Source organism: Equus przewalskii, chromosome 24 (assembly GCF_037783145.1).
Source record: "Equus przewalskii isolate Varuska chromosome 24, EquPr2, whole genome shotgun sequence".
Taxonomy (NCBI): domain Eukaryota; kingdom Metazoa; phylum Chordata; class Mammalia; order Perissodactyla; family Equidae; genus Equus; species Equus przewalskii.
This window is the reverse complement of record NC_091854.1, coordinates 10,166,700-10,238,788: the sequence shown is the minus strand read 5'-3', so window position 1 is coordinate 10,238,788 and position 72,089 is coordinate 10,166,700. Positions and strand designations below refer to the sequence as shown.

Genomic DNA, 72,089 nt, shown 5'->3' with positions numbered 1-72,089 from the left:
CAGATCCTAAAACAACCAATCAGTGTGTCAGTGGAGTTTGGGGCTATCTTCAACTCTAATCTGAGAGAAATTGGGCAAGTATGCACCTATTTTGCCTCTCTCTCTTCTTGCCTTCTCTAACTTTGTCTGTCTGATTAATATTTTGTAAATGATGAAGTCTATAGTTCATCCTCATCTTTTTCATGAATGTGAAATTCTGGTGTCAGTTTAAGGACAAAATTTGAAACTTTATATCCTATCAATAAGAGTGAGATTGAAAGTGAAAGTAAGGCAGGGCTACTTGGAATTAGGCTTAATGCTGAGAAATCAGCTGTTTCTTTTTCTGACCAATAAAGTCTGTTGTTTATATCAGGGAACCAAAAAATAATTCCAGGAATAATCGAATGTTCTTGTGAATTGTGTATGATGTAAGGGTGAATAAAGATGAATTTCTCCCGCTTATAAGCTGACAAAAGCTCATTTCCCTATCCTTTTTAGAGCATTTCTTTGGAGACAATGAGCTAGGGGCTTTTCTCTAAACTGAATGTAAATAAAACTCTCCAGGGACTAAATGACACCACTGGCAGCTTTACAACCCAGAGATGTTTCCAAGCGTCTGGGTTCCATCTGTTTTGCAACGTGAACACCCAGAAAGCTAGAATTCCAGGCTCCCTGACGCCTTGGGAGCTTAACCTAGGTTCTACCTTGGCTGGAAGCATTTCATCTCAGGGAAATGAGAGAGTTTGATTATTCTTTCAGATGAGGGCAATTAACCACACAATGGCTACCTCAGTTCCCAAGTGAGCATGGGGTGAACTACCTGAAGGAGGGTATAGAAAGTTCAGAATGTAACAGCAAATGGTGCTGTCAAGTCCTCTTATGGGAAAACAGGATACCATTAATCCAAGGAAACATGTTATATACTGGCTAAAGACAGTGCAAAAGCATCTTATCTGCTTGGGTATATAAACAGTGAGAAATTTCATCCTGACTTTCTAGACACTTTCAGTCTACCCAGATACCTGTCCCTGCTTCCGTTTATTCAATGATAAAATAGTTTCCTTCTTTTCTACATTGTATGGAGAGGACGTTCTTTGTTGGTAAAACTTTTAGTTCACCAACAATATGAGAAAACTGAATTTACTGCTTACCCTCCAAACCCTGTTCCAAAAGAGCTAAAGTTATTATCCATAGATAAACTTGAACATGTTGATCAAGAATAATATACGGTATGTATAAAATTACTCTATTTATGAAAAACTTATCAATCAATAATTAGTATAGAAAATCCTAGAAGCATATATACTCCAAAATTAACATTATTTTTCACTAATCCATGGGATTAGAGATTATTTTTTATTTTTATACTTTTCTGAGTATTGTAAATTCTTTCAGTGACTATGAATTGTCTCATAATTGTAGAAAAACATATACACAACAAGAAAGTAATTTCCTTTTGAAAAAGAAAATCATTTATTCAACAAATTTTCTTCTAGGTATTGAGTATCACAATCCATTAGTCATTTATTTGTTAGAAAAGTGCTTAATAAGCAATGACAATATACAAAGTCTGTCATGCATTAGTGTTCCACTGTGCACAATTGATTTATTATATTAAGGTAGCTCGTGTAAGAAAAGTGGCTTGGAATGAGGGATTGGACTGGGCTCCTTGGTTTAGATAGAAACCGGGGCATTTGCCTTAGTTGCAGCATCCAACATTATATCCTGGTAGGGAAATAAGGAACAAATTATTATTTTATCCTTGTGGTAATTTACTTTAAAGCATTTCAGACTAAGCAGTGTGCTGTGTGTTTCTAAGCTGCCTCTTATTAAACCCATAGGGTTATTAATGAGCACGTGAATTGCCCTGATCTGAAATCATGACCTTATGAGTTGGTGATTTGGCACAGGAAGTATTCTTTTCTGGATTAACAACAAGGAGTTTGCTTACTGACGTAGGCGTTGGTAGAAATAATGAAATTCTTGGTATTCAAAGTATGTGATCAGTTAGAAGTGAACAGGGTCAGCTACCCTAGTATGAACAGGCCATAAGCTATGGCAGGTCCAGTAACTCCCGCCAGCTGTGCATGTTTGAGGGCTGGAACCTGTGGCTCTGCTTCTCCTCACTCCAGAGAGGATCCCGTCCCTGCCATAGACTCACTGCATCCAGCTTCGGAGGAGCCTCTGCTTCACAGAGAGGGACCTCCCCAGGCTGCAGACAGATTGTTTAAATATTTTTATCTTCTTACTATATTCAACATACGCATATGTGGCAGAATTTAATCTGAAACTGAGGAGATCACAGGAGTTTATCTGACAATTTCTTGTCAGCTCTTCTGAGCTTCCTTAAGCTATTTCCTGTATTCTTGGAGAGACATCTCCTCTATTTTCCTTCTTGAACAATTTTCTGCCCCTAACCCCTACTCCACCACTGAAGTGTTTCCTTAAGAAATACATTCTCTCAGGGCTATTTGAGACCAGGCTAACAGGTGAGAAGACAGCATCAGTGGGGCAGGCTATAGACTTAAGTCTGAGAAAGTAGGGAAAGAATTTTAGACATGGCCAAGCTGCTGACTTTCTAGTACACCACATGCAAGAATGGTTGTGAACCTGCCTTCCAAAAAAATTGTTGAAAAGGTACTTGAAATTGATCTTTTATTCCTTCAATAACTCAATAATTATTTATTAATTTTCAAGTATATGAGGGGTCTTTTGCCTGGGACCTTATTTTGAGGTGTATGTGAACTATTACAACAGATGACAACTTATGCCTGAAGTTCAAAATGGGTGATGATTCCTTTTATTCAGCTTTTATTGTTCTTTGCTCAACTCCTGATCCTTTCCTGATCTGTAAACAGCTAGAATTTCAAGTCAATTTTCTTGTGTTCACTATTCCATATTCTTTTTGCTGGTCATGTGTATTGGGGAGACTTGAGGGGCACACAGGGCTTTTACTTGCTCCCTCATCCCCTTTTCCACACCATCCAGGTGTGCAGTGTTCAGAACATCTCTCTAGGTGATGCCAGTGGGCCTTGGGGACTGGCTTAGCTGTAAGACTTCTCATTCCAGTGTTGATTAGGCAACCTGGAAGTTAACTAAGAATTGCCTCACAACCCTCAGGAAAGCAGAACTGTGTCCTTTCGACTTTAGAGGGAAAGAAGAAATGAAAATTGAGCACGGTGTTGCTGTCTGATGGTTCTATGGAAAATGTGCAGATTCCACCACTCTGTCAGCCTGGGGGTGTTGTTTTCAGTGATATATTGATTCTCATATAAAAAGGATGATTTTATTTCGACATAAGTACTCTGATCTGATAGGAAAAAACTATGGTGGAATTATGAGAGATATTCATGATTCTGGTAATTTCATTACTGTTTTAAACACCATAATTGCCCTATGAGCCAAAGGCAACAGCTTCATGCCTGGGAAGTGTCATGGGAAGAAATTTGAGGAACACAGAGCACGTGGAGTGTCCAGTCTCTCAGAGAGAACAAGGCAGCAGGTTCAGAGAGGTGTGCACGTTCTTTCTGCCTCAGGGAATCCCTTCTTTACTAGTTCCTAACACGGTGTCCTTTATTTTGAGAACCCTAGAGAGCAGGGAATACAGTGAGCACATGGTAAATTGAATAGCAGCTCATGTATTTATGCAACCTACACCTGCTGTTTAGGTGGGCTCTGCACTTGGAGCTAAAGATATATGATGATGACCAAGTACCTGAGATCAAGAGACAGAGTGCATAGGCAATTTCAATTTCACAATTATATAAAAAGTGCTATGAAAAGAGTGACAACATGCATGGCACAATGGCAGCACAGAGGAAGGTCACCTCATCCAGTCTTAGGAAGTTAGGAAATAGGAGACCATAACGAGGAACAGAGGTTAGAAAATAAAGACTATCAGATGAGGACGCCAGAGAGTCTTCTTAAGTCTGTGCATTATGTGCCGAAGCCCAGAGATAAGAGAATGTGCCCAGCTTGTGGAATTACAAATTCATTTTAGCTACAGCAGTGTCTAAAGCAGTAGACAGCATAAAGAATTCCCCCCAAATTGGGTTGACCCTAAAGAAAAACTTTCCTTCTAATTCACCAACTTTACAAATGTGGGACTGGAATTTGGATGCCACTCTAGCCAACCTCCAATATGACTTTATATCTAAACAGAGATCAGGGAGTAGAATTTTAAAGCCTTCTTGAAGAGCCATATAGTAAGAAACCCACAGCTGTAATCAAAGTTCCATCACACATAGTGAGCCCAGAGATATGCTTTGGGACAAAGGCGACTCACAGTTCCTGGTGACAATGATTCCCTCTTTCAGGGTCTCAGTCTTTGCATAGGTAAAGAAACAGGAATAGAAAATTCTTTATTGAACCTGGAAATGACTGTTTAGCTGATGGTCTTCTGGCCAGTTATCAAAGACAAGGAAAATCATTTTCTGCACAGAGCCAAGAGTCAAAGAAGGACTTTGGGAGAGGAACGAGAGGCATGCAACTCAAGTGAAGAAGTTATGGTTGGTTTTCTTAGAATTGGTATGAAGTTTAGCGGATTAAGTATTTATTAGATGTTTACTGAATGACTGATTAATGAAAAAGATGGTTACAATTCCTTGTGATCCTATTGTCCTCAAGGCAGAAATAAAAAGTGGGTCCTAAAATACTGCCAGAAAGAAGGGTAAGATGTTGCTTGTGAAAATATCATGTGGAAGAGAATGATATCCAGGTCAGTAAAGAAAAAACTTATGTTTTTGTGACTTTTAATCAGAGCCAAAAAAAGAAAAGTACACACACCATAAGCGTGTTTGGGAATTCTCTTAGCAGAAAACTCCAAAGAGTAAGGTCAACTTAAATGTAATTTAGAACTCACCACTTATGTATATCAGGTTATATCAGATTTGACAATGCCATACAGAGTCCTTTTGTGGCACTTATCAGGTGTTCAATAAATGTCTGTTGATAAAATGAATAAATAGACGAGTAAACAAAAATGGATATTCCTTCTAGATGCCATTAGTTATCTACTCTGCTAAATACAACAAACATAGTAAAATTATAATAATAAAGTGGTACTATGATGTATAAGGCTGTAAGAATGAAATATTAAATCATGAGAAAGGTAAAATGAAGGATTTGATAGTCTTCTGGAAGGATATGTCGGTTTTTTCTGGAACATTTAGGATATAAATATCCTTTCTCTGAAAGACGCAACTGTCCAGGCACTAGCAAAATATGCCTTGTGAAATATATTTTTTAAATGAGGTTGTTTTATTTCTTGAGATTGTGTATTTACCAACTATTACTCTGATGAGTTATTTTTGGTGGTACAAAACAGGGGGAGCACATAAGAAACACATGTATGTGGCCTTAGGAACTTACAACACTGATTGTAAGCTAGAAAATTATTTTCACAGTATCAATTGGTATAAAATAATTTGTCCCAACATTAGTTCTAATTTTGTGATTGTTAATTTTATGTGTCAACTGGACTGGGCTAAGGGATGCCCAGAGAGCCAGTAAAACTATTTCTGGGTAGGTCTGTGAGGGAGCATATATATCAGAAGAGATTACTCATGGGATACATATATATATTATCCTATTGGTTCTGTTTCCCTGGAGAGCCCTGACTAATACGAATTTCTTCAGTGAGCTTAGTCCAGTGCAGGAGTTTTGCAAGTTATAACCCGTGGATGTCAATCACCAATAATCACTCAACAATACCACTACTAGCATGGATCTTGGTCCAGGCTCAAGTAAAAATTGAAGTCAAGTGCTGAGTGATGGTACTCAGTTGATCCTGCTCACTGTTGAACCCTCCACCACCCAGACCATGCTCTCTTACCTAGCATCAACTTCAAGGCATCATTCAGGTCCTCATCTTCAATGTTGGGGTCTCCATCTACCTTCACTCCCAGGGGGAAGTCCAGATAGTCCAAAGTCTGGAAAAAAACCTCCAAAACTAGGTGGAGTCTTCTACTTCGTCAGGTGTCCAGGAGGATTTTGCCCTGATTTACTTCTGTTAGTTGAGTCACATGGCTGGTAACTCAGCTAAGGAAGGAGAAGTGCTCTACACCACAATTCCTAGATCTCACAAAAAAAATAAATTTATAAAATGAACTTTTACCCTGTGTCCCCTTCTCAACCATAACAACTGAGCCACAGGAAAGAAGAAACAGGGGCTGGCCCGGTGGTGTAGTGGTTAAGTTTGCGCTCTGCCTTGGTGGCCCAGAGTTCACCAGTTCATATCCTGTGTGCAGACCTACACACAGCTCATCAAGCCATGTTGTGACAGCATCCTACATAGTAGAACTAGAACTTACAACTAGGATAGACGACTATGTAATGGGGCTTTGGGGAGAAAAAAAAAAGAGGAAGATTGGCAACAGGTGTTAGCTCAGGACCAATCTTCCTCACCAAAAACCATACTTTAAAAAAAAAAAAAGGGCCGGCCTCATGGCCAAGTGGTTGAGTTCAGGCACTCTGCTTTGGTGGCCCAGGGTTTCTCTGGTTGGGGTCCTGGGCCCTGACATGGTGCTGCTTGTGGAGCCATGCTGGGGCAGCGTCCCACATGCCACAGCCAGAGGGACCTACAGCTGGAAATATGCAGCTATGTGCTGGGGGCTTTGGGGAGAAAAAGGAAAAAATTAAAAATCTTAAAAAAAAAAAAAAAAGAAAGAAGAAAGAGTCTCAGTTGCCATAACTGTAAACTCAATAAAACTTGTTGGTTCACTTCACCTGGTAGTTGATGGTGACCATGCTATTGTACACAGAGTTGCTACTCAGAAGTATGACCAATGCAAGGATCCACATATAAGGCACATATTCTTTTTTCCTACTGTCAAAATTTCACAGTCAGATGTAGGCTCTTCTTGCTCTGTATTTGTAAGGCATTTAAGACCCAAAACTGCAGAACTGCTAGAATAAAACATAGGAAAAAAGCTCCTTGACATTTGCCTTTGTAAAGATTTTTTGGCTATGACAGCAAAAGCTCAAGCAACAGAAACAAAAATAAACAAATGGGACTATATCAAACTAAAAAGCTTCAATCAGCAAAAGAAACAAACAGCAAAATGAAAAGGTAACCTATGGAATGGGAAAAAATATCTACAAACCATCTATCTGGTAAGGAGTTAGTGTCCAAAACATATAAGGAACTCATACAACTCAATAGCAAAAAGACAATCTGATTAAAAAATGGGCAAAGGACTTGAACAGACATTTTTATTTAAAGAAGACACACAAATGGCCAATAGGTATATGAAAAGATGCTCAAAATCACTAATTATCAGGAAAGCACAAAACAAAACCACAGTGAGGTATCACTTCACACCTATCGGAATGGCTATTACCAAAATGACAAGAAATGAAAAATGTTGCTGAAGCTGTGGGGAAAAGGGAACCCTTGTGCACTGTTGGTGGGAAGTTAAATTGCTACAGCCACCAAGGAAAACATTATAGAGGTTCCTCAAAAAAATTAATAATAGAAATACCATACAATTTAGCAATCCCACTTCTCTCACAATAGCCAAAATGTAGAAACAACCTAAGTGTCCATATATATATAATATTATTCAGCCATGAGAAGGAAGGAAATCCTGCTATTTGTGACAATATAGGTGGACATTGAAGGCATTATGTTAAGAGAAATAAGTCAAACAGAGAAAAACAAATGCTGTGTGTTCTCACTTATATGTGGAATCTAAAAAAGCCAAAGTCAAAGAAATAGAGAAAATAATGGTGGCTGCCAAGAATTGTGTGGTAGGGGAAATGGGGAGATGTTGGTCAAAGGGTACAAACTCCCAGCTATAAGATAAACAAGATCTGGGGATCTAATGTACAGTGTGGTGACTATAATTAACAAAACTGTATTAAATACTTAAAGATTGTTAAAAGAGTAGAACTTAAATGTTATCACCACACACACGCAAAAGAGTAATTATGTGAAGGAATGGAGGTGTTAACTAACATTATTGTGGTAATAATTTTGCAAAATATACATCTATCTAATCATCACATTGTATACCTTAAATTTACATAAGTTATATGTCAATAATCTCTCAATAAAGCTGGGGAGAAAAGATCATGCCAACTGCAAACAGGGATAATTTTAATTCTTCCTTTCCAGTTTGGAAGCCTTTTATTTCTTTATCTGGCTAGTTGTTCTGGCCAGAACTTCCAACACTGTGTTGAAGAGAAGTGGTGAAAGTGTGTATCCACCTCTTGTTCCAAATCTTAAGAGAAAAGCTTTCAAGCTTTCGCCCTTCACTATGGTGGTAGCTGTGGGTTTTTCATTTATGGTCTTTGTTTTCTGGAGGTGCTTTTCTTCAATTCCTATTTTGCTGAGAGTTTTTAACATGAAAAGATGTGGTATTTTTGTCAAATGCTTTTTCTGTATCAGTTGAGACTATCATGTTTGCTTTTTTTCCTTCATTCTGTTAATGTCATGAATTACATTGGTTGATGTTCATCCCTTAACCATCCTTGGATCCAGGAGTAAATTTCACTCCGTCATGTTATATGAACCTTTAAATATGCTACTGAATTCTCTTTGCTAATATTTTTGGACACTTTTTGCCTCAATATTCATAAGGGATTTTGGTCTGTAATTTTTGTGTAGTGTCTTTGTCTGGTTTTAGTATCAAAGTAGTGCTGTCCTCATAGAATGAGTTTGGATGTGATTCCCTCCTCTTCAAATTTTGGAAGAGTTTGAGAAGGTTAGTGTTAATTCTTCTTTAAATGCTTGGTAGAAGTCAATAATAACTCATCTGCTCCAGGATTTTTCTTGGTTGAAAAGTTTTTAATTACTGATTCTATCTCCTTATTTGTTTTAGGTCTGTTTAGATTTTCTATTTCTTCATGATTTAGTCTTGTTGGGTTTTGCGTTTCTAGGAATTTGTCCATTTCATCTAGGTTATCCAATGTGGGTGTTCGTTTGTTCATAGTGTTCTCTTACAATCCTTTTTATTTCTGCAGAATCAGTAGTAAAGTCTCCACTTTCTCTTGGAATTTTAGTTCTTTGAGTCTACTCTCTTTTTTTCTTGGTCACTCTAGCTAATGATTTCTCAATTTGTTAATCTTTTCTGAGAATTATCTCTTGGTTTTGTTACCTTTCTCTATTGTTTTTCTATGCTCGAATCTATTTATCTTTGCTCTGGTCTTTATAACTTCCTTCCTTCTCGGAGCTTTCGGTTTAGTTGGTTCTTCTTTTGCTAGTTCCTTAAATTGTGGAGCTAGGTGGCTGATTTGAGATCTTTTCTTTTTTTTTCTTTAATGTATTTACAGCTATAAATTTTCCTCATAGCCCTGCTTTCTCTGTATCCCATAAATTTTGGTATGCAGTGTTTTTTTTTCATTTTTCACAAATTATTTTCTAATTTCCTTTGTTATTTCTTATTTGATCCATTGGTTGTTTAAGAGTGTGTTTAATTTCCAAATATTTGTGGCTTTTCCAATTTCCTTTGAACGGTTAATATCTAGTTTCACTTTTATTGTGATCAGAGGAGATACTTTTATCGTGTCAGTCCTTTAAAATGTTTTAAGATTTGTTTTGTGTCCTAACATAAGGTTTATCTTGGAGAATATTTCACGTGCAGTGGAGAAAAATGTGTATTCTGCTGTTGCTGGGTGGAGTGTTCTGTATATGTTAGGTCTAGTTGGTCTACAGTGTTGTTGAAGTCTTCTATTTTCTTATTCATCTTCAGTCCGGTTGTTCTATCAATTATTAATCATGGTGTATGGAAACCTGCTATGATTATTGTAGAGCTGTCTATTTCTCCTTTCAATTCTGTCCATGTTTGCTTCATACATTTTGGGGCACTGATGTTTGGTGCACATATGTCTATAATTCTTGGTGAATGGACCCTTTATCATTATATAATGTCCTTTTTTCTCTCTTGTAGCAGTTTTTGAGTTAAAGTCTATTTTGTCTGTTATTAGTATAGCCACCTCAGCTCTCTCTTGGTTAGTTTGCGTGGAATATCTTTTTCCATCCTGCGTTTTCAATCTATGTGTGTCCTTAGATCTGAAGTGAGTCTCTTGCAGACAATATATAATTGAGTTATTTTTTATTCATTCTTCCAATGAATGCCTTTGAACAGTAAGTTTAATCCACTTGCATTTAAAATAATTACTAATAGTGAAGGAATTATATTGGCATTTTGTTACTTGTTTTCCCTATGTTACATAGCTTTTTTTGTCCCTCATTTCCTCTATTATTGTCTTCCTTTGTATTTAGCTGATTTTTTTATAGTGATGCATTTTTTTAAAAGGCATGCTTTTATCTTTTTGTGGAAAATTGGCCCTGAGCTAATACCTGTTGCCAATCTTCCTTTTTTTCTTTTTTCTCCCCAGAGCCCCAGTACGTAGTTGTATATCCTAGTTATAAGTCATTCTAGTTCTTCTCTGTGGGATTCCACCACAACATGGCTCAATGAGTGGTGTGTAGGTCTGCACCCAGGATCCAAACTGACAAACCCAAGGCTGCTGAAGCAGACTGCACAAACTTAACCACTTGGCCACTGGGCTGGTCCTTAGTGACATATTTTTATTTCCTTTTGTGTATATTTTATAGATATTTTTATGAGGATATATATACTGGCATACCTTGAGGATATTGTGGATTCAGTTCCAGACCACCACAATAAAGTGAATATTGAAATAAAGTGAGTCAAGTGAATTTTTTGGTTTCCCAGTGCCTATAAAAGTTATGTTTACACAATACTGTAGTTTATTAAGTGTGCAGTAACATTATGTCTTTAAAAAAACAGTGTACATACCTTAATTAAAAAATATTTTTTTTGCTAAAAAATGCTAACCATTCTCTGAGCCTTTAGCAAGTCATATAATCTTTTTGCTGGTGGAGGGTAATGTAAAAACCACAATATCTGCAAAGTGCAATAAAATGAGGTATGCCTGTATATACAATATCTTAAAGTTATAACAATCTATTTTGAATTGATACCAATTTCAGTTGCATTCAAACACTGTATTCCTTTACAGCTCTCTTCCCCTCTTCATGTTACTGATGTCACAAATTACACCTTTATATATTGTATACCCATTAACATATATTTATAATTATCTTTTATGCATTTGTATTTTAAATCCTTTAGAACAGAAAAGTGGAGTTACAAACCAAAATTACAATAAAAGAAGTATTTATATTTGCTCATTTATTTACTTTTACTGTGGATCCTCATGTCTTTATAGGTCTTTGAGTTACTATTTAGCGTCCTTTCCTTTCAGCTTTCAAGTGTCCCTTTAGCATTTCATGTAGGGAAGTTCTAGTTGTAATGAACTCCTTCAACCTTTGTTTACATGGGAATGGTTAATTTCTCACTTGTTTTTGAAGTATAGTTTTTCTGGATGTAGAATTCCCAGTGGACAATTTTTTGAGGGGGGACACTTTAAATATCTCTTCCCACTGCTTTATGGCTTCCAAAGCATAAACTGGTTTCTGCTGAGATATCAACCAATAATCTTATTGAAAATCTCCACATATGATGAGTTATTTTTCTCCTGCCTCTTTCAAAATTTTTTGTCTGTTTTGGACCGTTTGATTATAATGTGCCCTAATGTGGGCCTCCAAGTTTATCCTTTTTGGAGTTTGTTAAGGTTCTTAGATTTTAACTTCATGTCTTTCCTCAAATTTGGTAAGTTTCAGCTGTTATTTCTCAGATTCTGTCTGCCCTTTTCTCTCTTCTCTGAGATTCTCATATGCATATATTGCTCTGCTGAATGGCGTCCCATAAGTCTCTCAGGCTTTGTTCACTTTTCTGTTCGTTTTTTTTCCTGATCCTCAGATTCAATGTTTGCAAATATCGTATGTTCAAGTTCACTGATTCTTTCTTCTGCCAGCTCAAGTCTGACGTTGAATCCCTTTAGTGAATTTTTCAATTTTGTTATTGTATTTTTAAACTCCAGAATTTCTGTTTAGGTCCTTTTTCCTAATTTCTATCTCTTTGTAGATATTCTCACAGTTTTAAATATATCATTTTCCTGATTTACATTAGTTCTTTGCCTGTCTTCCTTTAGATCTTTGGCATATTTAAGACTTGTTTTAAAGTCTTTGTCTAGTAAGTTCAATGCATGTGTTTCTTCAGAGATGGTTTCTGTAATGTCATGTTCTGTCTTTGAATGAGCCATGTTTTCCTAGGTTTTTTTTGGTATGCTTTGTGGTATTTGGTTGAAAATTGGGCATTTGAAAAAACAGCCACCTCTCCTAGTCTTTGCAAACTGGTTCTGTGCCAGGGAAGTCCTTCACTAATTAGCTGAAATAGTAAAGTACCCACCTCTTCTTACCTGAGAGCAAGTTATACAACCGTCCCCCTGCCTGAGACCAGAACTTGGTGAAACAAGTACAGATCTTTCAGGCAGCTCCAGATAGGATAGAATATTGTAAATAAAGTCTCCTCTGCTCTGCCAATTCAAGGCAGGGAGTTTGGAAACTGAGCTGCTGCCTCCTCCAGACCAAAACAATGCCACACCAAGAAGGGGACAGAGCAAGGGCAAGCAAAAACACCATGGATTTTCCTACTATTTCGAATGTGGCTTTTTCTTGATTGGGAGTTCACCTGGTTGTTGTGATCTTTTGACTATTTTCTAGAGGTCCTGTAAGATTATTTTAGCCAATTTATTATTAATAATTATTATTGTCATTATTTTTAATGTCTCTATGGGGGAACAAGGGCTTGCAGCTTTCTAGTCTGCTGTTTTGTGGGCATTACTTTCACAGTGGATCCTGTTTTGATCATACAAATTGTTTGTGTTAGTGTCAGGCAAAATGTAGTGAAATCCTCTTATGCTAGTATGTCTCAACTGCTGTTGCCCACCCAGACACTAGGTAGGCCAAAGGAGACCACTGACACTGTCTTATCAGCTTTCCTGAGCTTCCTTAACCCATTTCCTATATTCCTGTACAGAGGTCTGCTCCATTTTTCTTTGAATTTCTACCCCAGCAGCCAACACCGAAGAGCTTTCTTAAGAAATAAAAGGGCTATTCAAGCCCAGCTTAACAGGTGAGAAGGTAGCACCAGTGAGGCAGGCTGTCTCCTTGCTTTTTCAAAATACTGTGTGCAAACATGGTTTTGAACTTGTCTTCCTACAAAGTTGTCCAAGATGTGCTTGACTTAGTTCGTTCATTACTTCAGTCATTCAATAATTATTTATAAATTTACTATTATGTGAGAGACCTTTTACCAGGAGCTGTATCTTTGGGTATTTATGGAATTTATTACAAGAGACAACTTACAACTGAACATCAAAACGGTGAAGGTTCCTTTTGCTCTGTTTTATTGTTCTTTACCTCACTCTTGATCCTTTCTTGATCTCTAAACTGCTATCATTTCATGTAAACATTGCCTTGTTGATTATTTCTCATTCCTATTGCCACCATGGCTGTCATGATTGCAGCTAGTACGTTTCCTAATACTTGAGTTGTTACTTGATAAGGAGTATGTCCTGAAGGAAGAAGTAGCTACATTACGCAGAAGATAATGTGTGCTGTGAGTTTTGGTTTTGTGTGTGGGGAGATTTGATGGGAAAGCAGGCCTTATCCCTGCTCCCTCATCCCCTTTTCCAGAATGTCTATATGTACATTATGAGTGGCATTTCATTGAGTAATACCAGTGGATTGCAAGGGAATGGCTCAGCTACTGTACTTCTCACTCCAGTGGCTTTGGTTGGGAAAACTAGAATGTGACTAAGCATTGACTCATAATCCTTAAGAAAACAGAGCTGTGCCCTTAAGGCATTAGAGGAAATGTAGAAATGAAGACTAATCACAGTGTTGCTGTCTGATGGCTCTATGGATAATGTGCAGATTCCACCACTCTGTCAGCCTGTGGGTATCACTTTCAGTGAGATATGGATTCAGTGAGATATTTATATCAGTGAGATATGGATACAAAAAGCGTGATTTTACTTCAGCAGAAGTAGCCTGAACTGATAAAAGAACTTTTGTGGAATGAGAGGCTTCCAGTATTCTGGCATTTAAAAATATATATATTTAAATGTCATAATTGCCCCCTGAGTCAAAAGAAGTGACTTCATTCCTGGGTAATTGTCCCGGGAAGAAGTTTGAGGGACACAGAGCACATGGAGTATTCAGTCGCTCCGCGAGAACAGGGGAGCAGGTTCAGATGAGCGTGCATGTCCTTTCTGCCTCACGGAATCCCTTCTGCACTAGTTCCTAAAACTGTGTCCTTTCTTTTGAGAACTATGGAGAGCAGCTAACATAGTGAGATCATGGCAAATTGGGGCTGTAAAGGATGGCAGCTCCTGTATTTATTCAACCAAGATTTTTTGAAGCCCTGGTGTTTATGCAGCGCTAAAAGCTTAAGATACAATAATGAAGACCGAGTGCCTGAGATCAAGACATAGCAAGGAAGACAGCTGTAAATAGGTCATTTCAATTTTCACAATTATATAAAAAGTGCCACGGTAGGCGTGCCAATAAGGCACAGTGGCAGCACTGAGAAGGAACACCTCATCTAGTCTCAGAAAGTCAGGAATGGGAGAACTTAAGGAGGAACAGAGGCTAGCAATTACAGAGAATGTGGTAAGGAGCCGAGTTGTTTCAGGAAGTCTGTATACTGTGTACAAAGGCCCAGAATCAAAAGATAACATGTCCAGATTACAGAATCACAAGTAGTTCATTCTAGCCATACCTTATTCTAAAACACAAAGCAGCTAGAAAGGAATTCCAGAAAAATTGAGTTGATCCTGAAGAAAAATTTTCCTTCTAAATCATCCCCTTTATAAATGTGGGGCTGGACCTTAGAGGCCATTCCAACAAACGTCCCAAGAGACTTTGTATCAAAAGAAGTTAAAAACTAGACTATTAAAGCTTTATTGAAAGGTCATAATTGAAAACAAGATTAGGATGCACATCTTGCGCTTTGAGTTCCCTGTTGTCGTAAGCAGGCTCTTCCACTGCATTCAGGTGTGCTATGTCACAGAGCACCAACACTTTCATCCTGTCATGAAATGTTCCCTTTCCATGTGTTATTATTTCAGTTTTAATTTTAGTAAAAATGTATTTATTTTTGAATATGTAAAAATACATATCACACAAAATGTGAAAGGCACAGAAAAGAACGGACGATGTGAAGTTAGTTATCCTTTCATGCCTCACCACAACCACCCAAGTCCATCCTCAGTTTTGACCATAGTTACTAGTTTATTCTGCATTTTTCCTGAGATAGATAAAATACATGTGTATATCCATTATATTGTAAATTTTCTGGTAGCAACTCTACATACTTTGTGCATCTTCTTGTTTTCACTTTATGACAAATCTGGAGATTTTCTCATATTAATACAAATAGAGCTTTCCCTTTCATTTTAGTGACTGTAGAGTATTCCTCTATACAAACGGCCCACGATTTTTAGTACCAGTACCTGACAGAAAGACAATTGTTTTGAATTTTTTGCCATATACAAATGCTACAACATATATCCAATGTATACAACATTTGACACATGGACAATTAAATCTATAAGATAAATTTCTAAATTTGAATTTGCTAGTTCAAAGGTATGTGTGTTTAATGCCTTGATATATAATTATCCCAATTTGCACTCACTAGAGGATATGAACGATTTCTTGTTTCTCCAAAACCTTGCCAGCTCAGTATCCCATCAAATGTGTTTTTCTTTGCTAATCTTAGAGATGAAACAGGAGGCCCATAGCTTTATTTTGCACCTCTCATTATTATTGAAGTTGAATATATTTAATTTCTTCTAATGTATACGCCATTTTTTTTTATAGAATTGTTCTTTTTCTCACTGCTTTAAAGGGATCTTTATGGCTTAAAGAAGTCATATCATTTTTTGTGATATATATTAAAATGTAGTCCTTGCCACTGTATTTTTGCTTCATTATGTTTTTCTATGAAACATATCTTTTGCTAGGTAGTTGAATTTATCAATCTTTTCTTTTACCTATTTCCATTGTTATACTTTGAAAGGGCCTGCCTCCTCCAATATTACTTTTAAAAAACTCTCCCATCTTATTTAATTATATGGTTTAATTTTTAATGTTTATATCTTTGAACCTTTTGAAATTGACGGTGTAATGTATAAAGGAGACTGCAACATTTTTTTTCCAGATGGCTACCTTATAGTCCCATTACCATTTGCTGAATATTTCATATTCCTTCATTAATGAAAATGCCAAAATTATCATCTACTGAATTTCTGCATGACTTTGCACCAATTTCTAAACTTCTGTCTGTTTCACCACTGTTTCAAGGTGCAGGTGCTAGTACCACAGTGCTAATTGTTGGGATGTTTGAACATATGGCTAAAGCTATTTCCCTCTCATTTGTCGTTTTCAGAATTGCATTGGATATTTTTGCTTGTAGCTTTTCAATATAAACTTAAAATTAATTTGTCTACTTCCTAAAAAATTATGTTTGATATATGTTTTGAATCACATTAAATGTACATATTAACTTAAATAACATTGACATTTTAATTTCTGTCCATTTTTATAAATTTTTGTGTCTTACATGCCATTTCAAAATTTTCTTCATATAAATTTTACATACTTCATGATAATTTTATTCTGTAGCATTTTATTGGTCTTGATGCTACTGAAAATTTAGTCTTTTCTTCCACTATATCTTCTAATTCCTTTCTCATTTCTTTAAATTAATTTAATCAATATTAAATTTTTCTTTGTTGTGCAAGGCTCTGATATATTTAGGTAATCACTTTTTAGTCTTAAACTTTTGTTAAATGAAACTAACATGACACATATATCTCAAAAATGAGACACAGCATAACAAAAGAAACTTCATTTTAAAATTTCCTAAGTGGAATTCTGAGCCTATTTTCTTTGTGATCTCAGAATTTTAAACCTGTCATGAAGCAGTTCTTCTTGTACCTATTAAAGGGAAAGAGTTCACTTTTGAAAATCTCCAATTATCAGACAAGTTTCGTATTTAACACCAGCAGCGAAGCTAAATGTATCCGTCTATTTCTCCACCGTCACAGTGCTCCTTGATGGGGTTGTTCAATATTTCCATGTGTCTGGACCCGATAGTAGGAGTATCCATGGCTTATAACTTCCTAAGGCTTGCTTAGGACCATCACACCAAGGGTGGGGAGATGCTGGGGCTGGGTGAAGCCTGAGAAATATCACAGGAATGTGTTCCAGTTCTAATCCCCTTTGGGAGGGAATGTAGGTTTGATTCTAACTAATTTTCAGTTCCACCTGAGGTAGCAAGGCCACATCCATCTACAAATAATAGGAATAGTTAACCAACATAGAAAATAGGGTATCAAGGTGCAAGTTGAGCAAAGACTATTCCTCTGCACTTTATAGAGTAACTCACGCAGACCTGGGAACAAATGCAATAAATCATAGGGCTTTCAGAATCCTATATTTCACATCAGGCATTATCGCACATTTTCAAGACCAGGTGACTCTATTTCAGATATATTTGATGGTTGTACTAGAATGCTCAGGACTATAGGACTAAGGTCCTACTCATTTGAGACATTATGAAACCATGCTATAATCACCACAAACAGCAGCCCAGCACCCTGGGGAATGTTATTTGTATACTACAAAGTCTAATACTATAGAAGCTGCTAGAATCTTGTGAATTTAAGGGCCTCAGCAGGATCCAAATGGATTTGAGGTTTTAGTGAATCATATGTCTTTTATACTCCCCCTGGGGTCATGATTTTGATAATCTTGGTCCTCCCCTTCCCAAAGAACCAGGGCATTGTCCATCAGGCACTGCCCAGGCTTTGTGCAAACTTACCTTCAGCTTGTGCTCCAGCATCCTTTCCTGCTCTTCTCAGAAAGTTTCCTCTTTCCCTCTCCATCTTCTCTCTCAGTTGGGCCATGTTTTCCTTGAAGCTTCTCTCTTGAGTCTCCGTTATTTGCTGCCGCTCCGTCTGTTTCTGTCTTAGCATCTCCAGTTCCTTCTCAGCTGCCTCTTTCTTAGCCACCTCAGCTGTTCCACAAATGTTTAAAGAGAGAAGCAAACAATAGTTAGGTCTGGGTCTACCCTCCTCAGCTCAGATACCAAACTGATTTTGAAAAGGTGGCAGGGAAATCTCTGGCTGGGAATCAGTGGGTTGCCTAGAGCATTTCAGAATGTGAGAGAGAAGGCCCTACCTGTCTGCCTGATATAAAAAGACAACTCTGATTTTTATATTTATATTTAGAGAGCTGTTCCACAGAAGGAGAGGAAGCTCTTCATTTCACGCAAGTTTTGCTCTCCTCCCTGTCCAAGGGCACTGCAGGAACCTGCCTACTCTTCTGTGAGCTCAGCCCTGCCCTTGGACCTGCTGGGGCCTTCTCCCCATAGCTGAGGGCTTTGTCTCCCTGCAGGGTGGATTCCTCTGTGGCCACCTGGGACTGGAGGAAGTGCTGGAGGAGCTCATTTGCCTGAGGAAGCAAGGAGCAAAGATGTGTCAGGCAACAAAGATCTTGTGTCTTTATAGGGAAATTATTGTTCTACAAAGTCACAAATCTGGCCTTGTAAATTTTGCATCTGCTTAGATTCCCCATGCTAACTTTCCTTCTGTGGCTACAGTTTAAATTCTGAGCTCGTTTGTGAGACATGAAATCCTTCCATTGCAGCCTCCTTCCTAGCACTGTATCCGTCTCTCCAGTGAAGCCCTCCACGACCCACCCCAGGTTACAGCCAAGCAGACTTATATGCATCTATAAACAGGAAACCTCCGTTTTTTTTCAAATATTTGCTCAACCTTTTTTCTGCCAAGATGCTCATCTACCCTTTCTTAAGTAGAATAACATTTATGGATACTTCATCTTGTGCCTCAAATCTGATCTTTCAAGGTGCTTCGCTAAGCTGTTTCCCAGTCTTGAAGACCGCCAAGTACTCTGAGCTGCCCTATAAGCTCTCCCACTTGCTGGCAGCATAACTTTGGGCAACTTATTTACTTCTTTGTGCATCACATTTTCAACTGCATAACTGTGATCCTCTTGGAAGAAGCAGTCTGGTTGTCTAAGAGACGACTGGAGCATGGAATGGACCAGGGATCGAAAGACTTGTTTCAGCCCCTGTCCTGACCAATTCTCTCTGTGACTTGTGGAAGTTTCCTTAACTCCCTTGGATTCAGGCTTATCATCTGTAAAATGATGGAGCGGGAAGATGTGAACTCCAAGTTTCCTTCTGCTGTAGTATGATTAACAGTGACCCAACCATCGACAATGAACAACAGAAAGTTGAATTGTTGCTGGAAGCAGAGTTTCCTCAGAGAACTTGGATCGCTATGGATGGAAATATATACAAAGAAAATCAACCACCCAGTAACGGCTGAAGTGTTCTCTAAATAGATTGGAAGCCTTAATGAATTCTTCTATTTAGGGTTTAGGTGTGTGATGATATAAGAAAATAACTTTTTTCTTGAACTTATAAATTACAGTCCAAGGGATTGGATACCACCGACAACGATAATGAAGTGGAGGCTCCCCAGAGGCCTGCAGATGAGAACTCCTTCAGGCTGATAGCTTGTTTTTAGTGTTGTGATAGCATGAGCAGAGCACACAGCCACCCCCTGCTGAACTTCTGACCCACAGAGAGGTGAGCTGATTCATGGTTGTTGTTTTAAACTGCTAAATTCATGGTAACTTTTAATGCAGCAATAGAAAATTAACAAAATGCCTCTGTTAGAGTGAAAGGGTGAACTGCAGCCCTGTCACTCAGAACAATCTGTGCTTCTCCTACCATGGTAAGGAGATGAGCTATTTGAGCACAAATATAGGCTCTAAGCATCATTCCAGATGGGGAGGGATCGGGAGTGCTAAATGCTAAGACAATATCCATGAGTTTCTTCTGGAAGTCCTGTTTGTCATCCTTGAAGGAGTGCTCCAGGAAGACTGAAATGTCTTCCTTCTCACAGGCCACATGTGTATCCAGCCGCCCTAGGAGCGTGTCTGTAGGCAACCTCACTCGGTGGGCCATCTGTTTGCTGTAGTGATCAGCTGCCTTCCGCATGGCTGATGACTTCGCAAGCTGGGCTAGGGTTATCACCACATTCTCCAAACAAGGAACTGCTTCACTCCTGATGGCATCCACAGAGTCACCAGTAGAGTCCCTGGTCCTGAATGAGCCAGGTATTTATTGATAAATATCAAGTTACTACTCATTTTCTTTTTTTTTAAAGAAATTCTTTTATTTATTTATTTTTTTTTTAAGGAAGATTAGCCCTGAGCTAACTACTGCCAATCCTCCTCTTTTTCTGAGGAAGACTGGCCCCGAGCTAACATCTGTGCCCATCTTCCTCTACTTTATATGTGGGACACCTACCACAGCATGGCGTTTGCCAAGCAGTGCCATATCCGCACAGGGATCCGAACCAGCGAATCCCGGGCTGTGGAGAAGCAGAATGTGCGAACTTAACCGCTGCGCCACCGGGCCAGCCCTTCATTTTCTTAATGTGATTGAAGGATCAGTGTTCTGGTAATCACCGAAAGCCTATTCTACAAAAATTTGGGGTTTTTTTATTAGTCCACATTATTCTACTAACATTATTTTCTCTTCCTATCCATTCTCTCTTCTATGATTCTTCAATTCACACATTACAATTTAAATTACTGATCCCCACCAATATGATCAGGGATTTCCTGGAAAAATACTTTCAAATTAAAGAAAAAAACAGGAGTAGATTAGACAGGCAAAGTAAATCCATTAAATGAATCCAACTACATATTTGTGGGGCACAATCATTAATAAAAATGTGAGTCCACTTGTAAAATACAATCAAGAACTTCAAGACAATGACAGAGGTTTAAACTGAGCATGGGCCCATCTTAGCACAGGGCACCATGTGACTGCCATCCCTGTCCCCAAGATTATATTTAATTTTGTGAGCTTGCTGAGACTAATGGTCTGCTTTTGATTTTCTGACTGGAGTAAACTCACAAAATATTTTCTAAACCCTCTCTGACAAATATTTATCCTGCAGGACTTCTCAGCACGTAGATATGTTCTAACTCCATTTTGTCTTTATAATTAGTGTCTTTATCATTAGGGTTTGTACTTGAGGTATAATTTTTTTTTATAATTAGTAATTAGAACTTGAGATACATTAAATCTCAGCAAGCCCTTACAGAGGGAGACTTTAATTAAGAAACATGTTTTTCTGTTTGTGGCATGGATATCTGCTTCTCCACATTCACAAACAGACGGAAACACAATTACTGACAAACTCGATATAATCGAAGTCCTACCACACACACTGAAACAGAGACATGCTTTGGGGCAAAGGTGACTCACTGTTCCCGGTCACAATGATCCCCTCTTGCGGTCTTGGTCTTTGTATGGGCGAAGATATAAGAACAGAATTTTTTATCGCATCTGGAAATTACTATCCAGCTGGTCTTCTGGCACATTATCAGTATGGAATAGGAGACTTTTGTTACTTGTGGGCCAAAGATAAAGCACACCTGTTTTGGAGAGAAATGCCTGATACACTCTCTGGGCATGTTAGAATTTTGGATTTGGGGATTCTTGCCTGCGGAAGTGGAAAAAGGTTGCTCTTTGATAGGACAGCCTTCAGGTAAGGGGGCTGAGGACTTGATTTCCGGGAATCTTTGCAGCTTCTATGCCTGTAAATCTCCTTTAATCCAATTATTTGTTACCTCCTTTTGAATCAATCTGTGCTGATCACCAAAGGTAAGGAAAATTCATTTCTGCATAGAGCAGCAAGGCAAGAAAGTTCTTCAAGAGAGGAAGGAGAGGCATCCAGCCCACGTGAAGAATCCTATGGTTGGTTTCCTCAGCACTGGTATGGAGTTTGGCAGATTATTTATTAAACGTTTATTGAACACTTGACGAATGAAAAAAATATGGTCAGGATTCCTTTTGTGATCCTACTGTCCTCAGATCAGAAATGAAATATGGACCCTAAAATAAAGTAATACCAGAAAGAAGGGTAAGACGTTGCCTGTGAAAATATCAGGAGAAGGACAGATGATACAAGACAAGGAAAAAAACTTAAAATTCAGTCAAAAAGCTCAGACTCGATAAATATGTTCAGGAACTCTTTTAGTAGAAACATCAAAAGAGTAAGGTTAACCTAAAGATAATTTGGAGACCTACCGCTTATTTATATCAGACTTGACAGTGCTTTAAAGAATGATATTGGAGGATATGTCAGATGTTCAATAAAAGTTTTTGAAAGAATGAGTAGATAAAAATGACTGTTACTTGCAGGTGGCATCAGTTATTCACTCTGCTAAAATAAAATAAAAAATACATGTAAAATTTACATGTGGTCAATTAACAATATTAAAATGGTAACATAATGTACAAGACTATAAGAATGAAGAGAGTAAAATCATGAGAAAGTAAATGTGGATTTGAAAGTCTTTCTAGAAGGACATGTCATTTTTTTTCCTGGACACTTATTATATAAAAATCCTGTCTCTGAAATATGTAACTATCGAGGCACTAGTAAAATATTATACATGAAGTATATTTTCAAGTTAGGTCATTTAAATATGGTATATACTTACAATAGAATATTATTCAGTCTTAAAAAGGAAGAAAATTCTAAGACATGCTACAACATGGATGAATCTTGAGAACATTCTTGTTAGTGAAATAAGTCAGTCACAAAAAGGCAAATAGAGTATGATTCCATTTATATGAGGTACCTACATGGAGACAGAGAGTAGAATGCTGGTTGCCAAGGGCTGTGGTTGGAGGGTAGTCATTAGTGTTTAACAGGTACAGAATTTCAGACGTGGAAGATGAAAAATTTCTGGAGCTGGAGGCTGGTAGTGATTCATAACAATGTGAATGTACTTATTGTCACAGAACTGTAGACTTAAAAATGGTTAAAATGGCAAATTTTATGTTTTGTATATTTTTCCATAACAAAACAACAGGTCATTTTATTTCTTTTGATTCTATGTTTACCAATGTCTAATCTGACCCTTTTTGTCAGTATGGAACAGGAGGAGCACATAATAAGGAACACAAGTATGTGGGCCTCAGGACGTTATAGAACTGATTATAACCTGGAAAATTTTTTCACAGTACCTACAGTAGCTATTGGTCTTTAAATTTCCTCAGTGAGCTTCCTCAAGCAGCTGGAGTTTTGCAAGTAATAACGCAAGAAAAACAATCACCAATCACCAGTGAATAATCACTACGCACTATTGGAAGGGATCTCAATCCAATGTTAAATGAAAGTTGAATTCAAGTGCTAAATGACAGGGCTCAGTTGATCCCAACCCCTACTAAACCTTACACCATGCAGGCCATGCTCTGATACCTGGAATCAGCTTCAAGGCGTCCTCCAGGTACTTATTTTCTGTGATTGGGGATTCATCTATCTTCATCTCCACGGTGAAATCCCAAAACAGTTTAAATAAAGTCTGGAAAGAAACTCACAAACTCGGTGGAGTCCTGTCCTTCACTGAGTCTCAGGAAAGATTTTGCTCTGATTAACTCTGTTAGTTCAGTCACATAGCAGAGAACTTAAGCTAAGGAAGGAGAATTGCTTACACCACAATTTCCAGATCTCATTTAGAAACAAATTTTATAAACAAATTTTATAAACATTGACTTATGTCCTGTGCCCCCCTCCTTCCTCAAACAAGACCATTAAATCACAGGAAAGATGACAGTTTCAGTTGCCATGTCTCTAAACTCAGTAAAACTTGGTGGCTTTGTCTCTGGAAGCATACTGCAGCTGCCCTGGGGCCTGTGGTTAATGGTGTGCATGCTGTTGTAGCCCAAGGTGCTGCTCAGAAGCACAGTCAGGGCAAAGATCCATGAGTCTTTCTTAGGGTTAACCTAGAAAGCACATTAGAGCAACAGGCTAATGAGTTTACTCTTCATTCACTCATTAATGTTTCCAATCAAGAGGTGTGCACTGAAAAGCAGGCAATTATTCCTATAGCAAATTTGATGTGTCATGGTCAACATCAGACACACAATGTTATTCAATTAAATCCAAAAACTATTCATTGGGCATCTACTAAATGGCAGGGAGTGCATTTGGTTGTGCGGATGCAAAGTTCCATATGACAGTCCTTGTCCTAAAAAAGATGACTTTCTGGATGGGCAGACCAATAAGTAAACGTACAACTGCCACCAACTTAATAATCTCTGCCAGGAGTGGAACCAAAGTTACAAAGTAAAAGAAAAAGGGGTAAATCTAATAAATGAAGAAAAAGTGCCCTGTGAATTCTGAGCAAGAAGAGACTACCTCTGGGGCTGGCCCCGTGGCCGAGTGGTTAAGTTCGCGCGCTCCGCTGCAGGCGGCCCAGTGTTTCGTTGGTTCGAATCCTGGGCGAGGACGTGGCACTGCTCATCAGACCACGCTGAGGCAGCGTCCTACATGCCACAACTAGAAGGACCCACAACAAAGAATATACAACTATGTACCGGGGGGCTTTGGGGAGAAAAAGGGGAAAAAATAAAATCTTTAAAAAAAAAAGAAGAGACTACCTCTGACTGTGAAATGATGGCAGTAAGTAAAAAATATCTGTATTTTAAAGAAATGATAGACTATGGATTTATAAAAATGAAGAAATCATGCAGATGGAAGGGCCAACAGAAGCTAAGCCAGACAAGTTAAAAGCACAGTCATATAAAGGCATTATAGTTACTCCACTTGACTGAAGCAGTGTGTGGATGTGTGGGAGTAGACGAGGAGGCTGGAAAGGAGATTCAGGGCAAGATGTGAAGGACATTGCAGGCCACACAAACAGAACTAGACACTCAAATCACAGCACGTGGTCTAAGTTCAGCAAGCAGTTCTGCTGCCATCGGTCATTAATAATTTGGGATGTTTTGGTCCCTTGAACAAAGGCAATTAGATAACAGAAACAAATGTGGACCAAAGCACAATATATTTCACCATCAAGAGTCCATCTTCATGGCAGGCGGGAGGGGGCAATGTTGGAGTACATTTAATTCACTGCAAATTGAGTTGAGACACGCTGGAATAGTAAGTAAGAATTTGGTAGTTTTTGTTTTAGTTTGAAAAGTTGCTGGTACATTCAAAGGCGGGATAACTTGTTAAAACTTAAACGTAAGAGATGAAGTCGGACACCTAATACGTATTGTTTTAGTTTCTCTTCTATCTTTGCTTTATACTTTATTTTGTATTGAGAACTTCAAAACTTTTAAAGTTTTAAAACATTAACATCTTTTTAATTCAGAATTTCTGTATCTCCCCTCTATTATTCTTATTTGTTTTTTGCAGTGATGGAATCAATCCAAAGCTGCCACAATGTAGGCTCAGACTTTTACAAAATAAGGAAAAACAACTGATTGTACCTAATACTGTAAAGACAACAGATCTAAAATTATCCACTTTACAACATTTTTATTGGTCAAGATCATGCTTTTTAGAACTCAGTGAAGAATTAATCCCTAAAGCCCAGAAACTTGAATTATGAAAGTTGTTGGAATAGCCAAAGCTTTTCTGGAGTTTATTTAAATAGTTTACTTTGCTCAAACCCTACTGTCTCGGCTACCATATGCAAACTCATCAATCCACAGACCTTCCCTGGTGGCTCCCATTGACCCGAGGACTTACAGTTCAGACAGTTTACATGTCATTTCATCAGGAGAGCTTCTCTAACCTCTGTGACTAGGCTGCATCCACGGCATCCTGCACTGGTCACACTGTGTACTTGTCTCCTCCACCAGCCTCTGGGCCATTACCTTCTTCACGGCTGCATCTGTAATACTTAGCACAGAGCTCTGCATTCTGCTGCTCAATATGTAGTTATTCAATTTTGTCATTAACCCTGGTGTTAAAAATAAGATGAAAATCTTGCCCTGAAGTACCAAAATATTTGTGCTCTCTAGGAAATAAGTTCAAGGTAAGAGAATTTAACCTTATTATCCATAATTTGCATCTGCTATTTGCAGGAAATGTCACAGAAGTTGAATTAAGATGGTGAATTAAAAGGCAGGGGCAAAGAAGATTTTTCGACTCTCTGCCTTACCTTTTCATATCACCCAGGTCCTCAGTGTCTGGAAGACCAGAGTGTGGTTTGGCTTGGAGGGGTGGGGACACATCACATCCAGATGCCCTTGGTTTCAGATCTACTGAGGATCCCAGATGGAAACATGTAGGGAAGGAGTAAACAACACACAGTGACAGTGGACAGTCCAGGCTGTCCAGAGGTTACCATGGTTAAACTTATAACAAAGTAACGGCCCAGCAGGGAGAGTAGTTGTCTCCCTTTTAGCAATGACAATCAATCTGACCTTCATACATATTAAGGATTTTTTCAAGAAACATTTGTGTCCCTTCTTCACCCCATACCTGTAGAGGCTCAAATAGGTCACATTACAGATAAATGTAACCTGTGTATTTTTACCTAACCCTCAAGAGGAAATAAAAAGCATGCATTTATAAGTAGAATTAGAGAGAGGACTGAGACGAGAACTCTATGTTTCTGGTTCATCTTTATGAAGTACCTCATTTTCCTTATTTGGGCCATTTTAAGAGAAGGCCACCTAAATGGAGAACACATTGCCATGAGAAGGACAGCACTGAGCTGTCACTGTAGTCCAGTTCTGCTGAAACAGGCTCTAGTAGAGGAGTAGTGAGGACGGAGTCTTGAAATATACTTACATGATCCATAATGTGAAGCTATGAATGCCTAGTTAAGAAAACAGGATTTATTGGAAAACAAAATCACTTAATTTTTGAGACGGACTGAAATAAAATCAAAAATATATTTAGAAAAATTAGCACGGTGTTGGAATGGGGAGTAATTAGGAATTGGGATCCTGGAGTAGCTAGGAGGCTGCTGGAATTTTAGAGCTGGGATGGACTCAAGTGACCATTTTAGTCCACTGGGAAATCGCCTTGCTATTACTGACGTCATCTTGAGTAGAAAATAAAAAGGATATTGTTGAAACTCCCTAATATTTATCTCCAGTTTTGTTGAATTTTTTAATTTCTCAAATAAAACCTAAGAATTTATTTGGGCCAAGCAAGGAAAAGTGTCTTCTCTGACTGATGATCAAGAATTCCCTGAAAAGAAAGATAAAGACAAAATATTTTGCTTAGAAGCTAATGGGAGATTAGAAAACAAAAGGGACAATGGAAGGAGAAAATATAGACTGAGAGAAAGTGTGTTGGAAGTGTGGGTCCTGAGAGTTCAGTGGACTGCAATCAACCCCAAGTGGTGCTGAGCAGAGAGGAATTAATATATTTGAAAAAAAGGGGCGACATGTTCTAAATGGACAGAAAGTTCAATAGAGCAATGGGGAGATTCTCCCAAAAAAATCAGTAAGAACCCTCAGAAACAAGCAAGTCAAAAAAACCAAAACAAAACAAAACTCCACATCAGGGAGAAATAAGAACATTTGCATTGCTCTGGCTGCATTGGACCCTGAACTATCATTCTCTTTATTTTCATAAAGACCATACATTGAAGGGAAAGCTCAGTGCTTGCCAGTAATTAGCACAGTCTTGCAAGTTGTCCAAGACCTAGAAGCTACTTTTAAACTTCTTGTGGCCCTTGGGACATTTATCAGTGACAATCCAAACACCGTAAATTAGCCAAGTGTTTAGGCGTTGATGCTCAAATAAAAAAGTATGCCTCAGTATCACAATCAGCAAAACTAAGTGAATGCTGTAGACTTATGCCAAATTTGCTATAAGAATGGGGGAGGGGTTGAAGTTTTAAATTGATTAGTGTTTTTCTCCTCACATTTTACATGACTAATTACAGACAATGAAAGAAGAATGCTGTGGATTAAGTAAAATTTCAGATCTTGTAAAGTAGGGGGGAAGGAGAAACAAAGGAGAAATAAAATTTTTGCACTAAAAAATCCAGAAAATACAAACAGCAAATAAATATGTGAAAAGGTCTCAAACATATTCATAGTGAGGCATTTGATATGTGACTATACAGTTACTAGATTAGCAAAAGCTGAAATGTCTGACTTTATCAAATGGGGGTAAAGATGTGGAAAAATCTCAGACACTGCTAATAACCATGTAAATTGCATAGAAAGTTCGAAAAGCTGTTTGATATTATTTGGAAAGGCTAAAGACACACATACCCTGTGACCTTCAATTCCTCTTCTGGGTATAATGCACAGGGGAAGTTTGAGTACACACGCACCAGGATACAACTGCAAAAACATTTATGATAACTGAGTTCATAAAAAATAAATGCTGGGAATAATATCAATGTTCATCAATAATAAATGGAGAAACAAATTGTGATAGCTTCATAAAATGGCACACTATAAAGTGGTGAAAATATATAAATTATATATACATACAAGAAAATTGATGATTGTTACAAACTTCTTGACGAGAAAACAAACAACACACAAAAGAATACATGCCATTGGATAGGTAGGGCTTGCTATTATTTGCAGCCACATGGATGGACCTTGAGGGCATCATGTTAAGCGAAATAAGCCAGACAGAGAAAGACAAACACTGTATGATTTCACTCATATATGGACTATAAACAAACTTACAGACAAAGAAAACAATTTAGTGGTTACCGGGGGAAGGGGAGGGAGGGTGGCACAAGGGGTTCAGGGCACATTTATATGGTGTTTGACAAATATTAATGTACAACTGAAATTTCATAGTACTATAAACTAGACCTCAATAAAAAAAATTAAAAAAAAAACATTTAGGGAGTTCATGGAAGAGAAGGATCAAATATATCATTAGGTTTGTCATTATGTATCGAGTCAACAAGCACACCCTGAGTACGTGCTTTGTGCTGAGCACTGTTCTCGGTGCTCAGTGTCCAGGATTCAACAAAATGAATAGAAATTCCTGCCTCATGAAGCTCTATTCTGGTGGGGGAAGACAGAAAATAAATGAAACAAAAAACCCCCAAATATGTGTTATGTTAGGTGATGGGAAGTGCTCTGGAGAAAACAAGCAGGAAATGGGGACAGAGAGTATTGGGGTTTGAATTTATATAGAGAGTATTCTGAGAAAGAGACAAAATGAAGGAGATCTGTCACCTTAATGAGGACAGATTTAGTGAGTCTATGGGCACTGGAGGCAGGCTGGATGGAGGAGTGATCTCGAGAGCAGGCAGAGCTAAAGAATGTGGCTCTCCCTCAGGTAAGGGGAGGGCACATCTGCTAAGGAGGAAGGGGGCAGGAGAGGACCATCAGGAAGGGCTGACTGGAAGGGTACAAAGGGAAGATGAGCCAGGTAAGAGGAACCCAGAGCCATCGAGGGCTGTCACAGCACAGATTCTGGAATCAGACTGTCAGGGTTCAAACCTTAGGTTCAAATCACTTGTTGCCTAAGAGCATGAAAAGGATCTTACCTCTTTAAGCCTCAATGTTCTTATCGATATTATGGGTGGAACAATTATTCCTTCTTAATTCATTAGTATACAGGTGAATAACAAATAGTTTCTTAATAAGCTACTTTTAATTTTCCAGGATGAATATACTATTTCTCCAATGAGCAAGTGAGGCTGTGAGTTCATATGTGTCAATAAGTCCTGCAAGCTATAAAATACCAAGAAATCTAGGGTAACTGAAAATCTTTTTGCAAGAAAAAACATCAATTGGTTTAACAGACTTCCTCTGTACAATACATCTTATTTTACTTTAGCCGTTGGGGGGGGGCAGTATGGAGTAAAACATGAATCTTTTGCTGGTGTGTTACAAGCAGGAGAAATTGAAGAGTTCTTTTCTTTTTTTTTTTTAATGATTTTATTTTTCCTTTTTCTCCCCAAAGCCCCCCAGTACGTAGTTGTATATTTTTAGTTGTGGGTCCTTCTGGTTGTGGCATGCGGGACGCTCCCTCAGCATGGCTCCATGAGTGGTGCCACGTCCGTGCCCAGGATCCGAACCAAGAAAATGCTGGGCCGCCCAAGGGGAAGATGCGAACTTAATGACTCACCATGGAGCCGGGAGTTCTTTTCTTAGAGTTAATATTTCCAAAAGCTTTGGGGAAGAGTAGATGAGATTACAAAGTTTTGGATTGGGGGTTTTTTGTTTGCTTGGGGGTTTTTTGTTTTGTTTTGTTTCTTACTGTAAAGAAGGACTGGGATATCCAAGCAAAGCTTTTAATTCCAAATTAAACAAGTAGAATGAGATAATTCTACTAGATTGTATAGATAATCACCAATTTCCAAAAGTTACTGTCCATAAAAGTTATCTAGAGTAACAATTAAAAATGTCCCAAATTAGTATTTGCAACAAGTACCACGGATAATTCAGATGTAGTTTGTGTACGGACCATGCATTTAAAAAGTGCACGATAGGGGCCTGCTGGGTGGTGCAGTGATTAAGTTTTCAGGCTCCGCTTAGGTGGCCGGGGTTGGCTTGTTTGGATCCTGGGCAGAAACGGTCGCACCACTTATCAAGCCGTGCTATGGCCGGCGTCCCACATGTAAAATAGAGGAAGATAGACACAGATGTTAGGTCAGGGCCGATCTTCCTCAGCAAAAAGAGGAGGATTAGTGAGGATGTTAGCACAGAGCTGGTCTTCTTAGAAAAAAAAAAAAAGGAGAATAAAGGAAATTTTTAAAGTGCATGATAAACAGGAGTAAACTTTATAGTTATTTTTAACAGTTGGTGAGTGTAAACGAGATTGAATTATGCCACATAATACAGCTTTGTAGAACCTATGGAACTAAATATATTTAATATAAAAATAAGCAAGAAACAGTCTTCAGGATTTAACTTGTCTGTACGGTAAGAGCTATCTTTTCTCTGTTTCTCCAATGCCCGGCAGGGGGCAGTCGGGAAATGTCTGAAGAAGGGACGGGTAGTGGGAGGAAACGACACCCCTCAGCACTTCTGCAAGGGGCCTGGATTTTGGTCCCTCATTCCGAGAAAGAACTTATGCCCCCTTTCCGCAGTTGAGAGTGGGATGCACTCCTCCCATGCAGAGCTTTTTATGCAGCCCTGCGGAGATGCCCGAGGAGGAGCAGCGCATTCTCGGGACACGGTGGCCGCGCTGTCGCCTTGCAACCGCCTCTGGTCCAAACGTTCACGCCGAGCTGCCCGGAGCAAAGAGCCCCGCAGGCCGCCCGCCATCGGGCTCCCATGCTGCCTTCCCCCTGCCTTCCCCACCTGCTGGTGTGGGGTCTGCGCCCGCCAAGGTGGCATGTGCACTTGGGCATTTGCTGTTGCGGTGGTTAGTCACTGGAAATGTGCCTGGAAGGTAAAGTTTAGGAGCGAATTTACGTGGCGCGGACGCTGCAGTCAGGGGGCAATTCTCCGTTGCCCTCGCTCGCGCCTAGCGCTCTCCTCCTGCGTCTGGCTCCCCATGATCCGGACTGTTGTTTTTAGAAGCTGAAAATCAAGCCGGATATTACAGCCAACCTGTAATGGGTGGGGATGAGAAGAACTGAAATCGGAGGAGACGCTCTTCTTTTGTGGCTTTAAACGTTGGCGTTTTCAACTATTTTTACCAAGTCCTTTCGGTGGCAAGTCCTCTCGGTTCCTCTACACCTGGCTTTGAAAACTCAGGCCCATCCTTCTTTCACAGTTGCCTCAGGTTTCCTTGGCTCCACAATGAACACAGAGCAGCAGGCTTAACTGTGAGCCAGTAACAGTATATGGAGAATTTTTCACAGCCTGTCTCTTAGAGGTACTTTGTCAGGAAAGAGGTTTGTGGTTTTTCTGTTTCTTGTTCAAATGGGTTTGGGGGGCGGGGAGGGAAGGTTTGGTTTTTGGTAGCTTTTACTTTTATTTTTTCCTTTCCTCTTTCCACACCCTTTTAAAATACTCTGTAGTTAAAATGAGTGCTCTTTTCAAAACAATAAAAATACGTATATGTCTGTGCTTACATAAAAAATCCCTAATATTATAGTCCAGACATAATCACCATGATTTTGTTGCAGAGTTTTCCCAGTTTTTTCTCTACTTATTCTAAGGCATATCTGGATTTTGATATCATGAAGCTTATATTATTTGGGGTTCTGCCTTAATTAAAGTAATAAAAAATAAAACTTCAAAAGTAAATATTAGCAGGTGCTAAGGAGTAACCTCTGGTTCCTTGGTTCTTTGAACCAGTCTTTATAGCACTTTGTGAGTCTGAGTAGTAAGAAATCTCTCCACAGGTCACTTGTCTCTATGCAAAGTCAATGTTCCAAAAGGCAGATGAGCTTTTGTCTTACTTAATCTTTGAATGCTGAGATCACTCTGCCATCTCTGTTCTGTAGATGCATCAGTGATGCATTAAAAATGGCTGCAAATTTCTTGCGCCTCCTTGCATAGAGAGGTAGATTTCATTTCTTCTTGCCTTGGATCTGGACTGGCCCTGTAAGCTATCACTAGCATACAGCAGCAGTGGTGTTGAGTACAAGACTGGGTCTTAAGACATCTTTAGCTTCTGCTTTTGCTCCTTGAAACGCTCTGTCTTGGAAGCCAGCCACCTGAGAGTGCCATGCTTTCCACATTCGTATACAGAGAGCTTTCTTATTCCTAATTCAAATGTTTACTATTCTATGGTTGGTTTGTCCAGTTACTTATAGATGGGTGTTGGGGTTGTTTCTCATTTCAATTCCAAACATTATCTTCAGTGAATGACCTTGTATATATTTTACTTCATACAAGTGCAGAGTTATTTGTAGACTAGTTGCCCAGAAGTATCTGTAATTTGGATAGAAACTGTCAGATTCCCTTCTTTAGATATTGAAACAATTTTCATTTATATTAGTAATATAAAACAGTGTCCATCACTCCATAATCTTGCCAGTGGAATGTACTGTCAAACTTGTGAACTTTGGCCAAGCTGACAGACTAGAAATGATTTCTCAATGTACTTTCAATTGCATTTTTCTTATTATGATGAAAGCAGAGTATCTTTTCATATGTTTATATGCTATTTTATTTTTTTCTGTGAATTGTTTGTTCATATCTTTTGTGATCTTCCCCTCAAGATCCCTTTATATATTTGGGAGAGTAGGTATTGGTGACATTAGTTGCAAATATTTTTCCCAGTGTGCCATTTTTAAAAGAATTTTGCTCATCATTTTCTTTGCCCAAAAGTGAGGGAGGTTTTTTACTTTTATGTAGTCACATTTAACATTACTTTTGTTAATTCATATGTCATCTGAGTTTTGAGTCACATTTCAAAAGGCCCTCCCCTCAGGCCAGCCCAGTGACGCAGCGGTTAAGTTTGCACATTCTGCTTGGGCATGGGGTTCGCCGGTTCAGATCCCTGGTGCGGGCATGGCACCACTTGTCAAGCCATGCTGTGGCAGGCGTCCCACATGTAAAGTAGAGGAAGATGGGCACAGATGTTAGCTGAGGGACAGTCTTCCTCAGCAAAAAAAGAGGATTGGTGGCAGATGTTAGCTCAGGGCTAATCTTCATCAAAAAAAAAAAAAAAAAGAAAAAGGCCCTCCTCTCTATAGATTTGTGAAGAATATATACTCAGTTCCCTCAAATGGATTTTTATATTTTTACATTTTAATTTTTTAAATTAATTTGGATTTTTTCTACTGTATTGTGTGAGGTCTGGATTCGATTTCATTTTTTTCCAAATGGCCATCCACTTGTCTAAACCTATGAAGAAGTCCACCTTTAACCCATATAATTCCCATACAGTCTTTTATTTGGACTTTCTGTTTTGTTGATGATCAGTTTATTCAAGAATCAATACCATACTTTCTCCACTTCTTTTCGGGGATTTCTTTGTCTGTTTTTGTGTTAAATTCTTTTAGACTATTTTGAAACTATGCTTTCTATTTTAATTGTTGTAGCCTTCATTCCTAAATTTTAGAATATTATTCAATATTTCTATATTTTCCTATCTAAGAAAGAGCATATCACAAGATCATGAGTGTCGGGGTCTAGAGTCAAAATGCCATCTGCGGCCTTGCCCTTAGACAATTTATTTAATTCCAATGTTTTAATTTCCTCAACTTCACAAAGAAGAGAAAACAATAACTGTAATAATAATAATGGTAATAAATTATATCACGAATATTGTTAATAATAATTTTAATAAAACTAATAAATATTCATCAAGTTTTTATGAGCAGTAAGTGAATGATTACAGTGCTCATAACTGGTACATAATAAACCCTGAATAAATATTAGCTGATATTAATAGCAATTGATAACATTAATTAATAAAGAAGTTACATTATTTTCCTATTGCTGCTATAACAAATTACTACAAACCGTGGCTTAAAACAACACAAAGTTAATGATCTTACAGTTCTGGAAGTCAGAAGTCTCCCAGGGCTAAAATCAAGGTGTCGGCAGGGCTGCCGTCCTTATAGAGGTTCAAGGAGAGAATCTGTGTCCTTGCTTTTTCATTACATTTATAACTTAGTTGACCTCACCAAAGAAGCACTGTAAAGGACAGAAAATGTGGTGTAGTTCTTGGTAGCTTCGGGACACTGTCAGTGTTCACCTTGAAGTAGCTTTCCTTGTCATTTTGTACCCAATGAGCACCTCTGTCCCATGAGATCAGAATATTTGGGATGAGTGGGAGGCAGGTATGCTGGTAGGGAGGAAGGTTCGTGTTCCACTGGTGAAAGCAACATGTAGGTTCTAAAAGCCTGTAATGTTTTCCTGAGCTTTAATAGGAAAAGTATTAGACTAGAAATCAGGTGCTTTGTAATATGATCCAAGCTAACAGTACCAAGCTTGGAACCTTAGATAAGTAACTTAATTTTGCTTCGTCTCAAGTTGTTTTTTTTTTTAAATCTCTATAAGAAAGGTAGTAAAAATCAATATTTAATCTGAAGATGGAGTTGTTTTTGCAACCGTGAGATTTCCTTGGATTTTAAAATGTATTTTGTTTTATCCTTATGAATTGTACAGCTTGGAAAGGCAGTTACAGAGTATTGTTAGGCAAATGCTCAGGCAGATATGCTGTGGTCTTTAATAGCTTCTGAAGTTCAGCTCAAGTCTAGAAATACAGCTGAGCAGCACTGGGACGTTCAACATGGTAAAAGTCTTCAAGGAACAGAAAACAGGGCAGACATTAAAATTCATCTGCTTTTCTTCCGTAAATAAGGAAATCATATTTTGAGCAACTAAGAAAGTTCAAGTTCCTATAATCGAGCACAACTGGGAAATTCCTTATATGAATAAGTAAGCAATTAAAGGGAAACAAAATAGAACTCTATGTAATGTTTCTATACTTTCTAAAAACTATTTTACTAGAGATAAAACAAAGAAACAAAAAACAAATGAAAGGGTATTTTATTTCCAGCCTTAAAGTAATTCTTAGAGTAATTCTTAATCTCCTTAGGGAAATTCAGAAGGCTTCCCTAAATTTTTAACTATTGAAGAAAATAGAAACAAAGCAGTAGAGTTATTTTTTTTAATTACAGTTATTTATGGTTAAAAATATGTGCAAACAGACATATTTATATAATCCATAGTTTTTGAGAAAAATTGTTAGGCTTTAATATGTGATTACAAAGGTTTAAGATCGTTTAACTTTAGCATTATGAGCAAGCATACATTAAATGAGCCCTATCAGATTTTTTGGCGTATTATCTGGCATTCCTTATACCATTTCTTTACAGGCACTAAAGGATTGTAAAGACAAAATACACAGTTAAGTCCAATATAAATTTTTTCTTGGTATAAAATGTCCTGTTTAAGTCATGCCCTTGTTGAGTGTAACAAGAAGGAAAAGTCTTCTTTAGCCCTCCAGCCTATGACACATTTCCATGCTGGTAGTTCCTGCCATCTTCCGGAGCACGTCTATCTCATTATGACGTTATTTGCTTATAGCTTGGAATCTCTCTAAGCAGAGTGTCCACTGAACATAACCAGGAGTCACATCCTTGCCATACACTGAGCAGCCTCCACCCGGTCGAGAACTACATTGTCCCCACTAGGAAGGTAGGTTAGTTGTCTTTACCATCAATGCCTCCTTCTGATGGCATCTAGCACCTGACTACTTGGCAGGAGTGATGCCCACCTGAGCCCAAGACTTTGGTCAAGTTCCACTTGTCTTAGTTCATTGAGGATACCACCCCCTAGGTCACTTCAATTGTACCCTGAGACTAATATGAAAAATTAGAGGGGTGGCATTGGGGTACAAGAGAAAGCTTCTCCTGATAGAACCAGCCCAATATCACTCCCAAATAGAAGCAATGATAAAATGTCCCTTATTATACATTCATAATCCCTTTAAGGAAGTGATCATCATTTAAGCTACTGAACTATTGAAACGCACATTTTACCAATTATGGGCATCATAACCTTATACTCAGTACAGAAGTTCAATATAATCATTACGAAGTTTATTTAAATGGTGATTGTCTCAAGTTCTATAACTTCTTGTTCCTTTGTGTCTTCAGTGAAAGTGAACAAGAAAAGGAAGTTCTGATGTTTAGCTCTTTAGAGTAAGATACATGTGTCATTGTCTGGTGGGGCCACATTCCTCTGGAGATCCTGGATCTCATTTTGAAGTCTTCTGCTTTCGGCTTGGTGTCTCTGCTTGAGCTTTTCAGCCTCTTCCTAAAGAGTGATAAACAAAACTATAGAGCTTAGCAAAAAGTAATGTCCAGATCACTGGGGAAAGAAAGCTCAAATCATTGACTTTTCCTTACTTATTCTAATCCATCAGTAACAAAAGACAGTTCCTGAATTCCTCCTTTCTGTTCATGTCCATTTTATCTGTCATTTGTGGCTTCCTACTTGTGTAATTCTTCTCCCGTTATCTCCTCTCTAGCTACAGAAACATTGTCATCTCTTGATCCCTGAAATATTGTTGTCCCAAGAATTACATCCTGAGGCCCCTTCCCCCTTCCTTCTTGGGCAATTTGGATCACATCTTGACTTCAGTTCTGATTTATACACAGGGAAATGTCAAATATAGTTCTATGAGGAAAGGCTGATAAAGTGGATACGTAGGTGACAGCCACAATCAGGTGAGGAGTCTGAACCTTAGACAAAGGAATTTGTTCCAGATCTCCACAGTTACAGGACAGAAGTAGAAGGAAAGAGTGAGGAGATCAGGAAAGTCAGATTGAGTATCCTGCCCTTCTGCACGTGGCTGTAATCTCAAAAATGTCTTGGAGCGGTACATGGAAAACTAGGGCCTACAGGTAGACTGGCCCCCTGGGGGAGGGCTAGGGTGTCCTTTGTCTCATAGGGATGCTCACATAAGAATTTCATGCCAGGTTTGCAGAAACAAAAGCATTGCAGATCCCACTCACTGGGGAGGCACTTTGATAAGTTGCCAGACTGTGTGATATTCACATTTAGCTATCTCTTTGGGACCTTATTTTTCTAATCAGAAAATTAGGAACATAATATTTTTGTGTCACACTGAGCAGACTAGATGAAAGAATGCACGTAAAGTACTTTATGTAGTGCTTGGTAAATAGAAACCACTGCTTATTGAGTGATGATAATAATAAAGGACTGGATGAAATAAACTCGAGCGATAATTAAGGTAAGGACAGGAGCGTAGACACAGTAACATGAAATTAATTTAACAAGGTAATCTATGACCAAAGGAAAAGGTTGCTTAGAGCAATTAACAAGATAGCAGTAAAAAGGTAATTATTGTGGATTGGACATGGTCTTGGATTTTATTTAACAAATTGTAGTGCTTATTCTGTGCCAAGCTATTTGTGGTTTCTGCATACAAGTATTGACTCATTTACTTATCAAAATAACCCTATAAAATAGGTGTTATTACCATCCCATTCTCCACCAGTGGAAACTAAGGCATAGTGGAGATTGGTAACTTGCCAAAACCATGTGTTTAGTAAGAGGTGGAGTGAGGATGCTTAGGGGGCTGTCTGACTCCAGAGTCTTTGCCATGGTAGTATGCTGCCTCTTGCCCTTTATCACTGCTTCATGCTCTCATCAGTACAGAGAGGAGAGAGATGATTAAAATCCTAGATGAAATAATTGATGCATACCTGGAGCCGACGTTCCTGGGCCCTCTGATACTGTGCCAACTGGTAGGCTCTGTTCATCACCATTTGTCTCACTTGTTCCTGGTAGAGTCTCTCCCTCTCTTCCATCCTTTGTTGGTTCCACCTTTGAATTGCCTCCAACATTTGTGCTTGAGCCTTTGCAGCCTCTGCCTTCACACGTGCCTCTGAGAAAGAAGAAAATGACGAACATCTTTAGGATTTAAGTACCCCTTCCTTCTGCCTCCAGCTCTTATTTATTATTCCTGCTACTTCCTAGAGAAAATTCCCTGGGGGCCATTTTTCCCTTCCAGGAACCCATGCTGTAGCTGATAGTAATGCCCTGCTCAGGTACATCCTGAGGAGCTAAGAGTCACCTTTGACATTTTTGCTCTAGTTTAGTGATCCCAGGTGAACCAGGCCAAATTAATTTAAAATGTGTAGCAATTTCTATCTTACTTCTCTTCCATTTTCTTCTCACCTTCCATCTCCATTTCCCTCGCAGTGAGAGCCAGGTCTGTCTGTAGGATGGCATTGCTCACAGCCTCCTTGGACTGTAAATATTTCTGCAGAGCTTCCTCAGCCTAGAAACCCCAAAAACATGCAGTTAGAAGTAGGAAATGGTGGTTAGGAATGTTTTAAATCTCTTTATTTCTTTTTCTTCCCAGCATATTTTCCTCCCCGGAAGTGCACAGCCTGCACCTAATGGAACTGTCAGTCAAGCCTCTTCTGTCACAGAGCTGGGCACAAGCTCTGGGCTGGCCAATCAGAGCATCCAGGGCCACTAGATGCAAAGGATTTGGGTACAGATGGGAAAATACTGCAACTTGGGTGTTTAAAGACTGATTTGGGAGCTGGGAAAGATGCTGTCTCTCCCCTGAGATTGAGGGCACAAAGAACTAGCTAAGCTTGGAGCTGTTGGTGTCCTCTTTGCTGTCATGTGGGGTGAGCCTACCTGAGAATGAGGGCAATAGTGAGGAAAACAACAGAAAACTGAAGTGGTGGTGGAAAGAAAGAAGAAAGGGGGAAAATTGATGTTGTTTAAACTCCTGAACGTAGCTATACTTCAACTAAATTCAAACGTTTTTCTTTTAGTTTATGTAAGCCAATGAATTACCATTTTTTCCTGTTAGTTTCAATTATCAGGATTGAGTCCTATGTAACCCAAAATGTCCCTTTGTTTAAATGAATGTTGATAGTTGCAATAAAAGTCTGGTGATTATGGTGACAGTTCAGTTTAACTCCACAGCTATCAGTAGAATATAAATACTTTCTCCCTATCTTCACTGGCTTTTGAAAGAAACCCTTCTGCAATTTCCCACAATTAATACGTAAACTAGGGATACCTGAATTCCTTTCCTGGGCTCCCGATAGTACTTTGCCTTCAGCTCTTCTGTCTTCTGAATGAAGAGACGATACCCACCTGGCTGTGAATAAACTCCCTGCTTCACAGCTCTTTCTAGGGGACTGAAAAGATCCTGAAGTAAAGCTGAGCAACGATCCAGTGATGCCTCCAAGTTCTGTTGATAAAAGTCATCCTGTTTTGCTTCTAGCTGGGTCTTCAAAGGGACAAATGTTCATGGAAAAGATGACAGCAACACTTCAGTATCTCTAGAAATGATGCTCAAAGAGAATCTCTGTATTGTTTCTAGAAACTACAAGACTACAAGCAAGACTATATCCTTTCTACCAAACCTAGAAAAGTTCCAAGGATGATACATGCTAGAAAAAATGGCTTTACTTTTGTGTTTGAAATCTCCTGAAACCCCTTTCTCTTGCTACTTCTGCTTTAGATGTGCTCTTCAGACCACAGGTCTCTAGGCTCATGCCCAAATATTAAAACACAACCTATGGTTTTACAACCATTCCTGGTTCAGTATTATATTGGGCCTGGGATTCCCAATAAGGAGGTGAAATGGAATAATTAGCTAGAATGACATGAGTGTATGCTATTAAACTGGAGGCATAATCTTTTTGTAGATCCATCTGGTAATTCTGTATGCTTGATTAATAAAAAAGGAAAGTTAATTAATACTTTATGAATACAATTTTTTAAGGAACAAGATTACTTTTAAGAAATTAGTCCATGGATGTAACATGGTAAGATGTGTTGTGTGTGTGTGAAAGTTTCAAAATCTATAGGGGCCAGAGTAGTTGCATGTTTATTTGTTTGTTTGTTTTTCAAATAAAAGTGATATCTTGATCATATGAATGATAGTCATTATTTTCAAGTCTGGTAAAAATTATTTTCCTTAAAAGTCCTCATTTTGCCTTTCATAAGAATACTTTGCCTTTTATTGCCTGTAAGCCCCATTAAATAGAGCTAAAGAAATTAATTACCCGTAATTTTTTCTGGAAACTTTGGTTCACATCCTTGAAAGAGTTCTTCATGAAGACTGCAATGGCTTCTTTCTCACTGGCCCTGTGCAGGTCTAGCAGCTCCTGGAGGGTTTCCGTGGGCAGCTGCAGCTTCCGGCCCATCTGCTGGTCATAGTGAGCAATGGCCTTTTGCACTGCTGCTGAGTTCTTGATCTGAGCCAAGGCCAAGACTGAGTTCTCCATGCAGGGCAGATACCCACGGCTGATGGCGTTGACATAGGTCAGCACCAGGCTCTCTAATTCTTCACCCGGGAAAGAGATGCTTGTATTATTTGCAGAGAAATAGAGCATGCTCTAAACTGGGTAATTCTCAGAATGTTAATTTCACAATGCCTTGCCTGAACTCTTCCGGCATTCTGCACAGTGTTCAAGTGGCCCAAATAAGTTCCTTCGGAAAATTGTGTGACCAACAAGCCAAGTCTTTCTTTGGGAAAAGAAAGTGTTCAAAGGAGAAATCTCAAAACCTATGTGATCATCCACATTTCATCCTTTTTCCATTGAGAAATGAGGGAATGGTTATAGAAAGGTATTCATATTCATTTGATTAGAATGCTATAAGCCCTTTGCCTCTTTACTCTCTTTCCCTGTTCCTCAGGTTTCTATTCCCTTCAGAATGCCCTCTTCTCTTCCACTTCAGTATGTAAAGCTGGTGTGAGTGTTACCCTCTGAAAAAGCACAAAGTGAGCAAATTAGACCAGGTGGCCTTTAGTGTTTGTTGGAACTTTCCTGTTGGTCTTCCTAGCCCTTTGCACACTTTTGTTTGCACTCAGCTTCCCTCTAGAGTGTAGCAGTAAATTACAGAGTTCTGAGACATACAGTCTTTAGGAGAAACTGGACCAAGCAGTCTGCTTAGATTTCTTTAAGGGTTCTAGACAACTTGGGCTTCTGTCTGTTTAATGTTTGTGTCAAGTAAATTCCATTTCTACAGAGAATGCATTATCTTCCTTATCTTGTGCCTATTGAAAACTGTGACACGTAATAAGTGTTCACTATACTGGTGGAACAAATGCTGCCAACCCATGTGGGTTAGTCTAACTCCACAGTGGAACATTTATGGGTAGAACTCCTTTAACTTGATGTTTTCTTCAGGTTACATTCCTATTTTATTCTACTTTAGAGGCATTACTAAAAAAGCACTAGAAATAGTTTTGGGAATCTCTGGAATTCAATAAATATGATACATATGATTTTCTTGGTAGTAACTGACTATGCATTTTCAACATTGACAGTAGAAGGAGAAACTTAGAACCATGCCTTATTCTTTATGTTGAATTGAAGGAAAATCCTAAAAAAGGTACTCACGAGGTCCATTGACTTTAATGCCTCCTGAAAGGGTTTTAGTCTTGGAATGCTTGAAGACGTATGAACAGAATTCTGCCACTTGTTGCACAAAGTCAGAATCCAGCTCATCATTATGTAGTGTCTCGAGGTGGGCAAGCTTCTTCCGGTGAGTGGGCAAGTCAAAAATAAAGCATTTCTTTCTTGGAAAGAATTTCTGTATACACTGACGGGGCAAATTGAAATTTTGGAGACTTCGATCGGTGCCTGGAGAAGGAAAAATTAGATTTACTTAGTATAGGATTAACATTCATTTTAATCTATTTCCCACAAATAATTGTGCCTTCCACCTGATGTTATTTATTTCAATACATCTTCACAAACCCTAAGTGAAAAGTTAAAAGGTAACCAATCAGGGAAAGGAAAAAGGAAAAGAAATTCACTCCAAGAACAGCAACATAATACAATTTAACATTGAATCTATTAGTTCACTTTAAGTTAATATTATTAATTATTTCTTTGGTAGTTTAGCCAGGTAAGTAAATATAGGAAACTATAAATTTAACCACTAACTCGCAAGAGATAATTTCTTGTGTTACTTTTCCCCCTCTTTCCAAAACTGAAGTCGCTGTTACCTTGCTTTTGCCTCAGCGAATTCTCCAGGTATTCATCTGCTGTGACGAGTTGCCCATCTGCTTCCAGGGCTAGGTAGAAATCTCTCAGAGTCCACACTAAGTCTGGACAGATGCTCACCGAGTCAGCTGCATCTTCAACCCCACCACCATCGGGTGAGGATACTGTCCTGAGCAGATTTGACAGTTCTGTCACATAGCTAAGACGCGGTTAAGGAAAACTGGTGGAAATAGGGCTGCATCTAAGCCCATAGTCAATTCCATGCCTCCCCATACCTTTGTATTCTCTTTGGGTTGTAACCAATTCCTCATTTCATCGGTAAATATAAGGACTTTTTTTCTTATACTTGTAATGTTTATCATGTTTTCATTTTTGTGTTTGATTCACAGCCTCATAGACACAGCTGGTAAATAGAGGAGTTCTCCCTGGCTTTGGTGCCATCCTGGACCACAAAAGGATACTGCAATAGGTCGATAGCCTGCTGGTCAATTTTGTTCATGGTATTGTACACAAAAGTACTACTCAGCAGTATCGCCAGTGCAAAGATCTGGGTATCATTCTTCTTGTCACCCTAGAAGTCAGAACACATTGAAGTCATTTCTCATGGCATTCCCAGATGAGCAATCATTACAAATAGGCCTCAGACTTACAAATGTCAAATAAGACAAACAAAAATGATTATGAGAAACGCATGAACTTTAAATAGAATAGTTCTGTCATTAGCATTGATAATTTTATATGGAACTATATATTGTTAACTCACCAAGCCCTCTTATAACTAGTTAGGTATTCGCAAAATGGATAGTCAAAGTGAGCGGGGAAACCAGAATACTTAAAATCAAAATTTTCAGTTGTGTAAAACAAAGGTGGCCTAAACACAAAATACATCCATCTATTTTATCAAGTAGTTATCATATACAGGTCAGTTCACATTACTGATCTTATCTAAACTCAAAACAATGCTGTGAGATAGGTTTATAACTACTGTCTCCATCTTACAGATGAGAAAACTAGAGCACGAATTGAGGTTGACCAGTTTGAATTTTGTGACAAATCAAAAGCAAAATGAAAACATAAAAAAAAGGAAATTCCAGGGAAAGATGCAGTTGTGTGCTGGAGCCAGCTCATACCAGCTCACGAGAGCTGACTGTGTACATCTTGTCAGAAGCTGAGTTAGTGACTTCGCTTTGGTAGCTTGGAGTCAGCTGCGATGGGAGTATTTCGAAAACTGGCAAGTGCCACAAATCAAAGCTCCTCCCTCCCCCATAGACTGATAGTTAAACCAGCATAGAAGTGGAAAAAGCCCATGTATCTACTGTTCAAATGATAAGATAGATACGACCAAAGGGAAAATAAAAGATTAGGGGAGACTTACTCTCGCTTGTCAAAGTCAGGGTCTCAAGGCCAGAGCCCTGATTTGAACTCAAGCTTCTCTGACCCATAGCCCACTGCTAAGCACTATTCTCTGCAGGATCAGCCTCCTAACAGCAATTTTAATTGCAAAACCTTTCTGCATTTTGGTTAACTACACATCAACCAAATGTGTAGCCCAGCTCCACGTTAGTGTGGTCTCTCAATTATGATCTGGCTTATCAATATATTTTTCTCACTTCAGATTTCCAAACTTTAACTATTAAAAATAGAAATGGAATGGGGGTGGCCCAAGGCACAGTGGTTAAGTGCGCACCTTCTGCTTTGGCAGACTGGGGTTCGCTGGTTCTAATCCCGGGTGCGGACATGGCACCACTTGGCAAGCCATGCTGTGGTAGGCATTCCACATATAAAGTAGAGGAAGATGGGCACGGATGTTAGCTCAGGGCCAGTCTTCCTCAGCAAAAAAAAAAAAAAGAGGAAGAGTGGCTGTAGATGTTAGCTCAGGGCTAATCTTCCTCAAAAAAAAGAAAGAAAAAATAGAATGGGAGGAAAAAAAGATATACACTAGCCAAATGAAAGTACCAAAATAAAAATCTCCCTGTGTATAGAATGTTCAGAAGCAAGGAGGCTAATCAAAAAGGAGTCCCTGTTCCTTACCTTCTCTACATCCCCGAGGCCCTCGGTGTCAAGGAGAACTAGAGTGTGGTTTGGCTTCTCGGGATGAGGCACACACCACATCCAGATCCCCTTGGTGTGAGACTGCACCGTGGATCCAACTGAGAAGCCTGCAAGGGGAGTGGAGAGGTTGAAATAGAGGAGGGGGTCTGGAAGCTGGAGACTGTTGACAACCGAGCTAGGGTTGAAGGGAAGCAAGATGAGGAGGTGGCAGAGTGTCTACCCAGTATTGATCTGAGTTACAACAGAGGCATGGGGAAAATAAGAACATCAAGCACTGTAGGTTGGAAATTTAATGGCTGTTTTTACAAGAATATCATGCTACCAAAATTTTAATAGTTTTTAATTACACGTATATAAAAGTTATTTCACTGATATCTTACTCCTTATGATTGGAAAATATTATGCTTTTTCCAAGAAGATAATAAGGAAAAAAAAGAAAAGAAAAGCAAAGAGGTGATATGTCAGGTATAGACCTTTGCCTTTTATCTCCCAGAAGATAATTAGCCAGCTGTGGCCCAAACATTAGCTTTCAATATTCCTCCCCATCTTCCAACTTTCTCTCTTAGCATCACCATGCTCAATGTCAGCAGTGTGAGTGCACAGAAGGGGCTCGGCAGAGCTCTGCTGGTGCCACTCACCCTTTTGTTTCCCAGCCAGCTTGTTCATCAGGTAGGATTTGCCTGTGCGGTAGAGGCCCACGATAGCCACCACCACCACAGGCTGTGTAATGGCAGACAGGATCTTCAGAGCTTTCGGATTAGCCACTAGTTGCCCTTTGGTGTTCTCAATGAGGCACAGGGGTTCTGGCATGTGGATCTTTTGGGCCATGTCCAGGGTGTGACCTTGTCTGCAAAGGAAGAGATGGGATGGACTGGAATTTCCAGTCTTCAAGCAGAGAAAGTCATTTCACTTCCTGAAGCTGGATATATACTACTCAGCATGGCCTAAGTTTCTGAAGAAATTTTAAAAAAAGACAGCAAAGAAGGTCATTGTACAATAAGTCCCAGGCCCCTCAGAGGTAGACTATAGTCTACCCCACTGTTCTTAAATATTCAGTGGCCATATAGAAAACCATTTCCTGAGTGCTGGTTTGAATCTGACTCTTCTCCATTGGCTTTTGGCTTCTTCTGTTTCTTAGTTTTTACCTCCCTAAGTCCCCAGCTTGAACCTTTATGACCACTATTCGTTATATTACACGTCTTGCTTTTATTCCATATCAACATGGTTTTCTCTAATTTAGGGCTAGTAAAAATCCACCATCTACTTGACTTTTACTTTCACTGAAATCCTACAATGAAAAAGTCTGGATTCCATTACTAGGGCTATAAAAACTCCTTTTTTAAAATTGTAAAAACCTATTCTCCCTCCTTACTTATAGCCAATGCACTGGAGATCATCCAGGTGACCGACAAATAGAACAGAAAGTGCTTGGGAGCAGAGAATAGGAGATCCTTTGCAAATGGCGTAGCAACAGGTCATGGGAGCCAGGGAATGCCCAGGCCAAGCCGGAGCCAGAAAGAGGGGATTCTGCGAGATTTTACAGACTCAAATGCCAGGTCTATTTTTAGTCTAATCCACTTCCAAAGCAATATTGGCACCTTATATTTGTAGAGTTCTGGTTGGCTGATTTGTATATAGCAGAGGTCATAATCAGTTTTAGATTACAAAGATATGAGGACCTGGCAGTGATGATCTATAATTAACTAGAAAAACAAATCTATTTGCAGATATTGGGGGCTTACAATCTCTTGTGCTTTGACATGATGTCACTAATGGGAGAGGGAACTTATTTGTCTAAATTTTCATACCTCCTAATGAATAATGTTAGAGCTGTGTATCTATATTAATAAAAGTACAGTCATCCCTCAGTATCTGCTGAGGGATTGATTCCAGGACCCCTGAGTATACTGACATTCGCAGATGCTCACTTCCCTTAGCTGGCCCTCGGTATCTGCAGGTTTCACAAGCATGGCTGGTTGAATCCTTGGACTTGAAACCCATAGATATGAAGGGCCAACTGTATTCTACACATTGTCCCCAAATGTTATCTGGATGACATCTTTAATGCTTTTAGGAGAGCCCAATCTCCAAAACATCTTTGCAGATTCAATGTGTTCCAGCCCCATACGTAACGGTTGCTCTGCCATTCATAACTCAGTCTGTGATGTGTGCACTGAGATGCATTCTCCCTAACTGTTAGCGTCCCATGAACTTTTCCAAATAAAAGCAATTCAAGAACACATCAAAACACAAACACAAATATAAATTTTGGCTTTGAAGTCAGGGAGACTTGATTTCCAATCTCAACACTGCAACTGGCTATCTGTGTGACCTTGGCATTTTACTCAACACTGCAAGCCAGTTTTAGAAAAATGGAAGTAATTAAACAAATATTTATTTACATCAGAATAAATGCTAGCTTAAAAAGGAGAGAGAGCAGCAGCAGAGGAACAAAAGATGTAGAGACAGAAAGCACGAGAAATAAAGGAGAAAAGCGTCAGATGTGCTAGTGATGGGGTTTCTAGAAGAAAACATCGCTGTTTTCAGCCATACAATTCTAGTTGGGTTTTGTTTTATTTTCATTGTTTCTTTTTGCTTTTGTTTTGTTTCATGATGTTTTGGGTTTGAGTTTGGAGGAAGAGAAGGTTCTTCTCAAGGAGATCAATGGAAATCAGACAAGAAGGAAATGCATGAAGCCTGTGCTGTGATAAGAAATTCAAAGGAGAGAATTCCAGAGAGTAAACAAAGCCACCAGACAATCTTGAGGGGTCAAGTTGAGCAACTGTGGTATTAAGTGAATCGTAATAGTGGAGGCTCCATAGAGCGGGAGAAGCAGAATCCAACACAACAGGCCTAGTGGAACGAGGGGGTGCTGGGAAATCAAAAGCTAGTTGACTCAGGGCTATTTCTAAAGAAAGAAATCTATCTCCAAACAACGTACAAGACCCTAACTAAAACTGTATAGCTATTTTCATGAAACCTCTTCATTCAGCATTCTGAGTTTCAACTTTTTTCTTTTTTTGCCCTTAACAATATAACCAAGTTATTTATATTGCACCTCATTCACTGCTGTTTCCCATGAAAATATTATAGTCATAGTTCTTAAAATTTTCAGGCTGCAGTTTGAACTAACTTAATCAGGTTTTGCCAAAGACAAAGGCTACTCACGTGGCAATTATGATCCTTATAGATCAGAAGGTGGCAAAGGAAGAAAAATGTTCTTCAGACTCAAACTCTTGGTTTAGCCTGCACACATAATTGTGTCTAATTCAGCAGTAAGCAAATGTAGCTGGCGCTTCATGAATTCTGCTGCCTGACACCACGATTTACTCTTTAATGAGGTCTGATGGTCTATATCAGGCTCAGCTGCACCCTATCATGGACAGACTATTTTTAAAACGTGCTGACGCTTATGAATCTTTCTCCATCCTTGCCCCAATCTTACCTTAACTGTGAAATCAGTAGCAGAGATCTTTTAGAGCTGGTGAGAAAGCTGCTTGGATGAGAACTTGGTAAGAGTTCCAGTTCTGCTCCTTACTTTGGCTGTGTTCCTCTCTGACATACTTCCTTACCCCTCCTGGGGGTTTCTTTTCTCTCCACCACCACCTCTCTGCACTGAGAGCGGAGGATTAAAGTGAAACACAAACTAAAAGTGGAAGAGGTTTGCCAAAACTGAGGATGGGAAACTGAAACTGCAAGGCAAGGTCAGCGATTAGATGGCTCTACGGGATTTTTCTGAGTGTTGGCTGCGTTTGTTTGGCCTGATTTCTCAGAAACCGCATGTTGTTAGTGAAACAGAACTTGGAGATCGTTTGTAATTTGTGTCTATTCCAAACTGTCCTCAGGCCTGTGAGAAACCATAGTAAGTCCACAGTTACAGTGAATATAACCCCAAAGTACCTCTGAATTATGTGAATATACCACGTTTGTCTGTTTGTTTTTAAGGAAGCAGCCATCCTATGCAATTTAAGTCATCTCTTGTGCTTAGCATTTAGGGTTTTTGATACAAGTTTCTTCGATAAAACTTGTTTGACACAATAAATTGCTGTATAACTTCAATGAAAAAAAAAAAACTTCCTAAGTAGCTAAACCAGATGCTAAAAAATTTTAAAGAGCTTAAAAAATGATCAGTCATTAAATGGTAAACAGTTTTTTGTAACTGCATCTTTTATCAGTTAGGCCAATATTCAAACCAAATACTTTGAATACTTACTATATGCTGCAGCATTCAAAGAGAAGCAAGAAAGAAACAAGCATCATAATTCCTATGAGATTTTACTCTAGATAAATGCATCTATTGCCTTCCCCATCCCCCACGCCGAGTCCCATCCTCCCAAACCATGTAAATGTTTCTTTGGTTTATCTTCCTTATTTTCAACCATTGTCTAGTGGATCATAGTTTTCCAGAGTCTCATGACTTAGCTCTGTCTACAACTATCCACCACTCGAGACAATAATAGAAAGTTCTCTGAGTCTTTTTTTATTATTGAGAGATAATTGACATATAGCATTGCATTAGTTTTAGGTGTAGAAGACAATGATTTGATATATGTACATATCACATAATGATTACCACAATTAGTTTAGTTAACATCTATCATCACACATAGTTACACATTTTTTTTCTTGTAATGAGGGCTTTTAAGATCTACTTTCATAGCAACTTCCAAATCTGAGATACTGTGTTAACAATAGTCACCCTCCTGTGCGTTACATCCCTCAGACTTATTTATCTTATAACTGGACATTTGTACCTTTTGATCACCGTCACCCATTTCACTCATACCCCACCCCCTGCCCCTGGCAACCACCAATTGGTTCCCTGTCTCTATGAGTATGGTTTTTTTTTGTTTAATTTCCTTTTTGTTTTTTAGATTCCACATATAAGTGAAATTATGCAGTATTTGTCTTTTTCTGTCTGACTTATTTCACTCAGCATAACACCCTCAAGATCCATCCATGTTATTACAAATGGCATAATTTTCTTTTTATGGCTGAATAATATTCCTTTGTGAGTATACACCACAAATTCTTTATCCATTCATCCATCAATGGATCTGAGGTTATTAACATGTCTTGGCTATTACATGTAATGCTGCAAGGAACATGGGGGTACAGATATCTTTTCAAGATAGTACTTTCCTTTTCTTCAGATAAGTCCCCAGTAGTGGAATTCCTGAATCATATGGTAGTTCTATTTATAATTTTTTGAGGAACTTCCATAATGTTTTCCATAGTTGCTGCACCAATTTATATTCCCACCAACAGTACACAAGTGTTCCCTTTTCTCCACATGCCCACCAACACTTTTTTCTTATCTTTTTAGTAATGGCCACTCTGACAGGTGTGAGGTGATAGCTCCCTGTGGTTTTGATTTGCATTTCCTTAATGATTAGTGATGTGGAACACCTTTACATGTACCTGTTGGCCGTTTGTATAAGTTCTTTGGAAAAATGTCTATTCAGATCCTTTGCCCATATTTTAATTGGATTTTTTTCAGTTGAGTTCTATGAGTTCTTTATGTATTTTGGATATTAACCTCATATACAATCTGAAAATATTTTTTCCCATTCAGAAGGTTGCCTTTTCACTTGGTGGATGGCTTCCTTTGCTGTACTTTGCTTCCTTTTAGTTGGACGTAGTCTCACTTGTTTAGTTTTGCTTTTGTAGCCTTTGCTTTTGGTGTCAAATCCAAAAAATCATCAGCAAGACTGATGTCTAGGAGCTTATGTCCTATATTTCCTTCTAAGAGTTTTATGATTTCGTGTCTTACATTCAAGTTTCTAATCCATTTTGAGTTGATTTTTGTGTATGGTATAAGATAGTGGTCCATTTTCATTCTTTTGCACTGGCTGTATAGTTTTCCCAACGCCATTTATTGAGAAGGCTATCCTTTCCCCATTGTATATTCTTGGCCCCTTTGTCATAAATTAATTGACCATATTTGTGTGGATTTATTTCTGGGCTTTCTATTATGTTCCATTGATCTATGTATCTGTCTTTATGCCAGTACCATACTGTTTTGATTACTATAGCTTTGTAATTAGTTTGAAATCAAGAAAAATGATGCCTCCAGCTTTATTCTTCTTTCTCAAGAGTACTTTGGCCATTTGGTGTCTTTCGTGGTTACACACACATTTTAGAATTGTTTGTCCTATTTCTGTGAAAAATATCATCACAATTTTGATAGGGACTGCAGTGAATCTGTAGATTGCTTTGGGTAGTATGGACACAATATTAATTCTTCCAATCCATGAGCACACAATATTTTTCCATTTATATCTGTCGTCTTCAATTTTTTCATCAGTGTCTTATAGTTTTCAGTGTACAGGCATTTCACCCCCTTGGTTAAACTTATTCCTAGGTATTTTATTCTTTTTGTTGCAACTGGAAATGGGATTGTTCTCTTCATTTCTCTTTCTGATAAGTCATGATTAGTGTATAGAAGTACAACTGATTTTTTATATTAATTTTGTATCCTGCAACTTTATTGAATTTATGAATTAGCTCTAACAGTTTTTTGCTGGAGTCTTCAAAGATTTGCTATATATAATATATCATTTACAAATTGAGACAGTTTTACTTCTTTCTTTCTGTTTTGGATACTTTTTAACTCTTTTCCTTGCCTAATTGCTCTGGCTAGGACTTCCAATACTATGTTGAATAAAAGTGGCTAGAGTGGGCATTCTTGTCTTATTCCTGATCTTAGAGGAAAAGCTTTCAGGTTTCCACCATTGAGTATAATGTTAGCTATGGGCTTGTCATGTATGGCCTTTGTTATGTTGAGGTACATTTACTCTCTACCCACTTTGTTGAGAGTTTTATCATAAATGGATGTTGAATTTTGTCAAATGTTTTTCTATATCTGTTGAGGTTATATGATTTTTATCTTTCATTTTGTTAATGTGGTGTATCACATTGATTGACTTGCAGATGTTGAACCATTCTTGCATGCCAGAAATAAATCTCACTTGATAATGGTGAATGATCCTTTTAATGTGTTGTTGAATTTGGATTTTAACATTTTTGTTGAGGATTTTTACATCTATGTCCATCAGGGATATTGGCCTGTAATTCTCTTTTCTCGTTGTGCTTTTGTCTGGTTTTGGTTTCAGGGTAATGCTAGCCTTGTAAAAGAAGTTTAGAATTGTTTCCTCCTCTTTTATTTTTTGAAAGAGTTTGAGAAGGATTGGTATTAATTCTTCCTTAAATATTTGGTAGAATCCATCAGTGAAGACATCTGGTTCTGGACTTTTGTTTGTTGGGAATTTTGTTTGCTGAACCAATCTCCTTCCAAGTAATGGATCTGTTCAGATTTTCTATCTTTTCATAATTCAGTCTTGGTCAGTTGTATGTTTCTAGGAATTTATGCCTTTCTTCTAGGTAGTCCAATTTATTGGCATATAATTGCTCATAGTAGTCTCTTATGAGTCTTTGTATTTCTGTGGTATTGGTTGTATCATTTCCTCTTTCATTTCTGATTTTATTTTTTGAGTCCTTGCTCTGTTTTTCTTGGTGAGTCTAGCTAAAGTTTTGTTAATTTTGTTTATCTTTTCAAAAACCCAGCTTGTAGTTTCATTGATTTTCTTCTGTTTTTTGTCTCTATTTCATTTATTTCCACTATGATCTTTATTATGTCTTTCTTTCTATTAACTTTGGACTTAGTTTGTTCTTTTTTTGGCTCTGAGAGGTGTAGTTTGTTTATTTGATATCTTTCTTTTCCTTAATGTAGGCATCTGTTGCTGTGAACGCCCCTCTTAGAACTGCTTTGCTGCACCCGATAAGTTTTGGTTTGTTGTATTTCCATTTCATTCGTCTCAAGATTTTTTTTTGATTCCTCCTATGACTCATTGGTTGTTCAGTAGCATGTTGTTTAATCTCCACATATTTGTAAATTTTCCAGTTTTCTTCTCATAATTGATTTCTAGTTTCATACTATTCTGGTCAAAAAGATGCTTGACATGATTTCAGTCTTCTTATATTTACTAGCACTAGTTTTGTAGCCTAAAATATGATCTATCCTGGAGAATGTTCCATGTGCACTTGAGAAGGATGCTTTTGGATGGACTGTTCTGTAAATGTCTGTTAAGTCCGTCTGGTCTAACATGCCATTGCAGTCCAATGTTTCCTTATTGATTTTCTGTCTGGAGGATGTATCCATTGACGGAAGTGGGGTATTGAAGTCCATCACTATTACTGTAGTGCTGTCTTTTTCTCCCCTTAGGTCTGTTCATATTTACTTTATACTTAGATGCTCCTAGGTTGGGTGCATAAATAATTACAAATTCATATCCGTTTATTGGATTGACCCCTTTACCATTATATAATGACCTTCTCTGTCTCTTATTACAGTCTTTGTCTTAAAGTCTGTTTTGTCTGATATTAGTATATCTACCCCTGCTTCATTTTGGTTTCCATTTGCATGTAATTTCTTTTTCAAGCCTTTCACTTTCTGCCTGTGTGTGTCCTTAAAGTGAAGTGAGGGATTGGCCCCATGGCTGAGTAGTTAAATTTGCACACTCCACTTTGGTGGCTCAGGGTTTTGCCAGTATGGATCCTGGGTGCGGACATGGCACTGCTCATCAGGCCAGGCTGAGGCAGCATCCCACATGGCACAGCCAGAGGCACTCAAACTAGAACATACAACTATGTAGTGGGGGGAACCATGACTTTGAGGGGAAGGAGAAGGGGAAAAAAAAGATTGACAACAGTTATTAGCTCAGGTGCCAATCTTAAAAAGAAAAAAAGCTGAAGCAAGTCTAGTGGAGGCAGCATATAGTAGTTGGGTCTTGTTTTTATCCATTCAGCCACTCTATGCATTTTTTTATTGAGTTATTGATAGGTTACAATCTTGTGAAATTTCAATTGTACATTAATGTTTGTCAGTCATGTTGTAGGTGCACCACTTCACCCTTTGTGGCCACCCCCCACCCCACCTCTCCCCTGGCATCCACTAAACTTTTCTTAGTCCATAATTTTAAATTCCTCATATGAGTGGAGTCATACACAGATTATCCTTCTCTCACTGGCTTATTTCACTCAACATAATTCTCTCAAGGTCCATCCATGTTATTGCAAATGGAATGATTTTGTTCTGTTTTGCAGCTTAGTATTCCATTGTATATATGTACCACATCTTCTTTATCCATTCGTCTGTTGATGGGCACTTAGGTTGCTTCCACGTCTTGGCTATTGTAAATAATGCTGCAATGAACATTGGGGTGCATAGGACTTTTGGGATTGCTGACTTCAAGCTCTTTGGATAAATACCCAGTAGTGGGATGGCTGGATCATATGGTAGTTCTATTTTTAGTTTTTTGAGGAATCTCCATACTGTTTTCCATAGTGGCTGCACCAGTTTGCATTCCCACCAGCAGTGTATGAGGGTTCCTTTTTCTCCGCAGCCTCTCCAACATTTGTTGCTATTAGTTTTAGATATTTTTGTCATTCTAACGGGTGTAAGGTGATATCTTAGTGTAGTTTTGATTTGCATTTCCCTGATGATCAGCGATGATGAGCATCTCTTCATGTGCCTATTGACCATCAGTATATCTTCTTTGGAGAAATGTCTGTTCATGTCTCCAGCCCATTTTTGATTGGGTTGTTTGATGTTTTGTTGTTGAGTTGCGAGAGTTCTTTATATATTATGGATATTAAGCCCTTGTCAGATATATGACTTGCAAATATTTTTTCCCAGTTAGTGGGTTGTTTTTTTGTTTCAATCCTGTTTTCATTTGCCTTGAAGAAGCTCTTTAATCTGATGAAGTCCCATTTGTTTATTCTTTCTATTATTTCCCTTCTCTGAGAAGGCATGGTGTCTGAAAAGATCCTTTTAATACTGATGTCAAAGAGTGTACTGCCAACATTTTCTTCCAGAAGCCTTATGGTTTCAGGCCTCACCTTTAGGTCTTTGATCCATTTTGAGTTTATTTTGGTGAATGGTGAAAAAGAATGGTCGATTTTCATTCTTTTACATGTGGCTTTCCAGTTTTCCCAGCACCATTTGTTGAAAAGACTTTCTTTTCTCCATTGTATGCCCTCAGCTCCTTTGTCAAAGATAAGCTGTCCATAGATGTGTGGTTTTATTTCTGGGCTTTCAATTTTGTTCCATTGATCTGTGCACCTGTTTTTGTACCAGTACCATGCTGTTTTGATTACTGTAGCTTTGTGGTATGTTTTGAAGTCAGGGATTGTGATGCCTCCCATTTTGTTCTTTTTTCTCAGGATTGCTTTAGCAATTCGGGGTCTTTTGTTGCCCCATATGAATTTTAGGATTCTTTGTTCTAATTCTGTAAAGAATGTCATTGGGATTCTGATTGGGATGGCGTTGAATCTGTAGATTGCTTTAGGTAGAATGGACATTTTAACTATGTTTATTCTTCCAATCCATGTACATGGAATGTCTTTCCATCTCCTTATGTCGTCATCCAATTCTCTCAGAAAGGCCTTGTAATTTTCATTATATAGGTCCTTCACTTCCTTAGTTAAGTTTACCCCAAGGTATTTTATTCTTTTTGTTGCGATTGTGAATGGTATTGTATTCTTGAGTTCTTTTTCTGTTGGTCCATTACTGGAGTATAGAAATGCTACTGATTTATGCAAATTGATTTTATACCCTGCAACTTTGCTGTAGTTGTTGATTATTTCTAACAGTTTTCCAATGGATTCTTTGGGGTTTTCTATATATAAGATCATGTCGTCTGTAAACAGCGAGAGTTTCACTTCTTCCCTCCCTATTTGGATTCCTTTTATTCCTTTTTCTTGCCTGATTGCTCTGGCCAGGACCTCCAGTACTATGTTAAATAAGAGTGGTGATAGAGGGCATCCTTGTCTTGTTCCTGTTTTCAGGGGGATGACGTTCAGTTTTTGCCCATTGAGTATGATGTTGGCTATGGGTTTGTTGTATATGGCCTTTATTATGTTGAGGTAGTTTCCTTCTATGCCCATTTTGTTCAGAGTTTTTATCATAAATGGCTGTTGGATCTTGTCACATGCCTTCTCTGCATCTATTGAGATGATCATGTGGTTTTTATTCCTCAGTTTGTTGATGTGGTGTATCATGCTGATTGATTTGCAGATGTTGAACCACCCCTGTGTCCCTGGTATGAATCCCACCTGATCCTGATGTATGATTCTTTTGATGAATTGCTGAATTCTGGTTGCCAAAATTTTGTTTAGAATTTTTGCATCTATGTTCATCAGTGATATTGGCCTGTAGTTCTCTTTTTTCGTGGTGTCCTTGTCAGGTTTTGGTATCAGCGTGATGTTGGCCTCATAGAATGTGTTAGGAAGTGTTCCATCTTCCCTAATTTTTGGAATAACTTGAAAAGAATATGTATTAAATCCTCTCTGAAAGTTTGGTAGAATTCCCCAGGAAAGCCATCTGGTCCTGGGGTTTTATTCTTTGGGATATTTTTGATTGCTGTTTCAATCTCTTTCCTTGTGATGGGTCTGTTCAAATTGTCTGCCTCTTCTTGAGTGAGCTTCGGGAGATTGTAGGAGTCCAGGAATTTATCCATTTCCTCTAGGTTATCCATTCTGTTGGCATATAGTTTTTTGTAGTATTCTCTTATAATCTGTTGTATTTCTGCAGAGTCTGTTGTTATTTCTCCTCGCTCATTTCTGATTTTGTTTATTTGAGCTTTCTCCCTTTTTTTCTTTGTAAGTCTGGCTAGTGGTTTGTCAATTTTATTTATCTTCTCAAAAAACCAGCTCTTTGTCTCATTGATCCTTTCTACTGCCTTTTTCATCTCAATAGTATTTATTTCTGCTCTGATTTTTATTATTTCTCTCCTTCTGCTGACTTTGGGGCTTCATTTGTTCTTTTTTCTCTAGTTAAGTTAGGTGTGCTTTAAGGTTGCTTATTTGGGATTTTTCTTGTTTGTTAAGATGTGCCTGTATTGTGATGAATTTTCCTCTTAATACAGCTTTTGCTGTATCCCATATGAGTTGGTATGGCATGCTATCATTTTCATTTGTTTCCAGGTATTTTTTTTATTTCTTCTTTAATTTCTTCAATGATCCATTGCTTTTTCAGTAGTGCGTTCTTTAGTCTCCACATCTTTGTGCCTTTCTCAGCTTTTTTCTTGTAATTAATTTCTAGCCTTATAGCACTATGATCTGAGAAGATACTTGTTATTATTTCAATCTTTTTAAATTTGTAGAGGCTTGCCTTCTTTCCCAACATATGGTCTATCCTAGAGAATGTTCCATGTGCACTTGAGAAGAATGTGTGTTCAGCTCTTTCAGAGTGGAGTGATCTATATATGTCTATTAAGTCCAATTGTTTTAGTGTTTCATTCAGCTCCACTATTTCCTTGTTGATTTTCTGTCTGGATGATCTGTCCATTCATGTGAGTGGGGTGTTGAGGTCCCCTACTATTATTGTGTTGTTTTTAACATCTTCCTTTAGGTCTGTTAATAGTTGCTTTACGAATCTTGGTGCTACTGTGTTGGGTGCATAGATATTTATAAGCGTTATTTCTTCTTGATGAAGTGTCCCTTTGTTCATTATATATTGTCCCTCTGTGTCTCTCTTTACCTGTCTTATTTTGAAATCCACTTGGTCTGATAGGAGAATTGCAACACCTGCCTTTTTTTCCTTGCTATTTGCTTGAAGTATTGTCCTCCACCCCTTCACCCTGAGTCTGTGTTTGTCCTTGGGGCTGAGGTGTGTTTCCTGGAGGCAACAAATTGTTGGATCGTGTTCTTTAATCCATTTTGCCACTCTGTGTCTTTTTATTAGAGAGTTCAATCCGTTCACATTGAGAGTGATTATTGATGCATGTGGACTTAGTGCTGTTAATCTGTCGCTCATTATCTTGTTTTCCTGTGTTTCTTTTCCTGTTTGCTTTAGACTACCCATTTAATACTGCAATTTCTTATGCTGAGTTTCTTAGATTTTTCCTTATTTATGATTTGTGACTCTGTTCTGTACTTTATTTTAGTGTCTACCTTGAAGTTTGTATTTAGAATCTCGTGTATAATATAGTCTATTCTCTGGTGGTCTCTTACTTACTCGACCAATACTGATTTAGACCCTTTGCTCTTCCCCTCCTAAATAATTATTTTCATTTTTTTATTCCAACTCGTCTTATTAATTGGTAGTTAGAGTGCTAAGATCATCCTTGTTTTGGTAGTTTCCTTACCTTTACCCTAATGCTATAATTGAATATTTGCTATCCTGCTCTGGTTCTATCCATCAGTCTCCCTAGTCTGTGGATTGTGTCCCCTTTCTCCCTTTTTTCTTTTTTCAGGCATGAGAGCCTTCTTGAGGATTTCTTGTAATGGAGGGCTTTTGGTTACAAATTCCCTTAACTTTTGTTTGTCTGGAAAAGATTTAATTTCTCCCTCATATCTGAAGGAAATTCTTGCTGGATAGAGTATTCTTGGCTGAAGATTTTTATCCTTTAAAGCTTTGAATATATCACTCCATTCTCTCCTAGCTTGTAGGGTTTCTGTAGAGAAATCCGCTGACAGTCTGATAGGGGCTCCTTTATAGGTTATTCTCTTTTTTTTTCTTACTTCCCTGAGTATTCTTTCCTTATCGTTCCTTTTTGCCAACTTTACTACTATGTGCCTTGCAGTAGGTCTTTTTACATTGACAAATCTAGGAGATCTAAAACCCTCCTCTACACACATTTCTCTGTCGATCCCTAGATTTGGGAAGCTCTCTTCAATAATTTCGTTAAGCACACTTTCTGCTCCATTTTCCTTTTCCATATTCTCGGGAATTCCTATGATCCTTATGTTCTTACTCCTCATTGAATCCATTATCTCTCGGAGATTTTCCTCATTTTTTTAAATTCTTAGTTCTCTTTCTTCCTCTGTCTGGTGCCATTCAGCCTGTCTATCTTTGATTATGCTAATTTTCTCCTCTATGTTGTCTACATGGGCATTCAGGGAATCCGTATTCTGTTTTATCTGGTCCATTGTGTTTTTCATCTCAAGTAATTCTGTTTGATTCTTCTTTATGATTTCAATCTCTTTTGTGAAGTAACTCCAGAACTCGGCTTGTTTCTCTATCTTTCTCTCTACCTCATTGAGTTTTTTGATTATAGCTGCTCTGAACTCATTATCACTTAGTTTACCTACTTCCAAGTCCTCAGGACTTAATTCTGTGTTTTTATTGTTTTCCTTCTGGTCTGGGGCTTTTATAAATTGCTGGATGGTAGAGGAGCAGTTTTTTCGCATGGTGGTAGAATTCAGTTGCAGTTACAGCCTGTCGCCACTAGATGGGGGTCGAGAGTGGCGTGTTATGAGCTCTCCACCTTGGGGCAAGATGGCTGCGCCCACTGGCTTCACTGGGGGGGAGGGGCTGTTACTCACACGCACCGGTCTGGGTTCAGATCAGTTCTGTTCTCTGGTCTCCCAAGGCCCTTGATTTATGGGGTCCCCGTGGACAGAAGCTTTCCCGCCGTCAGCGGGTCTCCACTGAATCAGCGGCAGGAGTCCTGGATGATCCCCCGGTCGCGCGGCCCCTCCCCCGCTCCTTCCCGACCCGCACCGCAGCGATCGCAGACTCTAGGGGAGGGAGCGATGTTCTCTCCTACCATTCCAGCGCCTCCGAGGCCATCTGCAAGGTTATGATCTCCGCCTTCTTGGTATTGTAGGTCTCTAACGAGCTGGCATTATGTTTATTCTCTGAAATTCAGTTCTTCCAATCTTTTGTTGTATTTTGGAGGGGAGAGAATCCCAGGTCAGCTCACCCCGCCATTTTGCTCCGCCCCCTCTCCACTCTATGCCTTTTGATTGGAGGATTTAGTCTATTTACATTTAAAGTAATTATTGATAGGCATGGACTTATTGACATTTTGTTAATTGTTTTCTGGCTGTTTTGTAATTCCTTTGTTCCTTTCTTCCTCTCTTGCTCTTTCTCCTTCTGATTTGATGATTTTCTGTAGTGATATGCTTAGATTCCTTCGTCTTTTATGTATCTACTATAGGTCTTTGCTTTGTGGATTCCATGAGGCTTAAATACAACATTAAAGTTTTAGTAGTCTATTTTAGGCTGATAACTTAAGTTTGAATGCATTCTAAAACTCTACATTTTTAGTCTCCCTCCCTACATTTTATCTTGGCTTTTTAGGTTTAGGTTACATTTTTAGGTTGGTTTTGCTGAGGAAGATTAGCCCTGAGCCAGCATCTGTGCCAATCTTCCTATACTTTATATGTGGGTTGCTGCCACATTGTGATTGATGAATGGTGTAGGTCCAGGCCTGGGATCTAAACCCATGAACCCAGGCCACCGAAGCAGAACACTCCAAACTTGACCACTGTGCCATTGGGTTGGCCCCTACATTTTGTGTTTTTGATGTCAAAATTGGCATCTTTTTATCTTGTGTATCTATTAACAAATTATTTCAGCTGTAGATACTTTTACTACTTTTGTTCTTTAACCTTTCTACTAGATTTATGTCATTAATCCACCACTATAACAACATTAGAATATTCTGAATTTGAGTATATAATTACCTTTACCAATGAGATTTATAGTTTCATGTTTTCTTGTTTCTAATTAGCATCCTTTTATTTCAGCTTAAAGAAGTCCCTTTAATATTTCTTGTAAAGACAGTCTAATGTTGATGAACTCCTTCAGCTTTTGCTTGTCTGGAAATTTTTTTATCTCTCCTTTAATTCTGGAGGACAACTTTGCTGGATACAGTACTCTTCTTTTCTTTTCTTTTTTTTTTAAAGATTGGCACTTGAGCTAACAACTGTTGCCAATCTTTTTTTTTTTTTCTGTTTTATCTCCCCAAAATCTCCCCTGGTCCATAGTTGTATATCTTAGTTGCAGGTCCTTCTAGTTGTGGCATGTCGGATGCCACCTCAACATGGCCTGACGAGCAGTGCCATGTCTGTGTCCAGGATCTGAACCGGCGAAACCCTGGGCTGCCACAGCAGAGTGCACAAACTTAACTACTCGGCCACAGGGCCGGCCCCTGGATACAGTACCCTTGCTTGGAAGTTTTTTTTCAGTGCTCCAAATATATTATGCCACTTCCTTCTGGCCTGTGAAGTTTTTGCTGAAAAGTGTGCCAATGATCTTATGGGGGATCCCTTGTATGTAACAAGTTGTTTTTCTCTTGCTACTTTTAGGATTCTCGCCTTGTCTGTAACTGTTGTCAGTTTAATTGTAATGATTTGTGGTGTGGGTCTCATTGAAGTCCTCTTATTTGGAGCACCCTGGGCTTCCTAGATGTGGATGTCTGTTCTCTTCCCCAGGTTAGGTGTTTTTGACCATTATTTCTTCAAATAAATTTTATGCCCCTTTCTCTCTCTATTCTCCTTCTAGGTCCCATATAATACAAATGTTGTTCCACTTGATGTTGTCCCATAAATCCTTAAAGTATGTTCACACTTTTTCATTATTTTTTTCTTTTTGCTCCTCTGATTGGATGAATTCCACTGTCTTGTCTTTGAGTTCACTTATATTGTCTTCCGCTTCATCTAGTCTTCTGTTGAAACCTTCTATTGGGTTTTTAGTTCAGTTATTGTATTCTTGAGCTCTGTGGTTTCTACTTCATATTTTATTTTATTTTCTATCTCTTCATTGAAATTCTCTTTGTTAGTTCATTATTCTCCTCACCTTGGTGAGCATCTCTATGGCCATTATTTTGAACTCTTTATCAAGTAAATTACTTATCTCCGTTTCATTAAAGACTTTTTCTGAGATTTTACCTTTTTCTTTCATTTGGAACATATTCCTATGTTTCTTCATTTTTCTTGACTTCCTGTGTTGGTTTCTATGCATTAGATAAAACAGCCACCTCTCCCAGTCTTGAAGGAGTGGTCTCGTGTGGGAAACAAACGTTATTGTTCAAACCCTGCTCTAGCTCTTGGTTGTCTCTCAACCTTTTGTGATTGTTCAAGCAGGCTTCTTTGTTCTTAATGGCTCTCAGCAGTTGAGGGTGTGTCAAGACCTGTCAATGTTTCAAAGGGGAGGATCTCAGTCATCACCTAGATGTAAGCTGGTTGGAAGCTGGACCCTTAGGCAGCAGCTTTTAAAGTATTCAGATATACTTCTTTCAGGGGAAGACTGGGAGATGGGAATTTCTGTCCATCTGCTCCCTCAGCGAGACCCACAAACAGCAGAGCCAGGTAGTCAAAGATGTTCGCTGGGCAGCAGTTACAAAAACTGGGGCACCAGATGTGCACAAACTCCTTTCTGAAAGATACCAGTGACCTAGAATGAAGCAGAGAGAGAGAGCTCAAAAATGATGCTCACTGACTTCCACCATCTCTGGAGAGTATTGCTGTTGGCCCCTAGATCTCTTTTAAGTTAGAAACCTGCCCCTCAAGCCAAAGCTCTAAGTTGAGATTCTCAGATATGTTGGAAGTCTCTTGTACAGGATTTCAAAATTCTATTGGCCTCATTTCTTACTCTAGCCTCTGCCGTTGTCACCATTTCAGCAGCTTTGTATAGGTGTCATTGGGTGGTTTCGCACCTTGCGCTGGTGCTTCATATCTTCTGTGCTTTTGTGGTATGGGGCTCTAGCAAGAATTTACTTGACCCTCTTTCACGTACAACCCAGAAGTATAAGAGAGTTCATCTCTATAGGAATGGACATCAATGAGGAAATGCTTTCCAATTTTGTTTTCTGTGTGTTACATTCTGAGATGGATTTGATAAAGTGTCTCAGAAGGTTCTGGAAAGATCACATAGCAATTACCTACAGTACAATTGCCAACACAATAACTTATTCTTTCATTGACCTTCCCTTCCTCCCTGTTTTACTCCCCTGATCTTCTATCCTGACCCCTATATCCTCTCCGGGGTTCATTTTTCTAAAGCCAATTCTTTTCACTCAGGCCTTTGTCTCAGGCTCTGAGTTTGGGAAAACCTACACTAAAACAGGTGGTAATGGAGATCCTAGCAAGCAACCCCTATGGTGTTATTTTGGACTGGATCACTTGCTGCTCGGAGAGGTATAAGGGCTCTATTGGTGGTGGTAAGTGGGGTGGTAAGAATCTCTAACATGTAGGTGAATTAGGATGAGATGCAGGTGGAAGACGAAGCACTGGGTTATGCTGTGGGATTTCTAACAGTATAGGTCCATGGCAATTATAAGAATGTTGGACTTTCTGACTCTTGTTAATTGCTTGGAAAGTCATGAAAAAGAAAATAACAGGCTCACAATGTTCTTTTGGATCCCTAAAATGCCATGTAAGCAGTCCAGCTACCCTGAGACTATCATGCTAGAGAGGTAAAATCTAATGTAGGCACTTTACTTGACATTCCCAGATGAAACCAGGCCTCCAACAATTTCCAATAAGGCCACAGACATGTGAGTGAAGCCATCCTGAACCCTCCAGATTAGTGCATTGATGAACTAAATACCAGTATCTTCAGTTGAAACTCTGTGGAGCTGAAATGTCACCCAGCCAAGACTGACCCAAATTTCTGATGTTGTACATAATCATGAAATTGTTGGCTATAATAAAATATTTGTTGTTTTAAACCACTAAGTTTTGGGATAACTTTTTAAGCAGAAATATATAACCAGAATAATTTATCCTGATTACCACAAGAAACAAGAGTTACTTCTACGTAATGTATGTACAGAAAGAGTATATTTGGAACAAAGAGCATCACTTGGTTTTTCTGTGGTCGATGTTGCACTGGCAATTGCAGTAACCATGACTCAACAAAATCAAGGTAACTAAGGGTTCAGACTTCCTAGGGAGAAAGTTTGGCTTACCCCACAAGCAACTTAGAACATCCGAACTGCTGGCTGAAAGTTAAGGAAATCTAGAATGAGTGGTACAAGAGAAAGACGAAGAATATCAATTATGGTCTCAAAACCTGCTGCTGAAAGCAGGAGATAGCTTTTCCCACTAATCTTCCTTTATGAAATCCTTGTACTTTCCAGATGAGCACACCTTGAAGGAGACTCTGTGATTCACTGGTCTAATGGAGAGAGCAAATTGATCAGATGGTGTTATGAGTTGAAGATGGTGTTATGAGTTTTTCTATATATTTTCGAACTTTTCATGGCCCCATCTCATACTCTAGGTTCTGTTGTGGTAACCAGTTCCACATGGCCAGGACAGTCATCATGCTGGTGAGGACTTTGCCTCAGGCCAGTACCCTATGCCATTTGTTTCCTGCTCTGAGACTTTTCTGATGCTGCAGCCTGGATCTCTCATTAGAACATGCTTAGCACTCATTCTTGCACAAACTGGGAGATAACGCCTGTGGGAACTCCTTCATCAATAAGTGATGGGTGCTGATGGATAAATGCTTTCCCTTTTAAATTTCTTGGGGGAACAGTTCTGCAATGCATTTTATAACATTCCCCCAAGATCTAGTGGAATTGAACAGCTCTATCAAAAAAGTGCCCAATTCAATAATCCATTCTTTTATTGATCTTCCTTCCTTTTCTGTTTCACTCTGTCTCTCATTCCTGCTCCCTGGGATCATATTCCCAATTAAAGCATCTGTGAGCAAGTCTTTCTCTCAGGCTCTGCTTTTAGAGAAACTAAAGCTAAGAAAACATGAATTTATTATCTTAGATATTTGAGAATACCAACATTAGATAAAGCTTACCAAGCTGAGGTTAGGGTCATTTCTTACTTCTCTTTATTCTATTTCCAATTTCTTTCATTTGTAGTAACAACTTTGATATCTTTATTGGACATCAATGTGCTTATTTATCGAATGACATGTATGTAAGAAATGACAGCTCTACCTTTACAATAAACTCCAAATCTATCACTTTTCAGCAACTTTCCTGTTATCTTCCTGGTATAAGCCACCATCATCTCTGGTCAAAATTATTTCTGGAAACTCCAATAGGTCTCTCTGCTTCCTCTCTCTCTCTCTCTATTGCCCCCTTTTGGCATCTAGTGTGGTCATTTTTACAATGTAAGACAGATACTGTAATTCCATTGCCCAAAGTTTCTTCAAAGACTTCACAAACTCTTTAAAAGATTCTTAAAAAGTAAAGTTTTATATTGGCTCAATAAATCTACTGCTCTCTCCTTCCCCTCATCACAACTTGCACACTACTGCCTCCTTGCTCTTCTTTCAATGTGCCAAAGATACTTCTATTTCAATGCATTGCATATGCTGTTCCTTTTACGTGCAAAGCTGTTCCTTCACATATAAGCATGACTATTCCCTCTCTTCTTTCAAATCTTTGATCAAACATCAATGGTCTGCAATGACTTCCTTAAACTCTCTAATTCAATCTGCAAATCTCTATTCTCCTCTGACCTAAATTCCTATCTCTCTCCTCTCATTTTTTCCATAGTACTTATCATTTGAGATATTTTACTGATTTATTTGTGTTTTTTTTTCTATTTCTCTTCATTAGAATGTTCTGTGGGATGGGTCTTTGTACCTGTTTTGTTCACTGCTATGCCTCTAGCACTTCAAATGCTACATAGCATAAAATGGGTACTTAATAAACACTGATGAAATGAATGAATAAATATATGAATGAGCTAATAACCTGTGGTGTCTATAATATTTGTAAAATATGATACCAATCTTGGATGGACAGTTGACTCAATTACAAACTCTCATAGATCATTTTTCCACTGGCCACAGTTCACTGGTACATTGATGGGCACCTAAACCAAGCTAATTCAGTGGTGCTTCCTTGATTAAGGACCACTGATCTGGATTTTCAATGAAATGATGAGAAGATGGATCAACTAAACATATAAATATAATTAGATGTGTGGTAAATGAATAATTCAAAAGAGCTTCACTAAGCCAAGCAATCAGAATAAATACATACACAAAAGTGAAAAAGAGAGAATGCAGGGAGAAAAACAGCAATTTAAGAAATTCAAATTCATATCCTCAGTGAGAATGGATGCACTTTTGCTCTGATTAAATGAGAAGGCTGTCATCCTGTGACATGAAGATAGTCTCAAAATGAAAAGATGCAAATGTTGAGATAGGAAATCAAAAGAAGCAGTGAATAAGAAGAATGGATACTACTCAAAACTGATTAATAATAAGAAAATCAAATCAAGGAGTTGTCCTCAAAAACAGAGCAAAAGAACCAAGAGACACCATGAAAAAAAAAAAGCAGACACAGAGAGTGGGTACAGGAGGTGCATTATCTAGGTTATATGTGTTCCAGGTGGAGGAGTAGGAACAAAAGCAATCTAAAAAATAATCACAGAATATTATAAGAAAATTTTCTTTATCTGAAAAGACAAATCTTCAGATCTATCCTGGAGTAATTTATGAATTCCAAGGATAAAGGAAATAAAAATTTTCTAATGGAATAGTGTTTTCCTATAATGCAAAGTGTATCAAACTTCTCATCCATAACACTGAAGAAAACTCTAAATGGTGATCTAGAATTCTATATTGAGAAAAATTACTACTCACACATTCGTATTTGTATTTCGTAAGTACAAAGTAAAACCTTTTTCTAATAATGAACTCAGAAAGTTTATAATATATAACTTTTTGGTTCAGGAATTCAAAAACACATGGTCACTATTGGCAGCAGTGAAAATATGATAAGATCTAAGCAGCTCTTGATAATGTATTTACGAAATATATTGCAAATGCTAAAATTGACTTGTTTTCTACTTTTTCTCCCCAAATCCCCCCAGTACTTAGCTGTATATTTTAGTTGTGGGTGCTTCTAGTTGTGGCATGTGGGATGCCACCTCAACATGGCCTTGTGAGTGGGTGCCATGTCCGCGCCCAGGATCCCAACCAATGAAACCCTGAGCCACCGAAGCCAAGCATGTGAACTTAACCACCCAGCCACAGGGCCGGTCCCTAAAATTAATTTTTTTAATGGAAAGGATTTATTTGGTGTCTAAATGTCATTGTCTTCAAAACAGGATATTGGATAAGATGGTCTCCCTGGGAAGCCCTGTTCAAATTCACAGTGTTGCCTTCGCAAACTGAACTTCCTTTAACTCTTTCAGTGGGCCCCCACCCTCATTCTCAGGCCCACCATGAGTTCTCAAAGTATACCCTGGCTTGATGTGGAAAATACTTCAGCATCTAAAGACCAACAGGTTTCAGTGATGCCAGATCCAAAAGTTGACTCCTACCTCATTTTTGAACTCCTGTTTCACCTGTTTCACAGTAGCTCACTTCGGAGGTACTGGAGCCCTGACTTTGAATTTTGTTCTGAGCTCAATGCTCTGATTGCCGTAAAAGACATTCCAGATGCTGTAGCCCTGTCTTGATTCTTTGTTACTCTGAGCAGATTGTCTACTCTTTTGAACCGGCCCTTTGCTTGCCTAGAATACAGATTTCTGTCATAATCCATTGACTTGTTCATCACGCTAAATCCTTCTTTCTTCTCTACTTGTGCCAGCTCTTTTCTCTTTGTCTCATTTCACTGGTTATTATGGTTTGCCCCACTTTAAAATAACTGGCGTTCAATATAATAATCACTGTTCTATATAAGTAGTCATTCTTTAGTAACTCTCCAACAATTAAATGAATGATTGAGTTGCAATATCTGATATATTCAGTATCTTATTAATGTGTTTTAAAATTACGTGGATTATCTTTTTCAAAATTGAAATATCTTAATTGATTTTCAATTATAAAATTATTGATTAGAAAATAAGCACAAACTCATTGTTAAGAATATAGAAACCATGGAGAAGAAGAATGATTCACATCAAATCCCTCCACCCATAGAGTAGGATAATAGGCCCATAATATTTTGGGGGCTATCTTTGTGATTTATTTTACATATACATAAACATTTTTTAATCAAACAGGATAAAATATGATTGATTGTTAATCACTTTTTACAAGGCTAGTTGGTGTTAGCCAGTTCAGATACATGGAAACCAAAAAAAAAAAAAAAAAAAATCTAGCTTTCATGTACCCAAAGTTAACAAAAAGCTTAAGTTGCCTGTGGGAAAACTTTCCAACAACCTGATATAGAAAATTTGTATAAAAAAAGAAATTTTATTTCAGTTAAATAGAGCCAATTTCTTATTAGCAGGACTATTTCAAAATAAACCAACAGCACTTCTATTCTTTCAAATTCAGTTTGATCAGTACAGATGCGAGTTTTCCTAAAGATTGCACAATTTAGAGTCTTCTCTAAGGAAAAGAATATTTGGAAAGAAGGAATACAATCTTCTACCTTGAAAATCCAAGAATGTTCAATTGAAGTTTTTAGAACTAATAAGAAAAAATTTTCAAGTGGCCGGTTACAAAATCATGTTACAAAAATAAATTGCATCCTATGTATCAGTGTATTAGTCAAGGTAGATTAAAAGCAATAATGAACAACTCCCAAATCTCAGTTTCCTGAGACAAGAAATGCTGATTTATGTATTTGGGCTCATGTGCAAACTGGCAGGAGTGAGGGCCTCTGCCCAGTGCAGTTACTTGGGGACCTAACTCCTCCCATCTTTGGCTTCATCCTCTATTATGGTGTCTATAGTAGTAATATTAAGTTCTGCTGGTCCAAAATATTCCAACCTAAAGTGTTTGACATTTTCCTATCTCTTCAGTAATAATTAAATTCCAATACTGGTTGAAGGCTGCTGTCTTTTAACCTGTGTTTACCTTAACATGATATATCCCAATTACCAAGATAGTCTCTGATTCCCAGAGTTCCCTTTTCTTTTAGCTGCAGCTCATAGCCCCACTACCCCTCCCAGGCTTCAATCTGGCTTCCACAGTGCAGTCTCGCAACAAGGGAACCTGGATGTGCTGTGTGCCTCATTCCAAGACACCTGCTTTTTCTTGGCATCAAGGAACTAGGAGATGCAGGGTAATTAAGGAAGAGAATAAAATTCCCCCTGTGTGAAAGTGACAGTACATCCCTAAAATGTTTTTAAACTAGGTTTAGACTTACACTTTGCCATTCTAAATGTATCATTTTTTTCTTTCTCTAGAATACAGGGAAAATTTTGTCATTGAACTTAATTCAGAAGCCACCCAAACCAGCTGTCACACATGGTCTGTTATCATCTTGGCACCACCACACCGATCTAAGGCTGGGAAATTCAGTTTGCAGAATTCTCTTCCTTCTGTGTATCTAGGTTAGAGCGTGTTAATGAGGGGAACTCATAAAGATTTGGAAGGTGGAAGTAGAGAAAACGCGACTGTTCTTGGACTGCTGTGGCCTCGTTTACAGTGGTGGTCAGATACGGTGGTTCAGCAGACCTTTTGGGTCCCACTTTGTCAGCCAGACAGGCATAGGCCTTTGGACTTCTCCAAAGCTTCAGCTTTCTACCCTCACCTGTACTTCAGGCTGAAGCGGTCAGTGACTGTTTAATCCTTCAAGTTTCCCCCTTCCAGGCCTTCACCTCCCAGCTTTGCTTAATCATTTGTGTTAGTCTTATTTTCATGTGATTCCTTCATGAAAAACATTTTCTCTGTAATGCTTGGTGGTGACTCTGTTTTCCCGACAGAATACATGCCGATGCACCAAAATTGTATGAAGACAGAATTTTAATAAAGGCTAATTCCAGCATTTTTTAAAGTGTTCACTGCCCTGTGCCCCTACACTGTTCACACAGTATGAGCATTGGACAAAAATAGATAAGAAATTTTATTAGAATATGATATCCATAAAGCCACAGTTTGAACAACATTTATTTAAACCATTTTTATTTTATACAGAAGCAAAACTCAACCTTAAGGACTTTGAATAGACATTTTGTACATGTCTATAAAGTATTAAAAGAGAAATTAAGTAAAATATTAATAATAACATAAAATTATAGTACATTATTACAAGTTTTGTGTCCTGAAAACTTTCCTAGAATCAGCATATGTTTAACAAGTTTTGGAAATGTGTTTTGATTGTTTAGAATTAAGTAATAGCTACTAATTTTTAAATGATCCTAATGAGCTTGATATGTGATAAGCCTTTTATATACCTTATCTCAATTAAGCCTCATAAGTCATTATGAACTGGGTATTAATGTACCTATTGAGAAGATGGTGAAATAAGTCATAGAGAATTTGCAAGCTGAGTGGCAGTGTACATAAGTGGCGTGCCAGCAGCTCCCTCGAGTCCTGATTCTGTGTTTTCCTTCCACTTTCTTAATTTGACAGCAGGAAGCGAATGCTCTTCATTGTAACTGCCAGATGGTTTATCATTTTTCTTTAGCTCCCCGGGTCCCTACACCCCATAAAAGAAACACAAAATAACAAAGAAGAACAACAAAACACGTAAAGTGTCTTTGAAGCACATGTCATCGGGCTATACTACACATTACTCCATCTTATTCCAGGGGTCCTGGACTTCCCAACGTCATTCACTGAAGATTTTAGCGTCTGATTCTTCCCCACTCTACTACTACTCTAGTTGTCAATCTTGGGATCTTTAGCATCCAGTAGACAATCCTCTGATACCCCAACCTCTCAGCTCCTTGACTTTCTCATATTCAAGTCTTCTCAATCATCTCACCTCAGCCTTGACATTTTCCTACTGGTAACTAAACCTCCTCCATAATCTCAATTTGAAGCATCCCCCACAATCAGTTGTTCTCAAGATCTCTGCTTTGTTACCATGTCTAATGGCCAAATCTCCATCCACATATTACTTTATGTTTCAGCTACATTTGCTAAAAATAATCTCCCTTTTCTTCCTGAAGCATTTTATTTTTCTGGCTGCCTCTCTGCCATACACTCCTTGTTTTTCTTTATCTGGCTGGCAATTTTTTAAAGCTTCTGATTCTATATCCTCTGTACTTTTTAATCTGCTAAATATTGTGCCTTTCAGTTCTGAGATTTGTTTTTCCTCACCCAGTCCCATGGGTAGAGTGTATAAATAATATCCAAATTTATATTTTCAGCTCTATCTTCACTCTTGAGCTTCAGTCTTTTATATTCGACTGCCTGTTTGACATCTCCATTTGTGTGCAATAAATATTTAAAGTTTAGCATACCCAAACTAAAACTCTTGATTTCCCCCTGTGATCCAAAACCTGCTGCCCCCATAGTCCCCCTGTATCAGTAACAATCACTCCATGAACTCATCCTTGATTCCTATTTTTCTCTCCAGCCTTAAGTACAATCCAACAACAAGTCCTTTCAGCTCTAAATTTTAAAGACCTCTAGAGTCGGACAAAAATCTCACCATTTCTAGTTCAACTCCACATCACCACTCGCCTGGAATCCTAGGCTTCTAAATCAACGATCACATTCACTCATGCTCTCCCAGACTTGACTCCAGGCCTAGAAATATTCACTTTAAAAAAATTGATTGGAAAATCATATACATAAAGAAAAGTAATCAAATTATACATTTACATTAGATGATTTTCAAAAAGTAGATATATCCTTGTACTATCATGTCAGTCAAGGCATAAATTTTTACAAATACTCCAAGAAGCTCAGTCATAGTACATTGCAATTTCAACTCCCTCACTCCTCCCACAGGGAACCTCTGGTAGACAGCTTCTGACATGGCTCCCAAAGATTCTAGTATCATTGCATTCCTGGCATTCACATCCTTGTGCAATCCTTTCCCTCTGAGTGTGGGCTGAATTGAGTGAATTTCTTCTAAAAAAATGGCAAAAGTGACAATATTTTACTTCCGTGACTAGGCTGTAACAGACTTATTTCTCTCTCTTTCTCTCTTTCTTGCCTTCTTTGTTTGATCATATTTATGGAACAAGTTGCCATGGTAAAAAAAATTCTTCATATAGCAAGGAATTGAGTATGGTCTCCAGGCAATAGCCAGTGAGGAACTGAGGCCTTTAGTCAAATAACCTGTGATGATTAATCCTGGCAACAACCACAGGAGTGAGGTTGGGAAGTGGATCCTTCCCCAGTCAGGCCTTGAGCTGATTGCAATCCCAACTGCACTTTGGCTGCAGCCTGGAGAGACCCTGAAGCAGAGGACTCAGCTAAACTACACCTGGATTGTTGACAATCAGAGTCTGTGAGAAGATAAATGTTGTTTCAAGCCACTAAGTTTTGGGGAAATTTGTTTTGCAGTAATAGATCACTAATTCAGAAACTTTTATCTGGCTTCGAACACCATAGACTGCTACTGTCTTTCATTTTTTTAAATAATTTCCACTTATGCATTTTTTTCTTCTTCTTTTTCTCCCTAAAGCCCCCCAGTACATAGTTGTATATTCTAGTTGTAAGTGCCTCTGGTTGTGCTATGTGGGATGCTGCCTCAGCACGGCTTGATGTGCGGTGCCATGTCCGCACCCAGGATCCGAACTGGCGAAACCCCGGGCCGTTGCAGCAGAGAGCGCAAGCTTAACCACTTGGCCATGGGGTCAGTCCCTGTTTTTCATCTTTATATAAATCAAATTATACAGAAAGTTTTATGTTTGACTTCTTTTGCTCAACATTATGTTTTTAGAGTCATTCAAATCATTGGGTATGGCAAAAATATTTCACTTCATATACCCATGAATAGTTTTCAATGAGATTATCCCAATTTGTACTTTCACCCTCAATGTATGAGAATTCCCAATGTTCCATTTACTCACCACCAATTAGATATGTCAGACTTTGAAATTTTAGTCATCTTGGTGAGTGTATAGTTTTAATTGCAGGTTTAATTTGCTTTTCTTTGATAATTAGGGAGATTAAGGACCTTTTCACATCTACTGCTTATTTGGATATCCGTTTTTGTCTTGCCTATTCAAGACTCTTCTTATTTTTCTAATAGGTTGTCTGTCTTTTTTTTTCCTGATATGAAGACTGCTTTACATATTCTGAATTTCAGTCCTGTGTACGTCTGTAAGTTCTTAGTTTTCATGTAAATTCTTCAATTCTTTGTTTACATTTAGTGTTCTGTGTCCTGTTTCCCAACATGGAGGACATGAAAATATTTTATTTATTTTCTAAAAATGTTATTGTTTTTTCTTTTATATTCTCATCTACAGTCCACCTGGAGTTGAGTTTTTTTTTAATGCCAGCAGATATTGAGCAGTGTAGTTGTTTGTTCACCAAGCTTGGAAGAAGAAATGGCCAGGCGTGATTATATATCAATTCATGGCCTATAGCCAATAACCATTGGCT

General features: G+C 38.4%; 1 protein-coding gene and 1 long non-coding RNA gene across 5 annotated transcripts; one reads left to right on the top strand and one right to left on the bottom strand.

The window, feature by feature from the left end:
• Nucleotides 1–30,680: 30,680 nt before the first annotated feature.
• LOC139079155 (uncharacterized) lies at nt 30,681–40,000 on the top strand. Its single transcript, XR_011532504.1, has 2 exons — nt 30,681–31,555; nt 38,461–40,000. It is a non-coding gene; the product is annotated as an uncharacterized lncRNA (long non-coding RNA).
• LOC103541575 (guanylate-binding protein 5) lies at nt 35,219–47,830 on the bottom strand. 4 transcript variants are annotated; one of them, XM_008508413.2, is made up of 11 exons: nt 47,580–47,830; nt 44,773–44,981; nt 44,114–44,241; nt 42,544–42,653; nt 42,085–42,281; nt 41,474–41,716; nt 40,133–40,413; nt 39,139–39,351; nt 38,274–38,376; nt 37,799–37,980; nt 35,219–36,383 (listed from the first exon to the last, which is right to left on the bottom strand). In XM_008508413.2, exons 2-11 carry the CDS (start codon nt 44,960–44,962, stop codon nt 36,264–36,266), a joined length of 1,767 nt encoding a protein of 588 aa, XP_008506635.1. In that variant the 5' UTR covers nt 44,963–44,981; nt 47,580–47,830; the 3' UTR covers nt 35,219–36,263. The 4 variants fall into 4 exon arrangements, with proteins under 4 accessions (XP_008506635.1, XP_008506637.1, XP_008506636.1 ...); XM_008508415.2 differs by having other exon boundaries at nt 44,773–45,019; nt 47,580–47,788; XM_008508414.2 differs by lacking the exon at nt 47,580–47,830 and adding an exon at nt 47,303–47,498.
• Nucleotides 47,831–72,089: the final 24,259 nt, after the last annotated feature.

What these genes read in the sequence shown, in the direction of transcription:
- LOC103541575 (XM_008508413.2), bottom strand. Translation starts at nt 44,962, where the DNA reads ATGGCCCAAAAGATCCACATGCCAGAACCCCTGTGCCTCATTGAGAAC. An exon ending in AGCCCAGGAAAGGAATTCAG is followed by an intron (nt 38,377 to 39,138) that starts GTATCCCTAGTT and finishes TGGGGTTTCTAG; the next exon opens with GCTGAGGAAGCTCTGCAGAA. An exon ending in GAGGGAAATGGAGATGGAAG is followed by an intron (nt 37,981 to 38,273) that starts GTGAGAAGAAAA and finishes CTTCTTTCTCAG; the next exon opens with AGGCACGTGTGAAGGCAGAG.